The following is a 72,089-nucleotide window of genomic DNA, read 5'->3' on the forward strand; positions in this document are numbered from 1 at the left end:
CTGTGCATCTGTCTCCTGGGGCGTGGGTGCCCTCTGCCTCGATCACCACCAGGGACCATGGTGCAGTCGTGTGAAGCAGGAGATGGGATCAGGAGAGGAAAGGGCTGAGACTCCAAGATGGGTTCAGAGAAAGCAAGCTGGCCACTGAGAGGGGAGGCAAAACAGCGGGGAGTCAGGAGGGACAACCAGAGCCCCCTCCACAAGCCCAGTGTCATCCCGGGGTCCCCGACGCGCCCACGACTGAATCGCTGGGCCCAGCTGGCACAGGGGTCTGCCCTCCTTCCCTCTGCCTCTGTTTCCTCCCCTGGCGCCCATCTCCCTGGACAGAAAGTGGATAGAGACACCAGGCCAAGGGCTGAAGGGGTGTCGGTCCGACCTCCCCTCTCTTCCCTCCATCGCTGCCTCTCCCAACCCGGCCCCCTCCCCACTCAAGCCCCCCTTGGATTTTTCCTGGCTGAAACCTGCCGCAGACACCACCACACCCGGAAAGAGATAAATAAATAAAAGAAAAACAACGTCAACTGTGAAAGGCAGTCCAAAGCTGAATGTTTTCCGGCCTGAGTTAATTACACTTTAAATTGGCATGTTTACTGATGGGGATTTCAAGTTAGCAGAGACGCCCCCCTCCCCAACTGTTTGTACAGTAAAACTCCGCAGGCTGGCGGGCTCCCCCAGGCCTTGGCAGGCCCCGCCGCTCCCCTGCCAACGAGAGAGCATAACAGAAACGTCTATTTTTGAGTGTTAGCGAAAACGAAGATATCGCAGATGGTGGGAAGCAGCATGCTGGACGGTTTCCTACACCCCAGACTCTGCACCTTCTCAGCAGCGTCCTGTCACAGGGAAGACCGGGGACCCTGGGCGTGGGGCTCGGGGCACCCAAGTCAGGGCCCAGCCTGCTCAAGCGTCCCGTACGCTTACTGCAGCCCTGCCCCTGTGGGGTTCCCTCCCTTCTCTGCAGCCAGAGGGAGGAGGGCTGGCCTCTGCTTGGAGCAAGGCCATGGTGGGGGTCGAGGGCGCTTCGGGCAGGAGTCAGGAGGCCCTGTTTCATTCATTCACTCAACAAACACTGTTGGAAGCCAGGGGAGCTACGTCGGGTAAGGTGGCCCTGACCCTCATAATGGGCGTGGCTCCCTGGACCCTGCGTGCCCTGGGCAAACCCCACTTCTGTGCCAGCCCCAAATGGGAAGCAACCAGTGGTCCTTCCGGTGAGCACTCACCAGATCCAAGGAATGCCTCCAGGGTTGGGCCAGGATCCCAAGCTCACAGTCACATCTCTCTAGGCAGAAGCAGTCCTTGCAGCCACCTCTGGCCCAGCCCTTGGCTCCTGGTTGGGGTCAACCCAAGGCTCCGCCCATGGGATGTCCATGCACTGGGCACCTGTCGAGCGCCAGGTCCAGAGTGCCTGCAAAGGCAAGACAGGGCTAACCAGCATCATGCAGTGCCTTCCCCGGGCCGAACCAAGCACAGGGGCCTCACAGCCACCATACCAGAAACAGCCCCTGTCCCCATGGAGCGTGCAGGCTGGGCCAGGAGATACCTATTGATCAAAGGATCAGAGGACTGACATCTGACTGCAGATTGAGGTTCTGTGTGGAGGGGTGGATCAGGGAGGGCTTCCTGTAGGAAGTGGCACTGGAGCGGAGCCCTGGATAGGGACTCATAGGTATGAAAACAACAACTGCAGCACCAAGGGCATGAGGTGGGCTCTGAGATGGCTGCCTCCTCCTCCAGCCCAGCCTGCCCTTCCTCGGGGTCCTTCCCCACCCCTAGCCCGGCACTCATTCCGCCAGGCAGGCGGCGTGGCCGTGGGCTCCCCTCCATTGCCGCCGGGATAATGCGGAAGTGATGAACAAGGTTCCATCCTGCCCTTGCTTCCTGGCCCTCAAGGCCGTCCCCGCAGTGACAAATGGCCCCTCTGTCTCCGCAGGGTCTTTTCAGCAACCTTGACTGCAGAAGCTTGGCGGTGCTTGCTGGAGATTTATGTCTGTCTCCCCCAGGTTCTTCCTGGTTTCTCTGCTCCTTTATTCCCTCAAAGAGCATGCTTTTATTTATTCATTCCACAAATGTCCTCCCAGTGCCTCCTGTGTGCTTCCTCCCGGCAATAAAGACCTGATTCAATACACTCCCAGGTCGGATACTTACTTTGCGCTGGTGTCTGAGCCCAGCTTTGATCCAGGCGTTAGCTGAGCACCTACTATGAGCTGGCACTGCAGAGCGAAGGCGCTGGCTTCTAGAAGCTCTGGAGCAGGGCAGCAGCGTCACCCCCAGCAAGCCCCTGAGAAATGAGGTATTGAGTCCCACTTGGCGTTCCCGTAGCCCTGGGGTGCTGGGTCACCCCTGTCATTACCAAGAGGGAAACTGCTTATTTGCCAGAGGTGGTCTAGACCCCAAAGCTTAAGACCACCCTTAGGAAAAACAGTCACAGCCAAGCATTCTACCGCCCTGGATGTCAGTTTTCTTACGTGTATGAGGATGCGAGTAGAGGGACGGAAGAGGAGGGGAATAAACTCAAGGGTGTCACTCAGCTCTGGCATTTGGGGGGGTCTTTGCATCCTCAAGGACCCATGAGGACTGTGAGCTCCATGGGTCCCCAGAGCTGCACCAGCCGCTGACTCTGTGCAGGGTGGTACAAGCAAGCGTGGGGCAGAGCAGAGAGGAGAGGGAGCCTGGGGGAGGGGAGGGGTGCCGAGTCCACCCTGCAGAGCTCACCAGGCTGGTCTGAGCACTCATTCTTGCCTACCAACTGTCCTGACTTGATCTGTACTCGCCCGAGGGGTGGATACAGCCGTCAAACGCGCTCGAAGACACTCAACGTGGTCTTTGGTATTTAGACTCCCACTGTGCTTTGGGTCTTCTTCTGGAGCAAGCGGCCCACTCTCCGGGCCAAGGGCCGTGGGCACTGCACCCAACTGAAAACACTCCATTCCAGGAGGAATGGCACCAAACTGGAGGTGCCAGGTGGGTGCAGGGGAAAACCACGAAAAGGATGGCAAGCTGTGTGTTGGGAAAAGTAACTCTACCTCATCATGCAAAGAGAATCTGGGGCCATGGGGCCCTTGCCCACACAGGCACCGGAACTCAGCGAGCACCCCTGAGCTGGAACCTGCGGCTGGCTTACTTACGGCGCCTGGGCAATGGCCCCGAGTCACCGATCCTCTGGCTCCAGGGTCTGTGGTGACTTTCCTCCTGGCTGCTGTGGGTACAGACATTTTCATTCGGCTTGTCAGATGAAAAAGGCCCTTTGTTTATTTTCTCTTCTCCTCAAACAACAGATAAACCAGTAATTTGGCTTTTAATGAAATTCTGCACCAAGCGGCACAGGGTCACCATCTTTGGGTCTAAAATGAGTTTGGAACCTGCATGCTGCCCGGTGTCTGGTACCCTGGGCTGACCTTTTGTCTCATGCATAATTCTCAAGTGGCGGCGATGTACCCAGTGCTTCTCCCGGGCAGCAGCCTGGGAGATTGAGGGGGCCGAGGCAGCCGTGCTCATTAATGCAGTGCTCTGGTGTGGGGATGCTTACATCGGAGCCATTAAATAAGGCTAATGTCCCCTCCCGCCCCCCTACACACATTTAATGTATTCCAAAGATGTGTGGATGCATTAACAACAATTTTCATCTCCAAATGTCCCCATTTATTCAGTTCCATGAATAAAATATTAGCCCTGACGCCACGCTCCAGCCTGTTGCAGATGGAGTCCCCCAGAGCACACGGCTCTGAGTGCTGTAGAGTTTGCTAGAAGGTGGTGGGGGGTGGGGCCTCAATTAGGGTCTGTGGGGTTGTACTGGGGCTTGTCACTCCTTCCCGGGCCCTGGGGGCCCCCTGGAAAGTGGAAAGAAGAGCCCAGACCCAGCAGCAAACCTCAGACTCTCAAATGACATCCTGGAAGGGGCAGAAAATGATGAAAAATCAAATGGCTTTTAAAAAATGTGAAGAAATTCTAAAAACCAATTACCATATTCATATGCTCATCACCACATCTTGAGTGTCTCCTTTGTGCTTGGCACTTTCCTAGGGATTAACTTGATAAGGTCCCAGTCCTTAGGGAGTCCGTTACTCAATCGACAAACACTCACCATTCTGCTATTATGGGCCTGGCCTGGATCCCAGGGCTGGAGGCACAGCAGGCAACATGACAGAAAAATTTCCTGCCCTGAGAAATTTTACAGTCTAGAGGAGAGAGAGAAAGAAAATATTAACATCAGGTAATTTTGGATAAGCTAGGAAGACAATGGTAACAAGGTGATGAGAGAAGGTTGCTGGGAAGAGGTGGGAGCTAGGCTGGGTGATCAGGGACAGCCTTGCTGAGCAAGGGACATTTCAACACCTCCAGAATCCCAAACCCCTGCTCTAGAAAGGGGGCAACTCTTGGTGGGGGCGGGGTGAAGCAAAGAGCAAGAGATTCTGCAGTGTCCCAGGAAAGAACATACAGGGCATGGGGGGCTAAGGGAGGCCTGCACCCCGGATGGGGGAAGGGCGTCAGGGCAGGCTGCACAGAGGCGGCCACCAGGGACTCAGCTCCCGGCAGGAGGACGGATGGACGTGAAAATGGGCATACACCGTAAAGTGTCATAGGCAGGGAGGGGCAGGGGGTGAGGTTGGCCAGTCTGGGGGCCTTGAGACACTAGTTACTGTTTTAGAGCCGAGCATGAGGGCAGGGGTGCCACGGAGGGGCTCTGGGCAGGGCAGAGAGAGCCAGACTGCACTCTGGAAGGTTCTCCCTGGCAGAAGGAGGAGGGGGACGGGAAGGAGACGCAGATGGGGGGCCTGGGTAGCGGTCCAGGCCAGAAAGGGCGATCTCTCCTGCAGGGCTATGGCTGAGGGGCTGGAAGGGAGGGGTGGGCACCCCAGCAGAAGGAGGCGCATCTGTAGAGCTTGAAGGCCTGACGCCCCACTGGCAAGGTCACTGCTGATCTTCCTGGAGCTGGGGCGACCCCTCGCTACGTGCTGGGCACAGAGAGGCCACGGCCCGAGGAGCAGCCCATGGGGAAAGGCATGCCCAGAGCTGAGATTTCCAAGGCAAGGAAGTTATCTCTTGCCAGTGGGGATGATGCAAGCCAGGCTCAGAAATGGCTTCCTGGAGCCCAGAGGGCAATTAGCAAATACCAAACAGCCCTAGGTCATCCTCTGGAGGTGCTCTTCGAGTTCACCTTTCCAGGGGCCCTGGACCCTTCCCCTGCCCTGGGCGATCCTGCCGTGCCTGGGTCTCGGCAGGGCTGGGGTGGGGGTGAGGGTGCCAGCGTGAAATAAGAGTCAGCAGGTAAACCTAGCCCAGCACCTCGGTAGCAGGGCCGTCTGGGACCGCGGGAACCACGGAGTCCGCTCCGCGCTGCTCTCGGGAACCCTCCAGAACGGATGCAGCTGGAAAATGAAGAGGCCAGCGGCACAGGTCCTAAACCAAGTCCACGGGTCAACCCGCGTGGAGGCTTCTGCCGCCCGGAGTCTGCACCAGAGCAGAAGTCGTCCAAGGCGGGATTTGATACCGGAAAGAGGTTGACTGTATAATATTCATCGTATAGAAAGTGAACACCTCACAGACAACCTATGCCAGGTACCACTGAGCAGGGCTGACTGCAGACGGAGGCTCCTTCCTCAGACGGCCCCGCCCACGGCCCCGCCCACGGCCCGCCCCATGGCCCCGCCCCATGGCCCCGGATGAGTCGGCGCGTGCTCCGCCTTCGTGGACGCTGGCCGCTGGCCGCTGGGCACCGGACATGGCGAGCTTGCAGGAGGCATGCAAGGCGGGATGTGATACTGAAGAGAGGCCGACCGTGTATTGTGCGTCATGAAGAATGCGAACGGGCCACGGGCAACCTCTCCTCAAGCACCAGGAAGATCAGCGCGCACAGCAGGCAGGCCCTCGGGCTCTTCCCCGAAGGGGGTCATCCCTCTGGGTCTGGGGGCATTGGGATGGGAGGGGAAGCGGCGAGGACACACCTGCAGGCGCAGCCATGCACAGGGTCAGCCTTCGGCGGGACGCCCTGCAGAGTGGCAGGCGCGGGCCAGTGGGGGGCCCTCTGGAGACCCCTGCGACTCAGTGGCATTGGGCACGGGCAGCAGACGGAACCCGGGCCATTCGTCACACACCAAGCAAATGCTTCATGACCAGCGTCCCAGTGCAAGCGCCGCCTCCCTCCCGAAGTCAGCGTGCCCAACGGGAAGCTCTTGCAGGACGGATGAGACGTATCACACGCGAAGCCCATGCATTCACGTACCCTGAAGGAGGCCAGCCTCAGGCCTGGCCCTGCGCATGAGGGGTAGGTGGTACTGAAAACAGGCCATCTGTGTTATATTCGTCATTAATAAAGCGAACTCATCACAGACAACCTCTCCTCAAGTACCCAAGGTGGCGCCTACTCCGCCGGCCGCAGCTGGGCAGCAAGGATGGTGGCCTCCCGGGAGCCGCCCTGAGGGTGGGTCACATACCACAGGTGAGAGGGACGGAAGACATCACAGGCGGCGCACGCCCCGCCCCGCCCCGCCCCGCCTTGAGGACCTGGCCTCCATCCGGGCACCCATCCCGGCAGTGACGCGAAAGTCCCCGCTCTGCTTCCACCCCCGCAAGGGCTTCGTCTCCAAGGGGTCCTCCAAGGTGAGATTTGATACTGAGAAAAGATCAACCATGTATTATTCGAAGTCAATAAAGCGAATATAACACGGTCGATCTCCCTTCAGGTACCAGGAGAGACGCTGAGCTGAGAAGCCAGTGACTTGCCCAGGCCCGCAGGCCCCGCAGGCCGCAGTGGGTACGGACGGCTAGTGGACCAGGTGAAGTACATTAGAAACAATTACTTTCCAACTGGTCGACCATCCATCCTGTACCCCAGAGTGATGCCAATACCGACGTTCTTCCCCGAGGTGCCACAGCCTCCGAGACGGCCTCTCTGCTGGAATTTGATACCGAAAAGGGGTTCACCGAGCAACATTCGTCGTCCAGATGCAAAGTTGCTCGGGTAACCTCTCCCCGCGTACCACGGAGAGGCTCAGACGCTTGGACTAAGGTGATGCTTCAAGGTGGCTGTGCTTCCAGAAGACCCTCCCCCAGGGCAGCTTGAATGCTGGGCATTCAGGGACCGGGACACCACCCTCGACAGGGACCCTCCCAGTGGCCAAGGCCAACCAACATCACCTCCCCGGAGTGAGGTGAATATAGAGGCCCTTCCTGGAAGTTAAGCGAGAGACCCAGGTGGGATCTTGTACTGCAGAGAGGTGCCCATCCTTGGGTACACTGCCCCGACGGCTGCCCATGGGAGCCCGTGGACATGTGAAATGCCCTTTGCCCCCAGTCATCCCATCCACGGACTGTCTCTGCAGGTGGAGTGAACCCTGACGCAGAGTCGATGAAGATGAACCCCCACGGGGCCAACTCTTTATCCCCAGACCCCAGAGAGGGCGACTCCAGGCCTCCCACCCCGCACAGGCAGAGGGCCTCCCTCCGGAAGATGATGCCTTTGGAGGGAGCTCAGTGAGGTGCTGTGCGAGTGCATGACGCTGACGCCCACAGCTGCACTCTCCGAGGTCCCACCAACACTGCCTCTGGCCCCACGTGGGCGTCGTCACCCCAGCATCCTTCACAGGGTGATTTAACACAAAGAAACTGGCTGACCGTTTGATTAGCCTCATACACAAAGCAAGTGAAACACCAAATAGAAAGGGCGGGGGGCGGGGGGGAAGAGGAAGAACGAAGCAAAGAACCGCAGATGACCTCTCTCCAAAACGAGGCGAAGCAGCTCTGCTATCAGAACCCCAGTCTCTCTCAGAGTTGAAATGCTCAGAATGTGCCCCCAATAACGGACTGGCCTGTGAGGGCTGGGGAGCAGACGATGTATGCCACAAGCAGAGGCCGGATTCTGTGCCCACCACCCATTTTGTGAACTTTGGAGTGGGACCGACAGCAGAATCCTTTCCCTGACGTTGGCATGAGTTCAGAAAGCCCCGTGGGTCTTGCTACAATCGGAGCGGAAGGCCAGCCACCTAAGGTCTGTCCTAAAGAAAGAAAACATATTATGGGCAGCTTCCCTTCAGGAATCATGGATACTGACCTGCACTTCTGAGACTTTTCCCAGGGCTGGCATCACCTGCCAGAAGTGCTCATGAGAACGGGCTGGACGGCGACAGCTAGTGGACCAGATGACACACATCGTCAGTACCTTCAGGGCACGTCCCGGGGCAGCACTCATGCACATACCCGGGAGAGGGCTCTGGCTGCTGGCCACTCCTGTGGGTGACATGGCTTCTGGGAATCCTCCAAGGCAGGCGTCGTTCTGTAAAGAGGTCCACCACGCCACGTTGGTCATGTATAAAGCGTGCCGGCAAAGGACAGCTCTTTTCACATCCCAGGCAATGGTTCTGATCGCAGAAGCACCAACTCCAGGACCACGCCCCAAGCAAGGCTCAGCCTCCACGTCCACGTGACATTCAGCACCAACGAGGGGCATGTCTCTAGGGCCAGCATGGGGCCCTGAGAGGTGCCAACACTGGGATACTAGGAAGGATTACACCTGGGAATGTCCCAGCCTTCCTGTGTATTCAACAATAGTACTGGAGACAACGGCCCTGAAGGACCAGACCCCACTGACCAAGGGACTTCTGCCTCACGTCTGGAATCAGCATGTGATCCAGAACCCTACAAGGGGGTGGAAGGAGACCAAGAAGGAGCAGACCAGGGGATGCATGTCACCAAGATAGCACCAACTCTGGTGACAACATGCACCCGACTTCACCAGCATGTCACCCCTGAAGTCAGCACGTCCATCCGGAAAGCTCTCTGGGAAGATTTGGGAAAGAAAGAAAAGGTCAGCTGCATAAAGGATGCTGTGCTTTGACCCCATCTTCCTACTGACCCCATCGACTCCAGTCCAAACACAACATGAATTTAACCATCTTAATGAGAATTGGACCAACGCTGATTTTTATAAAAACTTGTTTATCAGGGTGAATTCCATTAAACTAATCCAATTCCCAGTTTAGCTTTCCTGGCTACGCTGTTGAGCTGTTTTCATTTCTTTTATTTCCCTGGTTATTTTCCCCGAATCATTTTCATTAGGATCGGTTCTTTTCCATTTAAAAATCTGAATGAAGATTGGATTTCCTCAACACACTCTGTCTACATCAAATCTCACTGTCTAGAGCGGCTGCCACTGTCAATTTCATCGTGCGGCCACCATGTCTGCAATGTTCTATTTCCCCAGGTCAAATGTGGCAGCTGACATGTTGTCAAGAAAATTGGATTCTTCTGCCAATTTGTAGTCAATTGAATATGCTCGGCTTTGCTCAGTTGTTTTTAGTTTTATTTTGTGTTGATTATTTTTATCACTCTTATTTGATACAAATGGGATGAAACACGGATAGCCTCTCTTCATTTCATAACCAAGGAGAAAATCGAGAGCACTGTCTGGCAGGGAGATGGAAAGACAGAGAGAGAGGGAGAAACACAATGAGAAGCTGCAGCTTCTAAAATTTCCGAGGGCAAACTCCGTACCTATTCACAAGGTCAAAGTACCTTCAGAGAAAAAATGGTGGAGGAAGAACGTCTTTGGGCTCAAAGACCAAATGTAACGGTGATTACAGAGGGTCCAAGGCAAGAACTGAAGCAGATGCAGCACCAACGCCCTCCTTCAAGGGCCCGGGTGCCCCACGTCACAAATCAACCTGTGTTCTCTGACCAGCATCCGTCCTCGTCCACGGGAGAGGCGTAGAGCCTCACAGCCACACCGTCCGTTCTTGATCACGGGAGAGGCGTAGACCCTGAGCTTGCCACTGGGTCCCAGGAGCCATCCCAGGCAGGATTTGATACTCAAACAAAAGTTGCCTTTGTGTGATTCAACACAAATAAAGCGAATTCACCAAGGGCAACCTCTGCTCAAGGATCAAACGTCAGCAGGGCAAGAGCACCCAGACGCCTCTTCCGCAAAGGCGGCGCTGCCTCCGGGGTCTGGCTGTCCGTGTCCCCCTGGGCGGGGGTTCTGGGGGGCTGCTGAGACTCCGACTCCTCTGTCTCTGGAGAGGCTGGCACTACATCCAAGGAGCCCTTTGCATGTGACTGAAACACGTTTGTTTTTGGTGTTTTCCCATAAGGGAGGGTATCATGCACCAGCTCTAATGGCACTGGCAGGGGGATGGTCCCCTGAGCGGGCCTAGGCCAGGCCTGAGTGGTGGATGAGGCCATGAGCACACACGTCACAAGTCAGGCCCGTGCTGGGGGCTGCGTGTGGTCCCTTACCTTGAGGAGGCACACGCAGCAAGGTCCTATCCCAAGGCAGGCATCTCCGAGGAGTCCCTGAGCTGGGATTGAGCACAGAGAAGGGAGCAGCCATTTAATATTGTCCATAAGTGTTGAGGCCACGCTGGGTCCATCCTGCTCCATGCCTGCGAGATCCCTGACCTGAAGACCAGCAACTCCTTCGTGTGGGTAGGACTACAAGGGCAAGCAGGCCTCATCGTCGGGGAGGCACAGGCTCACCACCGTCCTTCATTCCCCCTTCCTTCCAGGAGGCCTCAAAGAGAGCATTTAATAAAGAAAATACGTCACCAGCCACTTACTCATTCATCCAACATCACATCCACTGTGTGTAGCTAGGGACACAGCAGTAGGCAAAACAGACAAAGACTCTGCCCCCAGGGAGCTTGCAGTCTAGTGGGTGAGCGGACAAGAAAGGAAGATCTAAGATGTGATGACAATATCATAATATAAACCATTGTCATAAGAGTCAATGCTTTTTATCTTCACCATGTACCAGACACTGTCTGAACACTTGGCATATGACTGAGTTTTTGTACCTACCCTGTGAGTGGGCATTAACCCCGTTTTACAGATGAATAAACTGAGGCACAGAGAGGCGGCAGACCAAGTAATCTGCTCAAGGTCACACAGCCAGCGAACATAAGGTGATAATAAATGACGTTACTGATTCTTATCTTGCACCAGGAGTAAATGAAGCCAGCCGTGGAACCGTCTTCAGATACCGTCGACTTTCCCTGCGGAGGAAACACCGCCACCTCCCCTCCCCAAACACACCACCACCTGGCCATTGTTGGCTTTGATTCCCAGAGGTCACCCCGAGGATTAGGATACTTGAGGGGCAGTAATACGTTGCATAAGTAAAGTGTGTGCCTTCCGCTCATTCAGGGATGATGCAGAAGGTCCTTGCCCTACAAGGTGCCTCACATCCAAGATGACTTCATATCTCAAAAGAGGCTTACCAAATATGTTTTATTCACCAGCGAGTCTTCAAGGAAGGGAAGAAAACCAAGGTCTCACCTAAAAAGTCAGCATCGTTCCTGGGAATTCTGGGCTGAGTGGCACGGGTCACACATCAAGCATTTATCACCAGTGAATGATTGATTTCCTTACCCTGGATAAGCGCCGGCTGAAACTTCCCCTTGTGGAGTTTTCCCAAGAAGAATTTAGTACTGAAAGGAGATTGGCCATGTAATACTCATCATAAATAAAATGAACACACCATGGACAACCTCCATTCAAGTACCCAACTAGGGTGCTGGCTTCTGGCGTGTCCCAGACATTGGGCCTAAGGACGGATGGGATACCAAGAGTGAAGATGCTGGCAACACATACCATCAATGAAACGAGCATGGACCCCAGTATCCCTTCCTTGGAATTAGCACCCCTTCCAGGAAGCCATTCAGGATGGACACGCTGCAACCAAGAGGAGCAGAGCATCATGTTATATACAAAGAGAGCGCCGCAGGGATGACTTCCTGTCAAACAGGAAGTGGATCTACAGTGAAAGTACTGCCTCTTCAGGGAAGCTGGCATCGTGGACCAGCGGTACCCCTAGAGGTGGACAACACAGGTGAGCGAACACAGGTGACACGTACATGGGGAGACGAGCACACACTCAGCTCAACCATCCACCCAGGTGTGCGGACACCGACTCTAGTTCCTGGGTGCTTTAGGGCCAGATTTGATACCTAAAAAAAGGTCAACCATGTATGATTCGTCAAAAAATAAAGCGAATGCACCATGGAAGACCTCTCTTCAAGTACCACCAAGTAGCTCTGGTAAGAAAAGCCCCACTTCTTCCTTAATGCCGGCATCACTTCCAGGATCTTCCCGTGGATGGTCTAACGCACACAGCGTGAGGACCGGGACGCACACAGAGCATCAGGAAATCACGTGTTCTGCTGTCCAGCTGTAGTCAACAGCCCCTGCACTTACCCTGCAGAGGAGCTGATACCAAGGTCCTGCCCTGAAGTGAGGGTCCGCCCCAGGAAGCCCCTCAAGGCGGGATTTGGTACTGAAAAATAGGTGAACCGTGTATGATTCGTCACAAGTAAAGCGAAGGCTACACGGATAACCTATCTTCAAGTCCCGCAGATTAGCACTGACCAGGTGCCAGTGCCTTGTCTTCAAAGCTGGCCTCCTCCGGGAAGTCCCCCTAAGGACAGAGTGAGCATTGAGTGTTAACAGACTGACAGAGAGGGGCATGAATGAAACACACACGCCCCCCTCCAAGTTCAACCGTCCCATCCTAGACCCTGAAGTAGTCCAGACGTCAACACCTTTGCCTGCTTGGCAGGATATCTAAGAAGCACTTTCAAGGGTATTGCATGTGGAGAGGTGAAGGGCATAAGAATTCATTATTTATCATAGCAGGGAACACTTCCTCATTTCACATGTGCATCAAAACGGACGACAGTGATCCTTTCCTCGCTTACACCTTATGTCCATGAAGCCCTCCAAGGCTAGAGTTCTTTCCAAAGAAGCTGACTTTGCAATACTGCTCATAAAGAAAATGACAGCGTGGAACACAAACCTTATTATACCAAGGTATGGCGCTGACCTCAGAATTGTGGCCTCATCTCCAAAGGTGGGCATAACTTCCAAGAAGTCTCCCTAAGGATAAATTGCATACTGAGGGTTAATAGTCCAGCAGACATATGATGAAAAAAAATCCTCTGTTGTTAAAAATGAATTCACATACCTAGCAAATGGTACAGACTCCATGTCCATCCCAGAAGGTGGTGCTACAACGAGGCATCCTGCCAAGGGGGAAGATAATACTGAGAAGGGGGAAGCTGGGTATGACTCATGTTCAATAGACAAATGTAGAGTGCAAATGCCAACAGTGAGTCTTCCAGATAAGGATGGCACTGGGAGGCCAGATCACAGGTTTTTTTCCTCCTCTAGTATCTAATGAAATAAACAACAAATGACCATTTATCCCAAGACAAGACCAACATATAGAATAGAAAAGTAATCACAGAAATAACAGAAGACATCCTTGAAATGAAGAAACAATTAACCTGACTAATCAAGAAGGGATAGATAATACGATTCAGGTAAAGTGCTAAAGAAATGTAATGACTGAGTCAGATCCTGGTAAAGAGGTAACAGAGAGCCCTTCTCCTCCACAAACTCAGAGAAATGATGGATAAAATGCAACCACAGCCGAAATCCATTGATAAATAAACGCACAGCTCAAAGGAGTGAAAGAAAGGGAAGCCCTCAGCTGTCAGCGAAGAGAGCAACAAGTTTGCAACCTGCCTCCAAGGGACCTAAGGGATGCTGCACTAGAGGCTTAGAGGGTCTGTAGTCTTCATGTCCAAGCAGGAACAGGACATGTGACATTGGGCCCAAGAGGGGTGGGGAACTGGAATGGAAAGGAAAGCCAGAAAACTCTATATTGGCCCAGAGAGATGACAAGAGAGTTTGTTTCCGCCCAGGCTGTGGGTAGAATGAGTTTCCCTGTGAGAAACCAACCTCCTGGGCCAAGATGTGGTGAGGATTTATACCAGCCATAAGGTATGGGACTCCTTAGGCCAACAGATGAGTAGGAGAACTGGTCCCAACTGGTGAAAGCCTGATACCATACAGAACCAAATGTAGAACCATAATGTTGCAAAGGGAACAACAAAACACAAACATTAATTCCCCCGATGATAACCTCACAGCGAAAAGTTACAAAACCCATGAAGGAGAGTATTATTATGAGTCAATTGACTCAATGAAGAGTAGCTCTTATACCCCTAAAGCTGAGAGAAATTAACAACAAGTATTGTTAAAGTGACTAAAGAGAGTAAAAAGAACTAGAAATCATAGAGCCAAATAGAAGAATATGAAAAAAAAAATAGATGAGTAAAAGTGTAAGAGCCATGGCCGGACATTCTCAGAGATGAAAGACCTCACAGAAGACAGTGCCCCAGAGTCTTTCCAACGAACTATATGAAGATTCACTACATAACACAGTCCAGCTAAGCAAGAGGTATGTAGAGAAGCCACATGAAGAAAGCTAGTGAAATACTAAATGCAGAAGACAGTGGAGCAGCATCCACAAAGTTCCAAGGGAAAAAAAAAGTAGGCTGAGAATTTTATACCTAGCTAAATGTCCCTTGTGTATATGAACAAGAGGCAGATCTCTCCAAATGTGTAAGGACTAAACAGTGTTTATGAGTCATTCTTGAAGAAACAATTATAAAATCCATTTTGATATATGAATTAAAATTAAAAATTCAGGAATAGAGAAGGTTTAGTTTAAGGGAAAAAACACTAGTGGTCAGTAATGAATCCATTTAAATATGGAACTATGATTAAACATCTATAAGAATTATGGTTACAGAATACAGTGCAAATATTTATAATGAAAAAATTATACTGTACAGTATAACTGAAAAAAAAAAAGCAGGAGGTGGAGCTGATTTCCTTATTTTTCAGAACCTCGAGTGAAATTAAAACAGTTAAAATACATAATGATCCCAACTACTTCATGTTTTACATAATAATTTTTCTTAATTTTATAGGGATCTTTTAGGAATAAGTACTTCTTTTGGAAGAGCAAGAGATATTTATCAATTCTTCCAATCTTCTTCAGCTTATTATGTTAAATCCAAGTAAAATTATAGTTAATGTTTTTTAAAAAAGATTAGGTATAGCGCAATCCCATATTTGAAAAATATTTCTCTCTCACTTTGTCTGTCTACCTTTCTATCTGGATATACGCTCAGACAGGTATTTGGAAATTTCTAAAACCCTGATGGTTATTTCCGGGTGCTCAGAAATTGGGTAATTGTCTTTTACTTACATTTTCCCACACTGCTTGAACTTTTATTTTAAGGTTATGTCATTTTTATACATATGGTAATAAAGTCAAATAATTATTCTTTTTTCAAAGAAAAACAAGAAATTGAAAATAGAGCTACCCTCTGTCCTCGAATTCAGTAGGGCTTCCCGGTCGACAGATATGGTGAATCATCCATTCACTTAGCCCAGAAAAAATGCTAACACTCACGGCCCCTTCCCTGACTTTGCCAACATGTCCCAGAGGTCCTCCCTCCAGGACAAGATATAATATTGAAAGATAAAGGAACTATCCATCGGGTTTTTTTTTTAAAGAAAAACAACCCCCCGCCAGAAGCATCATGGGCTGGATGCCCCTATTACCCCAATCACTTGGGTCTTAAACCTAAATCATATGCTTCTCCCCGCAAACTGGCAAGGCCATCCATAAATCAACTGAACAACAGGAACGCTAGTGGCACCTGTCTGGTAGCTCCAGGGCCAACCACACGTTCAAGTATACTGGCGTGGAGCCAATATGAGTGTGTCTTCCCCGCAATCCCCATCAGCTCCAAGAAGACGCCTGGTGAGATGTGATACCGAAAAGAGATCGACCGTGTATTGGGCATCATTAAATAATGCGAACTCACCACGGACAACCTCCCTCCGAGTACCATGAGGCGGCACTGCTTGCAGCATCCCCGCATCCACACGGTCTGGGCAGCTTGGGAGTGGCCTCTGAGGGTGAACGGGACGCTGAGGATGAGTGGACCAATTGGGTCAATCCCCAAGTCAAACCCATGCCCCTGGTTCACCAACCCAGGATTTGTGTGGGCAGCAGTGCCACTTCCTGTACTTTGCTGGCCATGCAAGTGACACTCAGTAATGCAAAGAAGTCAGCCCCGCGTGAGTCATCACCAGTGAAGCCACGAGCTCTTGAAAGACCACACGTTTGCAAGAGCAGGGATGCGCCTCCCTCCTTGGTAAACCTGGCCTCACCCTAGAGGAGGTCCCTGGAAGGTGTGAGGCTGCGGAGAGTTAGTAAACCAGGGGTCACACGGGTCCCGTCCCCTCTTCTCTCCTATATCCCGAGAGCTGACTGATAAAAGATACTTCTAGATGCCTCTTCGAGGTTGGATTCCATAATTTAAAAAAGTCAGCCACATGTATTTCAGTGTTAATTTTTTTTACAGTTAGGGCACTCCCCCAGCCTCGCTAGCCTGTCCTAAGGTTGGCAGTGCCCCAGGAATTTGCCTCAGGGTCAGTGTGGACACTGGGGTGAGCGTCAGTAGCAGGCATCCTCAGGAAAGCACCTGTGGGCTCAGCCGTCCCGGCACCTACCTTGAAAGCAGCACTGGCCCGGGAAGCCCTCCGAGGCAGAATTTGACACTAAAAGAGAGGAGAGCCGTGTATGACTCGCTTTGATGAATCGAATTCATCACGGCCAGCCTCTCTTCAAGTACCATAAGTGAACACTTGTGAGAAATCCACTGCCTTCCTGCCAAGATGGCTGCCCTGTAAGGAAGCGGTGGAACAACCTTGGGTAGTGGGCCGAGTGACATGCGAGCACATTCATTGCATGCTCACCCGAGACGCACTTACCCTAAGTGGGGGCGGCTCTCTCTACCGTCCTCCTGGACCAGAAGGGCTGCCATCGCACAGTCATCATCATGTCAGCACGTGGTGTGGCCCCTTGGCTCCTGTGATGGAGCCACGCTGACCCGAGAACCGTGGCTACTTCCCCGGGCAGGCATCACCACGGAACCTCCTGTGGAGAGACGGGAAGCCAGGGGTTAGAGTATCGGGTACCAGATCTAAAAATAAGCACGTACTGTGTGAACAGTCACACACCCCCGAGAGGAGCTGGCCGCTGGCTTCAGGTCCCTCAATGGAAGACAACGCTGTGTCCCAGGAGCGCTTCAGGGAGGCTGTGGCAATGACAGCGACGCCACTACCAAGGGTGACTCCTCACGTTTTAAGTCCACACGCCCTCCCGACCACGGTTGTCCACAGGGCAGCCACCGTCGCAAGTCCGTTGCTGCTTCCCAAAGTTGGCAGGACCCCCTCCAAGTCTTCCGGGTGGGTGGGGTTGGTGCTGAGGGTCGGTGACTAGGTGGCCCAGAGGGTGAACAGAGTGCTTGCCCCTCTGGTCAACCAGTCACACACCCTGAACTGTCCTGACACCAGCATCTCTTCTGGAAGGTAGCCTTGGACCCAGGAAGCCTCTCTTCAAAGTCTTGTAAGGTGACACTGGTGACAGAACCACAGCCGTTTCCCCGGAGTTGGCGTGGCCCTTAGGAAGGCCTCCTACAGATGGAGGACGCTCGGGTTAGTGGACCAGATGACTTACAGCTAGGACAAGCCTGTGGCCCTGGCCAGCCAGCCATTCTCGTCTTCTGGAGAACACGAAGACTTCTCTCCCGAAGTGGCCGTCATGTCTGGGGAGTCCTTGGTGGTAGTATTTGGTACTGAAAAAAGTGTTGTCCGTGAATGATTCGTCATAAGTAAAGCGAATCCACCACGAACAACTTCTCTTCAAGTACCACAGAAAAGCAGAGACAAGACAGACAAGGGGTCCCCTTCCACGTCTCTGAGGGGTGCAGCCTCCAACTGCCGTCCTGTGGGCAGATTGGACACTGAGTGTTAGTGTGATGGACAACGTGTGTCCCTCGAACACGCCGGGACTCAGCGGGGCTGGCCACTCACCTCCCCGAGGCTGAATGCCCTGCCCCTTCCCTGGAGCGGCGATTGCATTCCTGAGTCCTCAGGGTCAGGGCTTGGAAACGAGAAGACAGGGGCTTCACAGTGGCACCTCGTCCCAGCTCGGGACTCTCCACATGGGTGTGGACCCTGGGGTTTCGGAATGGGGACCTTGGGCTTCTGAACAGAGCACTCTCGGTTCTCCATCAAGCACATCGAGGCACTGGTCAAGCTCCTTGGTGGGACTTGTGGGATCTACCAGACTAGGGGAGTTCCAGAAAGAGCCCACGGCCACCACGGGGTGCCCTGGAGAGTCTGGCCAGCCCGGGCCCCGAGGCACCCTCAGCAGGATCTGAGGGAGGCTCACCAAGCTCTTCCTGATCCCGGGAGACCCCCACTCCCTTCCCGCCCCTCCACTGCACCACCCACCTCACCCCGATGAACCACTCAGGAAAGCGATTCCAAGAAGGCTGACATCAAAGGTCCCCATCTTCTCCCCAACAGCCTCAGACCAGTAGGACCAGGTCCCATTTCCCAAATTCACCACCCAGTCCTCATGCCCCACAGCTCTTCCACATCTGGAACCATGGCCCATCACCGTGCCCTCACTTCTCCAACATGATTCGCCGTCCACCCACCAAGGGCCATTTGTCCCCCCATCTTCTACACCAAAGGCTTGCAGTGGGTACATGGCATCCTGGTTCTATATCACCTACAGACCATCTTTCTTCTCTTTTCCTTTTAAAATTCCAGTTCATTCATAGCATATTCATCAGACCTCACTGCCCACTACCTGGATAACTGCCACTCAGGTCCTCCTTCTGGGTCACCATCTTCCTCCTGGAAAACCTCCCAATTTCCCTCGTGGTAACGACCACACAGCAACGCTGTCCCCAGCTCCCCAGCATTGGCGGGGGGGCTGCCTCACCTCCAGTTACCACTGCCTCCATCCCACCCTGCCGTCCAGCCCCACGGTCACTGCCTCAGCTTGGATCTTGGCAATACTGGTAGTGACACTTCTCCCAAAGCTCCTGGCTACCCACTGACTCACTCCAGAGCCCTGACTCAGCAGTGATCACACCTGTAGAACCCCTGGTTCATCACCTGCCCCCACCTTCGCACCTGTGACCCTGGCTGGGCTCATCCAACCCATCCCGGGATCTACCGGCTCCACCTTTGGGACATCTCGTGTTCTCTGTGTCTCCCACCTCCGTGGGGGCGCCCCCCCTAGATCTATCTACACAGTAGCCGTCCACATGGGTTCTCTATCGCCACCCTTGTGGTCAGATTGACCATTTCAACATAGACCACACCTCCCTCCCTGCTCAGAACCCGCCCATGGCTTCCATCACGTTCAGAATAAAATCCAAAGGTGCCCAAGCGTCTGAGGCTGCCCCTCTCACCCCACAGCTCAGTCCAGCCCCACATTCCTTCTCGCTTTTTCTCCAAGATGCCAGAGGGCTTTCAAGTGCCACACCCTCCTTCTGAAACGCTCCGACCCCAAGTTCTCCATCTGACCCACCCCCACTTCGTTCCCACGTCCCCTCCCCAGAGAGAGCTTTCCAGGCTCTGTATTTAAAATAAATGCCCACTCTATCTGGCCTTCCTTCTCGCACCTTATCCTGCTTTCCTTTCCTTCGTAAAACTTAACAGTGGACAAAATTATGGTTGTCAAATTCACGTGAACAAGGACTTTACCTTGTTCACTGCTCTACCCCCAGCTTAGAGGAAACAACTAAGGTCTAGAATCATCTAGAAGACAGTAATGCACTCAATCATGATTTTTGGAAGGACTGAATCATTTCTCATTCATTGATCAACTCATGGACAATTCATTAGCTACGTGGTTATGCTATTAACAAGAGAATCTGACAATATAAAGAAAGAGCCCTATTGAAAAAGCATCATGGCCAAGGCAGACATCCCTTCCCCAAAGTAATTCTCCGATGGGCTGAGTCTTGCAGGAGAGGAAACCAAGTGCGACCCACCGGAGACAAAGATCAGACTCTGCTCAACTCACGGTCCGTGTGCACTGGAAAGATGCGATGCCAACACGTCTCCCAGAGGCTGGCACTGCTTCCAGAAAGCCTTCCCGGGCAAGAGCTGACCGTCAAAAAGTCTTTCCTGGAACAAACACCATAAAGATGACCAATTAGGTTATCTGACAGTATCACCGCCACATCCTCACGTTGCATGGTCTCCAGGGATTCATTTTACGAAAGGTCTGGGTTCCCTTGGGACAGCTGGCAGGTGTTCTGGGTGAATGGGATTCTCAGGGGTCAACATCTTAGGATGGTTTGGTGCAGATTCCAGCATCCCTTCCAGAAGATTGCAGCCCTCCTAGGCAGCCACCTTCTGCATAAATTAGATTCCGGTCATGGGTGCGACAAGTGACAGACATCCTAGAGGACGCCTGTGCACTGTGATCCAGCATCCACGTACGTACCTTGGGTGGGTACAAAAACCAAGACCTCCTCCCTGAAGGCGGAATGCTGTCCGGGGAGCCCTCCTGAGCAGTATTTGATACTGAAAAACTGGATGTCCCTGTATGATTCGTCATAAATACAGCGAACACAGCAGGGATAACCACTCTTCAAGTACCGAAGGCTAACGCTGATGAACCATGTCTTCACCAGAGTCGGCCTTCCCTCCAGCTAGTCCTCCTAAGGGTGAATTGGGGACCGAGGGTTATAGGAGGATCGGGTGTGGCCCGTTGGAAATAAAGCCCACTGGCCAAGCACGCGTGTAAATGCTCTCCGGCCAACCATGCGTTCCTGTCCCCTGGGGAGGCGCTGAGGCCAACAGCTCTTCCCAGGAAGCTTCCCAGGCAAGATCAATACTGAAAAACACAAACCTTCCCTTACATGACTCAGCATAAATAGAGCCAACCGGCAAGGAGAAGGTCTTTTCAAGGGCCAGGTACTAGCATGGAGAAGGAACCAGCGCCTCTGCTTCCGGAGTCTGTCCCAAGAAGTGACTGGATAGGTAGGGACTGTGGATCAGCTGACATACATCATTGATAAAATGTATGTTCTCTGATCAACCATCCATTCCCCTATCATGGACCACGCCCTGCCCTCGGGTTGGAGTCCTGTCGGAGCACATCTCCAGATGGGAGCTTGTCCTGGAAAACAGCAGCTCAGATGTGATTAGCCATACACACGGTGATGCCCCAACAGCCAACCCTGCTGCCGCTCAGCCCTGGAGGCTGAGTTTTCAAGGCCTCGATGCTGCAGCTGGGGGACTAGGTGGCTTCATCCTAATGAAGGCCCGGGGTCTGAGATGGGCCATTCTTTCAACTGTTGGGGGGAGGTACTTCCTTCCTGAAGATGGAATTAGGTCCAGGAAGGATGTAACACGGCACTACATTTATAACAGAACAAGCATTGGGGAGCGACCCTGCCACGGACCGCACCTGATCAGGTGTGGTGGAGGAGAAGCCCCCCTCTCCCATGGGCTTCTCCTGTATGTAGACTAGATGCTGAGGGTCAGGGGTCACATTAGCCCTCCTTAGACTTTGGATTGGCACCGAGAGCAATAACCTTTCCCTGGAACAGAGGTACCTTCCACGAGGTCGTCCTGGGCTGAGTGGGATAACCACAGCGGAAAGACCGGTCACACAGCCACAAATACAGTGCTCTCCAGACCAAAAGCCTCTTCAAGGGAGATGTAGTGAACCTGAGTGTTGAAACAGCCTGGCCCCTGAGGTCCCCTATGCATGACTGTGTTCTGAGGGCCCGGGGGTCCTCACAGCCCACCCTCCACCCGTGGACCTGCGGAGGGGGCGGCCATAGATCCCCGCCCTACAAGTGGGATACCACCACTCAATCTTCCATGGTGCCAGGATCTCGGCCACGAACGACGGATGAGCAACCCAACGGCCCCTCGTGCTCACACTGACAAGAACAGCGGCGTCTCGCCTCCAAAGCTTGGGTCACTTCTGGGGTGTCACCTGAGGATGGAAGGCATTCTCTGGGTTCGTGCACTGAGGACACATGCCTCCATCCAGGGCATGCCCTGGGGTCAGCTTTGCAGTCACGTACCTTAGGGGGAGGTGGACAGTTCTCTTACTGTGAAGCTGGCATCCCCAGTGGGCATCCATCCTGAACTGATGCCATGAAAGGACTCCACTGTGCCGGCCACCACACAGCCAGTAAGGCCAGGAAGACGGGAGCAGCGGGGCCTTGCGGCAGCCCCGGGATGTTCATACAGTCAAGATCCCAGAGGTGGTGGGGCACAGAAGCCACCATTCTCCACCAGACGGGATCTGGGCCAGCCTCCCGCCCCCATAAGCAGGGGAGATCCAGTCTCAGGGGGCGCACTGCATGCGAGCAGCACCCTGAGGCAGGGCTGCAGAGGCATCAGCCGGCCCGTTCTCCTCCTGAGTGAGGCAAGGGGGTGCGGCCCCAAGCCAGTCTCTTTAAGTGCCACGCGGAGGGACCGGAACGCTGCTGGCTCTGCCGGCAGTGCCTCGGAGAAATCTACCTGGAGAGCAAATGGACACGGGGGTCAGTGACCTTGGAGGGAACTAGGGAGGCGAGCAGAGGATGGCCTGCCTTTCACACACCTGGAGAGACAGATGGTGGCCCTGCTTCTGGGGAGCTGTCCTGGGTAGGACTTGACCCTCGAAAACAGATTGCCCTCAGAGGAATCTTCGCGAACGAAGGGACCTCTCCTTCAAGGTCCCAAGGGAGCAGAAACCACATCCTCTCCACCCGGGCCGGCATAGCCTCTAGGAAGCCACCCTGCAAAGGACGGGGTCTGGAGGATCAGGGCCGGGGAGAGCTCTCGCTCCCTGAGGGAGGCTCAGCCGTCAGGCACCCACGGACTGGCCCTGCAGCGACGTGGACTCAGCGGTCCCGTCCCTGGAGCTGACCCTGCGTCACACCCTCACCCCAAGGCAGGTTGGGCTGAAAGGCTGGGTGACTTTGTCCAACTCGTAAAAACACATCAAGTTCACTGCAAAACCACTGCAAAGCAACCCCGGGCGCCTCCCCCGGCCAGCCTCCCTTCCAGGAAGCATGCCTTCCACAGCTCAGCCAGGCCCCGGGCCAACAGCTCACACCAGGCACACGCTCTCACGTCTCCTGTGCGGCGGCCCTCGAGGCAGAGTTTGATATTCAAAAAGAGGTTAACCATGTATTATTCATGATGAACCAAGCGAACATAGCACGGATAACCTCTCCTCAAATATCCCTGAACAGTTCTGAAACGAAAACCATGGCCTCTTCCCCACCGTCGGTCGTCTTTGCCTCCGGAAGGTTCTTCTCAGGATGAGCTGAAGCCCAAGGGTCAGGGAGCCGGGAGCTCAGATCCTGAAAAGAAAGCCCATGTGCCGTCATCAATCCTCCATCCCCGTACCTGGGTCCTGGGCCCCAACACCAAAGTCTGAACCCCAGAGTTGGAACCACGCTCAGAAAGACATCCAAAGCAGGTTCAGTCCTGAAAACAACAACAAAAGCTTCTCCAGGGATTCCTGAGAGGCGGGATTTGATGACAAGAAGAAACGAGGGGATGAAGCGACGCCATCATGATAATACCTTTTCTGATAAAACGGAGTGCATCATGGATCCCCAAGATAGGGGCTCCCCAAAAGACGGCCTCGGTCCCAGGAATGCTGCTTTGGACTGACTGGAAACGGACAACCCCAGAATTCGATGGCCCCAGTCGTCAACACGGCTGTCGGCCTGGTGCCTGACGAGTCTTGACAGTGGTGGCCTCTCCCCGACGTGGGTCTTGTATCCGGAAAGCCCTCTGAGGCAGGATTTGATTCTAAGGAAGAGTAATCTCGTAACATTTATGCATAAGAGAGCCCTTCGCATACAGCCATTGTTCACAAACCAAAGAGCAACGCGTTGACCTGGGGAGTGCTCTCACGATGGGGGACACACATCACAAAGAAAGCACAACGTCTCCCCGAACTGTTCCGAGTGTCGTCCACCAACCAGAAGCATTAGCATCACTTGGGAACTTGCTAAAAATGCAGAATCTTGGTCCCTGAATCAGAATCTGCCTTTTAACAAGATCCCTAGGTGATGAAAATCTTAGAAGCATGTTAAAGTTGGAGAAACACCCCTCTAGCCGACAATTCATACACCCACACACACATACACACACACACACACACAGAGAGACATACACACGCGCACGCACACAGCCCAGAGTTGCCGTTGACCACAATGCCTTATTCCCAGGGTCTGTGTTCCACGTGAGTGTCTCTAAGATGAGATGGATCCAGAAACAGGCATGTAGCCATGCCACGTCCCTCAAGAATAAAAGGGACATTCAGTAGACAGCTCCTTGGAAGGGCCAAACAGTAGTGGTGGCAGGAAATGGACTGTGTTTTCCTTAATTTTGCATCTCCTCTAGGATGTCTTCCATGCTCAGAATTTATGCCAAAGATCAGGGGGTGTGGGACCCAGACGCCCCAGTCCACCTTCCAGCTGCCTAGAGAGACGCTAGACGGCACCCTCTCTTCCAGGAATTCCTCATGGCTGAGATCGAATAACAAGAAGAGAAAGACAGATGAATAATTATCAGCATCTTCCAAATGGCCCTGAGCACCCGAACTGCAGGTCTGCCCCACAGCTGGTGTGTGTTAGTTCAAGGGCATCGCACTGCTGGCGTGCATCCTGAGGTCCCTGAGTTAGTTGCTACAGATTGTCAATAAAGCCATGCTCCGTGGTGGGGCAGGCCCCCACGTCCTCTTGCTGAAGTCGGCACCTTGCTCGAGAAAACTGGTGAAGCAAATCTGGATACTAAAACAATGGTTGTCCGATGTTAATCACCATGAATACAGAGACCGTACTACGGACAACCATTCTTTAAGCACCAAAGAATTGTGCCATCCAGAAGAGCTTGGCGTCTTCTCTAAGGTCAGGGTCCCTTCCAGAAAGTTCTTCTCGGGTGGGCCAATACGGGTTAGTGGGTCAGCTTCAGTCACTGAGTCGGTCACCCGCTTGGGGCTTGGTCACATCCTCAGGTGGGGAGGGGAGCTGACACCAATGACCTGACCTTAAAGTTGGCTGGGTGTCCAAGCAGGACCTTCCAGAAGCAGGATTTGCTGAGCCTTGAACACATGTCCACGACCAATGCAGGTCAGAGAAGCACCGGGGAGCCCACCGGCCCCTTGCCAAGCTTGGCCCTGTGGCCAGGGTTCTGAAGGTTAGAGCACTGGTCCCCCAGCACGAGCCACTGCAAACTTTCCCAGCCCCCAGCCGGGCAGGAGCCCCAAGAGGGGTCGACACGTGCGTCTCTTTGTGGAACTGATCACAGGGCCCAAGAAGTCCGCCGAGGCAGGATTTGATACTCAAAAAGAAATTGTCCTTGTATGATTCATCACAAATAAAGCGAACACACCAAGGATAATTTCTCCCCAAGTATGAAACAGCAACGTGGACAGGAACACCGGCACCTCCAGGTCTTTGGCTCAAGGATGCACAGTGACCGCAACTCGGCCAGCCCAGGCGCGCACACACACACGCGTGCACGCACCATACGCACACACTCGCAAAGCATGCGTCGTGGACCACGTCTCTCTGGGCACCGGGGAGGGGGCACAGAGCTGCTCCTTGCTCTGCTCAGGGACCACACCCTAGCGCCCTGCAGAGGGCGGAGGGTGGCTCAGCCGGGTAGCCAAGGACTGTCCCCCTTCCCTGGAGCGAACGCTCTCAGTGGCCCCGCGGTCGTGGGCCTGACGACCCCCATTGCGCTTGGCTTCCTTTTCTGAATGCCATCACGGGAAGGGCTTAGCTGCTGTACTTCCAAAGCCTAGGCCACCCCCATCGTGAATACAGCAGAGACTCTGGGCTTGAGAATCCACTCACATACCTGAGCGGGGGGGAGTTTGCTGTCCACATCTCAACATCGCTCCAAAACACCAAGGAGAGATTTTAATAATCACATCACCATTACCAACGGTTTCCTAGCACATAGAGTCCTGGCCATGACTCTGCTCTAAGCCGCGTACGAGTCTTAACTCATTCAGCCCCCAGGAGCTCTCCAATTCCCCTTCCACGACAGCAGCACGGCACGATGAAATCCTTGCCCAAGGTTGCCCGGTTAGTAAGTGTCAGAGGCGGGATCCAAACACAGGAAACCGGACTCTACGGTCTGCGCTCTTGATACTGAAAAAGTGGATGACCCTGTACGATTCGACATGAGTAAAACGAACAGGACAGGGATGACCACTCTCCAAGCACCAAAGGTTATAGCACGGAAAGAAAGCCACTGCCTTGGGGGCACTTGGCATGTCTTCAAGGCGCAGTCCTGGGGATGAATTAGACGCTGAGGGTTAGTGGCTCAGTTCGCGGGCACCCAGCATACACGTGCAGTGATGATGCAACCACCGCCCACACAAGCGCCGACCTGGCCTTCTCAGGCCCCGGACCACACACGCAGCGCATGCCTCCTGACCCCCGCCCCCGCCAATGCAGTACTGGGAGGGGTGACGTTCCCGGGGGCCACCGCCTTCTCCGAAGTCAGCCGTGTGCCTGAGAAGTCACCTCTGCAAAGCGGTGACCTTAAAGCGATATGCCACACACCAATGGGCACAAGGTCATGCACACACGTACCGAATCCCTCGCTGCCTGTGGACTGGGTCCAAGGTTTGATACTCACAGAGAGCTTGCCCTTGTATATTCTATGTCAAAAAACCGAATATACAAAGGGCAACCTCGCTTTAAGTACCAAACAATAGCATTGGGCAGGTCCATCGCTACCGTTCACAGAGCTGGCCTCGTCTCCTGGGAAACATCCTAGGGAGGGGGTGGGGGATGCAGGATCTGGAGACCAGGGGGCAAACGCCTCCTGCCAGGTGTGTGCCCACTGGTCTGCTCTCCATCCCACTAGCCCGGGGAGGGGCAGAAGCCAGGGCTCCTTCACTGAAATCAGCTTCATTTCCAGGAATCACTCCAAATTAGGACTTGTTCCTGAAACGGAGATCAACCTCACGACCTTCAAGAGTGTGCCCAGAGCTCAGCCAGCCTCTCACTTTCCACAGAACAACGCTGGGGGTGGAGCCAGCCTGGACACCTCCTCCAGGAAGTCCTCCTGATAACGCACTGAGGGCAAGGGGATTGGGCGGATTTACATCGTAGATAACGCAAAGGCCCTGTGGTCACCCTCATACCTCCCACAGGGGTGTGGACATCAATGTCCTGTTCTAGCACCAGCCTCCTCCCCACACCCCCTACCCCCGGAGGTTGGCATTACGCCCAGGAAGCCATGCTAGGAAAGAGCTGACACTGAAAAGGAGTCAAACGCCACGTACCACAGGAAATGGAGACGGCAGACCACGAGCGCTTCCCCACAGCGGCCTCTACCCCCCCAGGAGGCCCCTATGGAAGAAGAAGAAACTGAAGGCTACCGGCCAGCAGGTGACCTAACTCATCCCCCGGGTGAGGTGCCCACCTCTTGCAGATGACATTCCCTCTCCTTGACATCGGCTGCTGCAGTCCCCTTCCCCAGTGCTGGCCTCAGGGCCTGAGGACCCCCAGGGCGGTCAGGCTGTGCCAAGTGGACGGTCATGTGGCCCAAGAAATGTCTCCACAAACGCAGAACCAGAGCCCTCGTCTTCCGGCCATCGTCCTAGAGATGAACAGAATGCAGGAAGGTCAGAGGACTAGAGAACAAACATCGAGACAAAACCACTTCCCTCTGACCTTCAGCATCCACATACCTGGCCCAGGGCGATGGCTCCCACGGCTCTTCCCCAGAGCCGGGCAGTTCCCGTGGAGGACACTGTCTCCAGGAGGGACTGGAGCCACAGATCACTAACAGAAATAGTTCTTACAGATTCAGCTCAGGGACCTTGAGCAGGAGGGTGTCCTCCCGAACACTGAAGAGGAGCATTGATGAGCAAATCTCAGCCTCTTCTCCCCATGTGGGTGCCACCTCCAGGAAGCCCTCCAGGATGGACTTGCAGGGGTTGGTCAAGCTTGCTTGGAACCATCGTAAATAAAGCCAGAGCCCTGTGGTCCACCGTCACTCATGCGTTACCCTTGAAAGGGTCTGACATCAAGGTCTCCCTCCTGAGCTTGACATTGTACCGGGAAGCCTCCAGGGTATGATTTGGTAGTGACAAAGGGCAGGTCCACGCACGAATCATCTTTAAAAAAGCAAACCGCCGTTAAAGTCAGTGCAGACAATAGACAGCGTGCGCCAAAGGCCACCCCTGTCCCCTGCCAGCATGGCATAGCCTCCGGGGAGTCCCCCAGAGGAGGACCTGGGGCCCGCATCACAGCCGAGGCCCACGTCAGGGCCTGGAAAGCTAGGACATACCTGAGAGGGGCTGAGAACAGTGTCTCTGTCCTGAAGATGGAGCTGGGTCCAAGCCGCCTTCCCGGTCAGAGTTTGATACGCAAATAAGAGTCTCCCTCTGTATATTCGCCATTAATAAAGTGAACATACAAAGGGTATCCTCTCTTCAAGTACCAAAGAGCAGCTCCAGTGAGGACCACGCCGCACCTTCCCCAGAGGGGGCTTCGCCTCCTGCGGGGCCTGAGACCAAGGGGGAGGGGCCAGTGACAACACTGACCCTGTACACTGTGACCCAGCCCTGGGATGGGCTGTACTTCCCAGCATCTCTCCAAGATAGGACTGTCTCCCAAAGACAGGGGGATCCTGTATGACTCGACAGCAAGTGTCAGCTGGCTGACATTCCTTCAGAGCCTGCAAAACCGCCCTCTGCCCAAAGCCTTTCCCTCCAGGACGTCCCCCCGGTGACAGGTCGGCTGCTGCGGTTAGAAGACACAATAGCATGCATCGTTAAAGGAAAACAGCAAAAGAGAAAACCAACACATTCCATGATCCACCCCTATCCACAAATCGTATAGCAGCATTAAGACCAGTGTCCCTCCCCCTGAACTTGGCATTGTGTCCAAAAAGCCACTTGAGCTATTACTCAAAAGCACTTGACTAGAGCAAGATTCACCGAAGGAAAACAGAGTCCCCATGGGCCAAGTCTATCTAATGAAACAGATAAGGACATCAGTAACCCCAGCGTCCTCCCATCACAATTGGCAATGATGCCAAGAAGAGGCCTAAAGACCAAGAGAGCACGGGGGCTTATGGTCCCACGGCAAGTCCCACAAAACATGGTGCTCTGGGGCTACCCCATTCCCTTACTCTGGACTGGCAACGGCACCCATTCCCTCCTTCAAATGGAAGTTAAGACCTGGAAGTCAGCCCAAGGATGGCCTGGGTGTGGAGAGTGGGTAGACCAGATGACCCAAGGATGAACCAGACACTGGCTTGTTGCTGACCCTCCTTTCTCATATCTGGGAGATACACTGGCATCATGTCTGGGGAGAAAGGCCAGAGTAACAGTTCACGGGTGCTTCATCATTACGCTAAACAGGCCCACCAAGGAAGGCAGCACGTTCTAAACAGAAGAGCATCTGAGAAGGAAACCACTGCATCCTCTCCAAAGCCATCATCTGTTCCAGAAAGTTCTCGGGAGGATGCAGGGGATGGGGCAGGGGGCGAGAGACCAGGTCACAAACAGTAAGAGAGAGGCACATGCCCCGTGGTCAACCATGCATTTGCCTACCCTGCGGCGGTTCTGGCCTCTGATGCTCCCAGAGGCCAGCCTCGTCTCCAGGAAGTCTTCCCAGGCAGGCATTTGCTCCTCGGAGAGAACTTGCCCTTTGTATATTCATTACAAAGGATGCAAACACAGGAAGGATAATCTCTCTTCAAGTAGCAAACAACACCACTGGTGGGAAAGCCACTCTCATGGTGACAAAGTTGGCCTCAGCTCCAGCAGTGAGCCTAAGATAAACAGATTGGATATTGCAGGGTTAGCGAGCAGGCAACACACGGCTGCATGCAGAGTTCCCGCCCGTGGGTGAACCACGCATCCCTTCCTTCCGTGTGCCCAGAAATGGTACCCCCGCCAGTGCCTCTTCCTAACACTGACAGCCTACCCAGGTAACCTCTAAGATGACTGCAGAAGAGGGGATTCTGGAAAATGCATTATAAACATGGTGAACATACAGAGAACAAAATTCATTCAAGGTCAATGAAGTAATCCCGAGAGTACAGCCTCAAGACAACACAACCAGGCCGAGGGTAAGTCAGCCAGACCGCCCATCTCACACAAAGCACAGGACACCCCCGCACCACCTCTTCTTTGATGGCGAAGTCACATCCTCGGAGGTTTCCAAGCAGCATTTGATACTGAAAACGTGGATTTTCCTCTATGATTAATCATAAATAATGTACTCATAGAAGGAGAATCTACCTTTTAAATACCAAAGAAGGATTCTGTCCAGGAGAACTCGAATCTGTGCTTGAGTCATCAAACATGAAAGTCACATCTGGCGGACAAGCCTCCACGGATAAGCAGACGGCAGGCCCACAACGTAAACTTCACTGGGTGGGCTGCTTGGCCAGAAATGGCTCCTGAGTGTGGAAGACCCCCCCGGCAACCGTCCTTAACTAAGACACGGCATGCTGCCCACCCACCATCTTTCTGCCTGCCAGGCCCAGGGGGCCGGGAGCAAGGCTGGCCCTCCAGTCTCTTCCAGAAATATTTCCAAAGTAGCATTTGATACTGAAAACATGGATTTTCCTCTATGATTATCTATGAATCACGTAAACATAGAAGGAATATCCACCTTTTAAATACCAAAGAGAGATGGAGTTCTGGAAAGGACCAATGTGCCCAATTCACCAAAAGTGGAAGCAAGACGGCCAGGGAAGCCGCGTGCGGTCCCGTGGCAGAGCTGCGGCCACACGCCACGGCCTCCTTGGCCGGTGGGCTCCTCAGCGAGAGGGGGCTTCTAAAGGTGATGGTCGGCAGACACGTGGCACCAACGGAGCACGTGTTCCGCGGCCCACCATCTTTCCACTCACCCGGGTCGGGGGCTCAGCCTTGCCTCACACCCCTGCCTGCCGTGTCAGTCCCGACAATGTCTCCAAAGCAGCATCTGATACTGAAAATGTGGATTTTCCTCTATGATGAACCATCAAACATGTAATCATAGAAGGAAAACCTACCTTTTAAATACCAAAGAGGATGAATCCTGGGAAGCATGACCCCAGGCACAATCGATCCGAAATTAGAGTCACGGCTCACAGCAAAGACTGCTGAGCTGCTCTGGAGAAACGGGACCCCAGCCTCTCCCCCTAGCGGGCAGCTCGGCGGGAAGGGTCTCCCCAAGACGAGCGGGTGGTCCACAGACATATGGCGCGAATGGATCACATGTGCTGGGGTCCACCGACTTCCACTTACCCTGGAGGGGCTTAGCCCCACCTGGCTTCCCTGACGGAGAGTTCAGTCCAGGAAAGTTTCCAAGCAGCATTTGATACTGAAAACGTGGAATTTCCTCTATGTTTAACCATAAATAACATAAACATAGAAGGAATATCCACCTTTTAAATACCAAAGAAGGATTTAGTCCCGGAAAGCGTGAACCTGAGCACAAATCCATCAAAGATAAAGGTAACACAGGACAGGTAACTGGGCGCGGCCACAGCGGCGAGCTCGGGGAGGCCACCTGTCCCATCACGAAGGGAGAAAGGGGCTGGGGTCCACCTTCCAATCACTCCCTCCGTGTGTGTGTGTGAGTGTGTGTATGAGAGTGTGAGCGTGTGTGTGAGTGCGTGTGTGTGTGTGTGAGTGCGTATGTGAGAGCGTGTGTTGTGTGAGAGTGTGTGTGTGAGTGTGTGTGTGTGAGTGTGTGTTGTGTGAGTGTGTGTATGTGAGTGTGTGAGTGTATGTGAGAGTGTGTGTTGTGTGAGTGTGAGAGTGTGTGTGTGAGTGTGTGTGAGAGTGTGTGTGTATGTGAGTGTGTGAGTGAGTGTGTGTGTTGGGTGGGCATTAACCTTCCTCCCTCTTCCCTGAGGGGGGAATTTGTGTGCAGAAATGTTTTAAAAGCACCTTTAGATACTGAAAATGTGGATTTTCCTCTATGCTTAACCGTAAATCCTGTAAACATAGGAGGAACATCCACTTTTTGAATATCAAACGTCGAGCAGCGCTGGGGAGCACAAGCCACAGCACGCGTCGGCCAGAATGAATAAACGCTGGGCAGCCGAGCCCTTCCTGAGCTCCATGAAGGAACCACGACGTCAGACCCCAGCCTCTTAGGCTCCCGAAGATGGGCCTGATCCAGAGGCACGTGGCTTCGGGTCTGCCCTAATGTCACTCCCCTGCTGAGGGTAACCCTGACGTCTCCTCCCCGATGGGGCCTGGGAAAGCAGGGTCTCATTCTGGAAAAGTGGATGTACTTCAAAAAGTCACCATAAATAAAGCAAATACAGTTGGAATAACCATCCTTTAAGTTCCAAAAAAGATCATAGAAAGAAAGAGCAAAATCCTATGACGTTCCTAAAGTCAAGCCCAACTCCGTGGAGCCCTCCTGAGGCACCCGATGACACAGGGCATAGGAAAGTGTGTGGGACAGTCAAGCAGCCTTTCACATACCTTGGAGGGATGAGGACATCAAAGAACCTTCCAGAAAGCGAGACTTGTGTTTGGAAGGTCCCAATGGGCAGGAGTGGATAAGTCGGCAGGATAGGCTGTTGGGTATATTAGACAAATAGATCACAAACAATATCTCTTCAAACGCAACCAAGAGGCAGCAAAGCATGGGGTTCACCAGCCACCACCACCCCCACTAAAAAAATGGCACAACTTCCAGAAAAATCATTTTTCAGGTGGATGGGGGGACACAGGGACTTACCGGAACAGGTGCTGTGAACTCCTGGTAAAGTGCACCTCCAAAAGCAAACAATAAATCAGCAATAATCCCAGACTCAGTCCCTGTTCTGCAAGGTTGCCATCACCTCCACGAGGTCCTCCTAAACACAGATTCAGCATTGAAGAAAAAAGGGCCAATCGGCATTCTTCGGAAACAAAGCACACGCTCTTTGGTTGACCCTCTGTTCATATTCCACAAAGAGGCACCCAACTCCAGTATTGCTTTTCTCAAGTTGGAATTGGTTCAAAAAAGCCTTGACCTGAACAAGCAGTGTCTGTCACAAGGGTGAGTCAGGCACTCCTCCTAGAGATGAATGGATCCCAAGGGGGGCGGACCAGGTCACCCCCATCATCTGCAGAGCCACAGCCCCTCCCCTGCAGCTGAGACTTGCTGAGGAAGCAATCCTGATCCCCCAAAGTCCCCCCAAGCATCATTTGTCATAAATAAAGCAAACACACGGGGACCAGTGTTTTTCGTGCACCATCGAGAGCTATGCCACGCCGTCCAGGTTGGTGCTTGCTCCGTGAAGCCTTGTCCAGAATAAGTGAGACACATGGCTGGTTAGGGGATCAGAGGGTCTAAGTCTGGGGCCAACATCGTTCATGTACCCAGGAGTGGTTCTAACAAGCACGGCCATGAACGAGAAGGGCATGCTATCAAGGAATAATTCCCAGTTGGGTTTTCTTAAAAAAATTGAACGGTAGGCAGCCAGGTGAGATTTGGGACAGATGTAGTGACTAGCTAAGGAACTCCTCTTCAAGTACCCTGGGAAAGCAATGTCATCCTACCTGTTGTCTCTTCCAAGAAGCTGGCATCACACCGTAAGTGTCCCGCTAAAGCTAGAATGCCGGCTGGGGTACCAAGGGCCTGCGAGCTGGGAACTGTGTCTACTCACTGCTTCGCTTAACCCCCTCCCTCTTCTGTTACCCCCACTTCCTCCTGGAATGACCTTCCCGGAGAGCTCTCCTTGAATAAACCACTTGCCCACAAATCTTGACGAACCCCCTCCAAGCTTAAGACAGAAGTACGTGTTAATAACAGCAGTCTGGCCCCCAGGAAAACAACAGAAACGTAAGTCAGAGACAATTAGATGAGATAAGATATAGGGACATTTGGAGAGAGTGTAACGACCTCGTGGTCTCTTCCCGTTAAGCATTTGGAAATTGTAACTTTCCCAAGAAGGCTGGTATTTTCCCTTCAAAAAGTTATTATTAAAGTTATTTTATTTTACATGAAAATAAGTTATGTACTGAAACATCAGTACACTTGCCATATAGTCATAAAAATCCCCATATCGGGGCTTCCCTGGTGGCGCAGTGGTTAAGAGTCTGCCTGCCGATGCAGGGGACACGGGTTCGTGCCCTGGTCCAGGAAGGTCCCACATGTCGTGGAGTGGCTGGGCCCGTGAGCCATGGCCGCTGAGCCTGCGCATCCGGAGCCTGTGCTCCGCAACGGGAGAGGCCACATCAGTGAGAGGCCCGCGTACCGCAAAAAAAAAAAAAAAAAAAAAAATTCCTATATCATCTCATTTTATCATTATAATTTGTTCAGTGTATGTCCCGTGGTTCATCTGTTCTTTCAGAGGTTAAGCTTTGGAAACCAAGGAACTGGATGGTGTATATTTCAGGATTCTTCTTAAAATCTGAAAACCGTGTTAAACAAGTTTTTGTTCACATTTATTGGTCAGTTGTTTCAAAGAAATCGGTGTTACACAACCTCATTTTTCACATTGATAGATCTACCTTAAGAAGCAGGGTGATAGGGTGATTCATTCAATAAATTCTTAATCCGCAAAATCAAATCAACAAAAGAGGAACACTCGTCATCTGGTCAACCATCTGTTCACTTGCCCCCGGAGAGGGGCTGGCACCTCCCCCCTCCCCTCCCCCCACCCGAACATGACCCCGCGCGCAGCGAGTCCTTCGAGAAGGCATTTGATGAAGAAAAGAGATCAACCGTGCAATATCTGCCGCAAATAAAGCAAATACATCACGGACAACCTCCTTTCGAGCATCTCAGACCAGCTTCCGCGACACGCTTCTCCAGCCGCCAGGGCGTCCTGCAAAGGAAGTGGACGGCGAGGGCTCATGCACAGAGGACAGACGCTGGCAAAGTCCTCAAGCTCCCCCCGAGGCTTCCTGTGACGTACCTGGGTGTGCAGGTAGGAGTGGCCCTCCCCGACATCAGCTGCAGGAGGCTGAGGGCCTGCACGGTGGGAAAAGAGGCTCAGTTCTGAAAGCTGTACCTTGCATGTCTCCTCGGGCATAGGACAAAGGCATCGGGCAACTGTCCACATTCCACAGGCGACTCAGAACCAGAATCCCCTCCAGGAGGTCCTCCGGGCTGTGGAGACGCTAGGGCCCTGGGGCCGAGTGGGATGTGTCCGACCCAGGATGCCCAGCTCGGTTCAGAAACCCCGGCAAGTATTCCCGCATCTGGACCTTCCCGTCATCCAGAAGGGTGGTACTACACTCAGTAAAACAGGTTGGACAGCCTGTCTCGACGGACCTCAGATGACAGCTGCTTCTTCTCCCAAGGTGTTTTTGCCCCCATGAAGGTCTCTGAAGGAGGACAGGCCCCCGAGGATGGGTGGGGCAGGAGCCAACCGTTACACAGGCGTCCGCTGAGGCCAGCATCGCCCGAGTGCCACCCATGGGGCTTGCCGTCAACATCTCTTCACGGAAGTCAGTGCTGGGCTTCAGTGACGGGGTATGATACTCAAATAGAAGTGCACCCGTATTTTTCGTCATAAATAAAGCGAAGAAACACGGATAACCTCTTTTCTAGTACCAAAACATAGCACCTCTGGTCCCAGCTGGCAGAGTTCCAGAAACTCCTCCTAGGGAAGACAGATGCTGAGCGTTAGGGGACCGGGTGACCAGGACTGCCACCAGAACACTCTCTAGACAGCAACCGGCCACTTACCCTACGGAACCGCCGACACCAAGAGCCCCAGCTCCGACAGCCTCTCCTCCACGTCGGATTTGATACTGAAAAGAGGTTGGCCAAGACTGACTCATCACAAAGAAAACGAATTCACCTGGGAAAGCCTCTCTTCAAGTACCACAGAACAGAACGGTCCGTGGAGCCCCACGGCACCTCCTACAGGAAGACGGCCTCGAGATAGATGGAGTGCAGAGGCCAAAAGACTGGACAGCAGCGTCTTTCAGGAGGCATGTCCACGTGCTGGTCCCGATCGGGGGCTGACACCCATGTCCCTTCTCTGGCATCTGGGAGCACATCCCTCCGGCACTGGACTGGAACCTGGAAAGAGGTGGGCTGGGCAGAATTAGTCCCCAAAGAATGGCTGCCCTGGGAACACCGTTCTCCCAGAACCACAGGAACCGCCACCCTCCACTACAGCAGGTGTCCCCGATCAACTCCACTACGCATGTGTGGGTGACAGTCCAGTCACAGCTCACAGCCAGGCACCTGGGCACCAGGCGCCTCCGTCTCTGGAGAGATCCGGTGGGTCGCTACATCATCCCCGTCACTACTGCTATTTAGTTGTATTATTTCGGGGGCGGGCTGCTCTCCTCTGAACCCCTCTCAAATGCTGGGGGAAATCCTTAGCAATAGAACCTGGAAACATGTTTCCCCAGCCTCCCTTGCAGCGGGGAGTGGACATATGATCAAGGCCTCGCCATCCGTGCCCGTTTTTAGAGGCAGGCATTGCCTGCGTTCGGACTGAGGACGGCTGGACACAGCGGACAAGGGGCAATCCTCCACCGACATACCCAGAGAGGCAGTGACATCAAAGTTTCATCAGGGCCAGGGAGCTCCTCACGGTGAGATTTGATACCGAAAAAGAAGTGCACCATGTTTGTTTCGGCACGTATCAAGCGAAAAGAACATGGGCAACTTCTTTTCAGGTGCCAGAGGTCAGCAGTGATGGGCAGGCGCTGTGCTCACTGTCAGTGGTCCACCTGTGTGGAAGGGATACTGAGCGTCAGGGCGCAGTGGCCAGACCGTGGCCAACAGCGTGTGTCCAACGTGTGCTCGAGAGCAATGGGGCATCTGCTCACCCTGGAGGAGGCAGATGGCACTCCTCGCCTGCAGCGTCTGGGAAGCCCTCGCAGGTGACGCTGACACAGAGCAGAGGCAGACTGTGCAGCCGTCATCATGGATAAAGCAAACCAACCCAGCCTCCCTCTGCTTCAGGATTCCAGGAAGAGCTCATGGGCAGAATTCCATAATCAGGGCAGATGGATTCCAGACCGTTTGCCATCAGCTCCACAAAGGTTGAGGGAGGGCATCGTTTCAGAGGAAACGGGATGGTCTTGGACCCTGAAAGAAAAATCTCTGTGAATCAGGTGTTCCGGTAAGGCATCCTCTTGAGAGATGGGAAACCACGGACCTCGAATTAGGTGAGACAAGCCACCGCAGCAGCATCTGCGGCCCTTGGACCATCCCTCCGTGCTCCTGGCGTGGTTCTGACTCCAGTGTCCCCTCCTTACGGGCACGCCTGGTTCCTCTGAGACGTGGTTTAGTTCTATAATGCCGGCCATTCAATATGACGTGACAAATACAGCAAACCCACTACAGAGAGCCACAGAACAGTAGGGGCGAGGAAATGATGTCTTCTCCAAAGTCACTGTCACTGTCAGGAAGCCCTCCAGGGAGAAGGGGACCCTGGGGGTGAAGGAGGCAGGGGAGACGCTCTGGGGTCCACCGTCCTTCAGGTCTCCTGGAGAGGGGCCCATGTCAATGGCCCTTCCCTGGACACAAAACACATTAATCAGGCATTATTTGTCATCCATAAATTAAACCACGAGGACAACACTTCTGAAGTACAAACAAACACAGTAAGTCCACAAGAAAAAGTCACTTTTCACCAAGAACCCACCTTGGGATATTGAAGACAGCTGAACCAAGGACACATAGAACTGAAAAGAAGTACAGGTTTTCCAATCACCACAGCACTGTGGTATCACTGTTTCTATCCCAAGTAAGATAAAACCCAACTCAAACTGGCTTAACCAATAAAGGGATTTATATGCTTTATATAACTGATAGGCTTATACAACTGAAAAGTGCTGAGGCAGGGCAAGCTTCAGGCAGGGTTTGATCCAGGGGCTCAAACAATGTCTCCCAGGTCCTTTCCTTTCTAACGACCCAATATGCCTTTTGTGGTATAGGCTTCCTCCTCTGAGTCTGCATAACATCCCCATGCACGGTCCCAGGCACTCTCCTCTTGATCTTTAAATAGTTGTAGGAGCTTCAAGGCTCACACTATCATCACATCACAAGGCTGAAGGGAACATAGACGGTCTACTCTGGCAGCTCTCACAGGGAAGGGAAAGATAGTTCCTTTCCCAGAAGCCTCAGCAAACATCTTGCATCTCATTGACTCAGTGGAGTTAAGGGCCCATTTTTGAACCAATCACAGCATCAAAGGGGGAGGGATAAAGCGACTCACTAAGCCCTGGGCTGGTGTGTGTGTGTGTGTGTGTGTGTAGGGTGGTGGGGGAGGTTCAACCCAAGCCGAGCCACGTAGCAGACATGAGAGAAATCAGGGGACATTGGGGAAGGGAAAAGCCGCAGGGTGGCAAAAATCTTGACCACAGTCCACTACTAGTGCCCACATGCCTTGCCTGAAGTTGGCACCAGAACCAAGAAGTCTTCGAGGCAGAATTGGATACTGAAAAAGAAGTGCACCGCGAATGTTTCGTCACATATAAAGCGAAAAAGACACGGGCAACTTCTCCTTAAGTACCACAGGTCAGAATCGTCCAGCAGCTCTGCTTCGCGGTAGTGTCACTTCGGCGGACTTCCTGAGAGCAAACGGGTCCTGCTAGCCCACCAGGCAACATGTCTTCATGACACGGGTGCCAGAAGGGATGTTTCATGATTGTCAAAACGCAGACGATGGCTCATGGACAACACTGCCTCAAAGTAAAGGGAATGACCCTGACTATTACCGTTGCTGCCCGCCTCAGCTTGCGGAAGTGCTCCCACGGCAGACAGGACACTGGGGGTTAATGAGCTACAGATGAACAATGAAACACAAGGTTTTGGTGGCCCATGTGGACGGCCGATCAACTGGCTCCACACCCTCTCCATAACCTCCTCGTGGGTGGCGTGTACCTCCCACCCCTTGCCTTTGGGCTTAGCCGTGTGACTTGCTTTGGCCAATGAGACACGGACAGAAATGTGCCAGTTCCAAGTTTCAGCCTTAAGCAGCCTCTGGGTTTCCACTTACTTTCTGGTGCCCCTGCCATCACTGTGAGACCAATGCGCTGGCCAGCCCGAGAGGAGGGTGACAGATGTCGAGTCCCACCTTCACCCCCCAGAGTAGGCCTCATCTCCGGAAGTCGACCTAAGGATGGAAAGGATATCTGGGATTAGTCGACCAAGAGACACGCATGCTAAGCTGAACGTATGTTCTCGAGTGAAACACCCATATCCACACCTTCATTGATGGTGACCCCAAAACCCCTTCTCTGAAGTTGGTGTCACGTCCAGAATGCATCTGAAGCAGGATTTGACACTGGTGAGCAACCGGTCCATTTGGGTCCTCCTGAGTCAAGCAAAGCTGGACAAGCGACACAGAGACGGGTGATGACAGCAAAGCCTCCTTCCCCGAGTCATGATCACGGACTTGAAATCCGCCCAAGGAGAGGCTGTATTCCAGGCGATAACGACCCAGAAGGTCGCATCAAAACCTCTCTGTGAGGACAGTCCCCCATCCACGCACTCACCAGTAGTGGTACAGACACCAATGGCCCTGCCTGGAACTGGGCTTCATGTCCAGGAAATCCTTCAGGATGGAATTTACTACTGAAAAGAGACGAGCCGTGTGCTATTCATCTTATACAGGACAAGCTCATCGGGCAGCCTCTCTTCAGACCCCGCAGGAGAGAGTTGACATCACAAGCACAGATGCTCCCCACATTAGTACTATTGCGCGCGCACACACACACACACACACACACACACACCGTCCTGAGGACAGACTGGACCCCTGAAGCAGGTACTACACACATCCTGCATTCAACCTGTGCTGTGCGGTGGGCCTCCCCGGTGTGGGCACTGACACCAAGGCCTCCTCCCTGACATTTTCTGTGCAGGTTAACTGTCCTCCTGGAGGATTTGACTGAGAAGAGATTATTCATTGACAACGGCTTCTATTTATTTTTAAAAGGCGGGGGTGGGGGTTGGGGGGTGCCAAGGGGCAGCCCTTCTCTCAATACGGCAGATTCACACTGGCTCCAAGTTCTCCTACACCTTTTCCAAAGTCGCCACATGCACCAAGATGTCATCCCACAGATGGACCGGGTGCTGATGGATAGTCAAACGGGTGACCTACATCGTAAATGAAGTGCACGTCACCGGTCTACCATCCTTTCAGCTACCCTGGAGACCCGCTGGTGTGTCCAGAAAGCCATCCGAGCAGGACCTCACCCTGAAGAGCTACCACCCGCCACCACGAGGCATCAAACAGCTGCAACGCACAGGGAGCAACCTCCCTCCACCACAGAAACATGGGCCCTTCTCCAAACTGGCTTCCCTTCCAGAAGCTGTCCTTGGAGGGCTGGGTCCTGCCGGCCGCCCTCCACCCCACTCTGCGACACACAACACACAATCCGCCTTCCTCGCGCCTACTCAGAGTGCAGCCACGCCCCTTCCCTGAAGGCTGCAGCAGGAACAGGAAGTGCCCCCAGGGTGGGATTTGATACTAAAAAAGAGGTTTCCCGTGTATGTTTCATCATAAATAAAGAGAAGACAACACGGACAACCTCTCCTTCGAGTATCAAGGATTAGCACTGATCAAAGAAAACGAAAACAAAAACAAAAACAAAATTGCTGAATCTTCAGCGACGTTGGTGTCACCTCCGGGAAGTTTTCCCAAGTCTACGTGGCCCTGGGTAGACCAGATGTCACGTGTCATATGCGAGTGGAGAGTCTGAATGGAGTGTCCTGGGTTGGTTTCTGGAGGTCAGCCAGGAAAACCTTTAAGACCTGATACTGAAAAGAGGTCACTTGTGAAATATTTTCCACCAGTACAGAGAACATTTAGTTACACCACTCTCCAGGAATTGGAGCTTTCCTGATGGGGGAACCATAGTCTCTTTCTGGAAGTCCATCAGGCCTCAGCAGGAAGTACCCCAGCAATGGTCTGCATCCCAAGGTCAATGCATCAGGAGAGAATCCACAAATAAACCCCGCATTTTGTGGTCAAGAGGCAGGTGATGTGGTCCGCAGTGGACTGACACCCAGGCCCCTGCATGGAATTGGCTATAGGTCCAAGTCATCTTCCAGGTGAGCTGTGGTTGGTTCTAAAAACAGATGCATGGTATCAGGTTAGTCGTAAGTCAAGTGAGCGCCAAGGTAGGGTAGGGACAGCTGGGAACAGGGCCAGGCCTCCATCCTCCAGATGAAACACTACTTAATACCTGCTGCTGCCTTCCACTTGGTTCAGTAGAATTAAGGGAGAAAAACAACTTTCATTTCTGGAAGTCAGTTCACCAAATGTTTGTGCCAAATCTGGACTGGTTTTTCTGTTTGGCTGCAAAATGCCTTTGACCATAATTTTTTCACTGTAGGGGGAACACTGATCTCTTCAGACTCTTTATCATTTCCGTGGGGACGTAGGTCCACCCTAACAGGCATGGAGAGACAGGAGTCAAAAATCAAGGAAAAGAAAAGTCCAGGTTTTCTCTTACAAAGTTGTGCAATTGTGCCTTCCCTTGTCTCTGAAGCTGGCCTCTAGGACAGAGGACAGAGAGGGTCATGGGCCATGCGGCCTCCCTCCACCCTGACTGTCTGCCTCTGACCCCTGCCTAGCCACCGGAGTCCCCAGCCTGCAAGAATGTAGCAGCCACCTGCCCTGGATCCATCAGAGGTGATGGCACGTCCCCACCGCCCCATTTCCTCATCTTTCTCTCTCTTTTCCCTCGGGGCTCTTTCCGGGCGGAAGGAATGCGGTTTGGGCATCATGTAAGAGGAAAGGTTGGTCGTCTGCATGTGAAAGATCACGGCTGCCACCGCAACTGTTCTGACCCTCATCAAACTAAGTGGGGTTGAAGTAGAAAGACCTGGGCCTCTTCAAGAACCCGGTGCCCCTTCCCCAAATGCCACGACAAAGCCCAGAACTGAGTCACGGCCTATTGCCATCGAAACAAACGCACTGCCAACAGCCTACCTCTGTGCCCCCGCTTTAGAGCCGGCCAAGAACCGCTTCCTTTCCCAGAGGTTGGCGTCGCCTCCATGAAGTCCTCCTGAAAAGGATGGGGTAAGAAGCATCAGTGTCAGACACACCATACCGATCAAGGGAAGCAGACGTCTCAGCTCACTCACCCTGGACTGGAGCTGACGACTTCTGTCTCATTCAGGAAGTCTTCCAAGCTGGTATTTGATATTGAAGAGTGGTCGGTGGGAACGATCTGTCATAAAAGATCGAGTACACCAAAGGAAACCTCTCCTTAGTACCGCAGAGAAGAACCACCTACAGACAGCTTCTTCCCTAACAGCAGCATCGCCTCCTAAGGATGAATTAGATACAATGGTAAGTGAACCAGGTGTGTCCCTGGTAAAGCACATGGCCTGTGGCCAGCTCTCTGCTTATTTCTCCTGACCCAGGGTTGAGGATAAAGCCCTTTCCCCTAAACTGGCATAAATCAAACATTCCTCCAGATTTAAAATAAGCCCACTCCAGAATTCCTGTTGGAAATAAACAGGTCCTACCACCGACCAATTCTAGAGACCCCCGAGGCTTCCTCTTGATCTCAGAACTGGCTTTTCTCCCCAAAGGTGTCATTATGTCTAGGACATCTTTTCAGAATAAACCAGAGGCTGAGGGGCAGTGGTCCAGGCCACCTACATTGTCCAGGGCATGCTCTCTGTGCCACAGGCATTCACCAACGTGGGTTGGGCTAAGTCCAAGACAAACGCAGCCACAGGTAACCTACCTGCATGTTCCAGGCATGGGGCTGTCTTGGGGACCACAGTCTTCCTCCAGGCAGGCACCCCCTTGGGAAGTACTCCTAAGAATGGATAAGATATTGATGGTTAGTGGAACAGATGATTAAAGTCAGAAATATGGGACAGGCTTTGTGGGCAACCATTAATTCGTGTCCACAGCGCCCCTTCCTGGAAGCTGAGATCTGTGCCAGAAGGCCTCTAAGGTGGGATCTGATACTGGAAAAAAGGTTAACCAGGTGTGTTTCATCCTCATGAAAGAAACAGAGACCTAGAAAACCTGTCCTCAGGTACCACCAATTACGCCGATACAATCGCCACTGGTTCTTCCCCAGACTTGACAGTCAGTCCTGGAAGCCCTGTTAATACGGACTGGACACGGATGGTTAGTAGAACAGGTGACATGAGTCATAAATACAAGGCACAGGTTTTGTGGTCAACCACTTATTTCTGTCCACTGGGCGGAAGCTGACAGTAACATCTGTCCCTGAAGCTGAGGTCTGGACCAGAAGGCCTTCAAGATGGGATTTGATACTGGAAAAGAGGTTAACCAGGTGTGTTTCATCCTCATTAAAGAAACAGAAACCCAGAAAACCTCTCTTCAGGTACCACGGATGAACACTGACCAGAACACCAGTGATTCTTCCCCAGACTTGACATTCAATCCTGGACGTCCTGTTAGTATGGAATTGGATACCGCAGTGGTTGAAGTGCTGGTGTAAGCCACTGGATGAATGCATGCTGTCCGTGACCCATCCGTCCGAGTACCCCAGCGGAGCAGACCCCGACGGCATCCTCAACATCCTGACATTGGCATCGTGGCCAGAGGGTGTTGAGGCTATAGAGACGCTGCTCATAAAAGCTGTCCCATTTTTGGTTCACCCCCCCCCACAGGGCAAACTTTTCTCAGTTATCATAGAGACACGGATGCCCCACGCCAAGGCGGGCTCCCCCAAAGGTCCTCCCAAGGACTCCCTGGATATGGAGGTGTGGTGGCCCAAGTGACCTGGGTCATAAAGAAAGTGCACACACGCTGGCCAGTGGGTCACTTGAGTACTTTGGGGTGGTGCAGACAGCATGCCCCTCCCCCGAATTTGGATGGCCTCACACCTGGGAAGCCCTCCCCAGAAAGATCCTACTGCAAACAAGTCCAAGTTTGCAGTGTCTGGCGCGTGGGTAGCGAACGCCTCGAGGATGCTCTCTTCCAGGTCTAGTGGAGCCCGGCCGGCCCTGCTTTATCGTCTCCTTCCCCAGAGTTGGCACTGCTTCCGGAAGTTCTCCAAGGGGGGATTAGATACTGAGGGTTAGTGGACCAGGTCACAAACGGCACAAATAAAGCGTGTGCTCTCTGGTCAACCATCTCATGTACCCAGGCACGTGTTGAGGCCACTCTGCTCGTCCACAGGTTAGCCCTGCCCTTGAAGCCGCCAAGCCAGCGCCGTTTGCTGGGAATAAGGCTGCCACCCGTGAGTTATCGTCACACACAAGACAAACGCATCACAAACAAACCCTGCCGAGCTGCACGGAGCGCAGACCTAGTGTCCCCACCCCGCCGTTGATGTTAGCTCCAGGAAAGCTTGCAAGGCGGGATTAGATACCGCAAAGAGGTCGACCGTGTAATGTGCGCCAAGAATAAAGCGAACGCGCCACGGACCACCTCTCTCCAAGTACCAGGCAGCAGCAGTGCTGACACCAGGGCAGTGGCTCTTCCTCAAAGCTGAGATCACCTCCTGGGAGTCTTCCGAGGCGAGATGTGATATTGAGAAGAAGTAGACCATGTGTCCTACGTCATAAATAAAGCGTACACACCATGGTCAACCGCGTCTTCAAATACCAGGAAGTGACGCCAACCCCGCCTCTCTTCCCTTCCTCTGGGATCACCTCCAGGGAGCCCTAGCAGTCTGCATCATGAGTCATCAGCCATCAGCAAGGGTGGCAACGACCACAAACCCATGCCCACTGCTGCTACCACCTCCAGGGTGCCCTGTAAGGCTGGGACTGAGTGCCGAGTGTTGGCTGGGGGGATAAAGCACGTGATCTGTGCTGGATGGCGTCTACCTCACAGGCCCTGCTCCCAAGTTGGCATGGCCTCCAGCAAGTCCCCTCAGGCTGACTGATGCTGAGAATTAGTGGACCATGTGACATACGTCATAAACATCACGTACGTTTTATGGTCGACCATCTCTCCACATACAGGGGAATGGAGCTGAAGCCAGACCAGTGTGTCTCCCACGAAGTTGGCTTTGCCTCTGGGAAGCCCTCTGCGACAGAATTTGATATTGAGAAGACGTGGACCACATTACATACGACACAGAGACAGCGCATGTTCTATGGTCAACCATCTTTTCAGGTACCGTGGGAAGGGCTGATGTCGGACCCGGCATCTCTTTCCTCTCCTTAGCATCACCTTCCGGAAGCCCTCTGAGGCTAGAGGCAGTATTGAGAAGAGGCCACCATGCAATGTTTGCTAGAGGCGTGGTGGACGTGGCACAGAGAAACCCCTCAAGGACCCAGAGTGGAGATGACGCCAGGACGAGCGCTATGCCTGACACTCAACATGGCCTACAGGAAGCCCCCAGGGTGCAGTGGCTGTTATGAAAAGGTGGACCGAGTCACATGCGTTGTAAGTAAGGCATATGAAGCGTGGTCAACTCCTAGGAAGTATCTCAAAGCGGTCCTGGTGCCAGAACCAGGAGACCTATGAGGCTGGATATCTGGAGACCTATGAGGCTGACTATCTGATACTGAAATGAAGCAGACCACGTTACATACGCTGTTGATCAAACCCATGCAGTGCGGTTGAACCCTTTCCAGGTACCGTGAGGTCGGCGCTGACGCCAGAACCAGGGCTCGGACTCTACTGTCAGACTGGCAGCATCTTCCGCCAAGTTCTCCAAGGCTGGGTTGGAGGGAGGGGAGGAAGCGGGCCCACAGACCATACATCGTCTGTGAGCATATGTGGCCCATCAGATCTTCATGGAGGAGCAATGTTGAGTCCAGAGCCAGGGCGTCTTCCCCGAGAAGACTAAACTTGATATGGAAAAAAGATAGACTGTACACGCACCATCAGTGAAAAATACGGGTCAGTGTGTCTTCAAGTACCTGGTGTGGCATCGTCTCGCGGGCACCCGTGTCCACCTCTACACGGGCACTCGGTCCTGGAGCCATCTGACGATAGCTTTGAGGCTGATGAGAGGCAGAACGTGGAACAACAGCCCTCCTTCGTGAACATTCGCGGTGCCAACCACCACTTCTTCAAGTACTATGGGGGGGGGGTGCACCAAGGTGGAAACAGGACACCTTCCTAGAGGTTATCATTGTCCTAGGGAAGCCCTTAGAGGCTGCATTTGACACTGAGGAGAAGACTGTCGCAAGCATTAACAGATTAAGTACACATCTAACAGTCTACCATTCCACCAAGTACCACGGAGCAGGGAGGACGCTGAGACCAGTGTCACTTCTCTAACTTCAGGCTGTCTCCAGGACGGTTTGGATGGCTGGGCTGGATACCAAGAAGCGGTTTACCGTCCCACATACATATTCAAAATGTATGTGGGACGGTAAACCATTTCTTCAAGTACCGCACGATGGCAGTGACGGCTGGAAGAAGGCTCGCGTCTGCAAAGTTGCCTCTGGGGACCTCTTCAAGGCTGTATTTGATGCTGAGAAGAAGCAGGTCATGGTGTCACACTAAACAAGAGTCGCGAAGTCAACCATGGCATTGAACGCCAGAGAGCAGCACTGATCCCAGAAAGAGAATCAAGATCTCCTCCCCAGAGATGGTGAGATTTCCCGAGGCAGAACTTGATATAAGAAGAGTGAGAGTATGTCGTTTCGCACCATGCAGAAAAGAACATGTCATACAGAAAACCATCTCTTCGAGCGTCACGGAGAGGCCTGCTGCTGGGTCCAAGGGCGCCTCCCTGAAGACGACGTCACTCCTGGGAGCCTCGAGGATGGATTTGATACTGAGGGTTAGTGGACCGTGTTACATACGTCACAGATAAAGCGTACGCTATACGGTCTACTATCTCTCCAAGTACCACACAGGGATGCCGAGGACAGAGGCTGAGGACACGTCCAGAAAGCCTTCCAGAGCTGGAGGGAATCAGAAGGCAGGTCGAGTACAACACATGCATCATGCGACAAGCACACACAGGCTAGGAGTCTTGTCTCCACTGTCAGGAGTTGACGCAGACGCTTGAACTGGTGGCTTATCCCCAAAGCTGGCAACTCCTCCAGGAAGCCCTCCAAGGCTGAAAGTCCCACTGAGCGGAAGTGGACGATGTTCTGGATTTCGTCATTCCAGAAATACCGATCAACGTGCCTACTAGGTGCCAGGCACCATGTTGGATCTGAGGGAACGGGTAGGTGGGCGTGGTGGGAGGGTGGACATGGCATGTGGCTAACAGGACTGTGTGGGGGAGGGTGGAGAGCAAAATGAGAAATAGAAGATGGCGTGTGCACCACCGAAGAGAACACCTGTCTAGTTATCCTGAGCAGGCCAAGCAAATAGCCTCGGGGCACGTGAAGCCCAGGTCATGAGCGCTCGTTTCGAGCGTTAAAAAAAATAACTGTGCCACAAGGAAAGACTGACGGCCGTCTCTGCCTCAATGCCAGGGGCATTTCCAGGAGGTCCTCTCAGGCCACATGGGATCTGAGCAGTAACCACCGTGCCATCTTCATAAACCAGGTGGCTGTCGTTTTGGTCAATGGATTCCCTAAAGTCTGAACCTCCGTCTCATCCCCAGTCTTGGCACTGCCTCCAGAAAACCTCTGACACTGAATTTAATATTGATCAGAGGTGGACCTTCGTACAAACATAGGAACTTCAACACAGGGGAATATCTCTTCAATACCACACAGTGTGATGGAGGCTGGGCTGGTGGGTCTCCCTGACGGTGGTGTCGGTTCCATGAAGCCCTCCAAAGCTGGCCAGGCTACTGGGAAGTGGTGGGTCACGTCACACAAATCTTTCCTCCTGCATATGCCACACGGCAGCCATCTCTTCAAGGACCATGGCTGAGGCTGGAACCGGTGTCTCTCCCCAAAGCTGCATCACCTCCAGGAAAGCCCCCAGGGGCTGCATTTAATAGGCCTTGTTGTAAGACTCAGACATCAAACATGGGCCCCGGGGATTACCGTGGAGCAGGGCCGCAGCTAAACCCAGTGTCCTCTTCCCTCACGTTGGCAACACCTCCGGGGTGCCCTCCGAGGATGGATTGGATACTGAGAGTTAGTGGACCATGTTACATAGGTCAAAAATCATAAAGCCTACGTTCCATAGTCTACCATCTCTGCAGGAACCATGGAGTGGTGCTGACCCCAGAGCCAGGGCTTGTCCCTGAAGTTGGTGTCGCTTCCAGGCTTCCAGAAAACTTTCTGAGGCCTGATTTGGCACTGGGAAGCAGGCACGTAATGAACATAAACTGCTCCCCTCAAGTCTGGGGTAGCATTTCTGATAGGGAACACGTGCTTCTACCCTGAAGCAGCATCTCCCCTAGGAAGGCCATGCCAACTTGGAAAGACCGAGAAGCAAACCATGCAATGTTGAGCGTGCTTTGGCCATTACACGGTCAACTGTTTCTTAGTCACAGTGAAGGGCAGTGGTTTGCTCTGCATGGCAGAATGGGAAATTCTAAGAGCAGAGCTCATATGTGAAAGGGGGGCCTCGACTTCTGGGTAACAACCTGCCTGAGCTCACCCAAGCTCTGAAAGTCCTCGCCACATGCCACATGCCCTTGTAGACTCAAACCACAGAGCTGAGTGGGCAGTGGGTACTTCCAGATCCTGCTCAACACCTCCACTTCCTCCCAGAGGTCTTCCTTGGGTCTCTCCATCCCCTCTCATAGCCCAGCTGTCAATACCATCACCCCACATGAATGGGAGGCACGGCCGTGAGGTCAGTTAGTCTCCAAGGAAAGGGCAAGGGCAGGCTCCTGGGCGGCATGGTGGGGGGCATGGCTATCCTCCGACGTCTCGAAACCCACTGCATGGCACTCCCCTGCTCACAATCCATACGTTGAACAACAAACTCCATAGAACAGCATTCAAGGCTTCAGCCTTTGTCTCCGTCCTCTTCCCTGATCCCTGAGCTCTGACACTACCTTCCAGCTCCAAGCTTTGCATCCCCGACCCTCCACAGCACCCTGATCACGTCTTTCCCCCAGCTCCATCACACCTTCCATGTGGTGACTCAGAGAAAGAAGCTCATAGTTATAAAAAAAACAAACAAACCCATGAGGTGCTGGAGCTGTGAATAAAAATGGTCTCTGTCCTCCTGGAGCTTCTAGCCTTGCAGGGGAGACTCACATGGAAATAATTATTGCAGAGCATTGATTTCAAAATTAAAAGGGGCCAAAATGTTGTGAAGGAGCAGGGAGCATATAAGAAGAAGATCTGATGAATCAGGAGGAGTTTCTCAGAAGAAGTTTAAAATAAAAGATGAAGTATGAGGAAACTAAGCTAGGAAGAGAGGGAACAAGAGTGGACAGTGCAGGGTTGAAGCAGAGGAATGGATGGAGCACGGACCATAGAGAGGGCTCATGGACCAGACAGGTAGAGCGTGAGCCAGATGGAACACAGAATGGATGGAGCATGGACCAGACAAATGGCTCGTGGACCAGATGGAGCATGGACTAGATAAATGGCTCATGGACCAGATAGGTGGCTCATGGACCAGACAGGTAGAGCATGAACCAGATGGAACACAGAATGGATGGAGCATGGACAAGACAGATGGCTCATGGACCAGATAAATGGCTCATAGACCAGATAGGTGGCTCGTGGACCAGACAGGTAGAGCGTGAGCCAGATGGAACACAGAATGGATGGAGCATGGACCAGACAGATGGCTCATGGACCAGATAAATGGCTCATAGACCAGATAGGTGGCTCGTGGACCAGACAGGTAGAGCGTGAGCCAGATGGAACACAGAATGGATGGAGCATGGACCAGACAGATGGCTCATGGACCAGATGGAGCATGCCAGATAAATGGCTCATAGACCAGATAGGTGGCTCAGAGACCAGACAGGTAGAGCGTGAGCCAGATGGAACACAGAATGGATGGAGCATGGACCAGACAGATGGCTCATGGACCAGATGGAGCATGGACCAGATAAATGGCTCATGGACCAGATAGGTGGCTCAGGGACCAGACAGGTGGAGCATGGTCTGGATGGAGCATGGTAAGCAAAAGAGCATCTATGTGAATGGTACATGGAGAGCCAGAAATGTGCCAGAAATGATGCCGAGGAGCTAGGTGGGGACTAGATCATTCAGAGCTTTACAGCAAAGGTTAATGATTACAAATTTTATCCTTAAGCCAAGCGAAAGCTCTTATTAGTTGATAAGGGACTTGAGTTTTACATTTTTACATCTCTTGCTGATATGAAGAGAAAGCGCTGGGGGAAAAAGTGGAGGCAGGGAGAAAGAGTATAGGGTCTAAAAGAAGAGAGTTGCGCCCTGGACAGGGTAGGAGTCATGGAAATGCAGGAAAGTGGGCATGTTTGGAAATAGTTAGAAGGAAGGGCATAGCAGACTTGGTAAGGTCCCAGATGTGGATGAGGAATGTGGAGCAGTAAGACAACGCGAAGAATCTGTGCAAGTGTTTGGAACAGACATCAGGAGGGGGTGGCACCTGCCTCTGAGCTGGGGAGCATCTGATGAAGAATGAGCGTTGGTGGGGGAATGGGAGTTTAGTTCTGAGTGCTCTGAGTTCGAAGCACTGGTGAGAAATCCTAGCGGAGATGCTGAGTCAGCAATCTGATGGAGGTCGCTGGTGATCCTAATGAAAGCACTTCCAGGGGAAAGATAAGGTGAGAAGTCAAATGAAAATGAGATACAGAGACTACCAAGAGGGTGGTAGCTGGATGGAGGAGATGGATTCCTGTGATTTTTCAGACTCAAAGGACAGCAGTGTGGTAGGGGCCAATGGGAAGCCTGCAGGGTTGGGGAGGGCTGTGTGAGACTCCTGAGAAGCTGGAGGGACGGAGCCCAAGCTTGGCGGTGATGGTGGTGGGGGTTGCTGCTGGCCCAGCGGCAGGTCACTTCCTCCCTGGTCCTAGGGAAAGAGAAGCCAGTAGGCGAGGAAGATGGTAGGAAGCTGCGGGGGTTCATTTGGATGGCTTTTATTTTCCCTGTGTCTGTGATGGGAGAGGAACTCAACCCTGCCGCTCCTTGGTATGGGAGCTCCTCTGATGCAGGAAGGGGGTCACCGACCTCCTTTTGTTGCATCTCCAGTGCCCAGCACCAGATATTCCACAGAGTAGTGGGCAAGGAAAGAACAGACAACTCTGAATAGCAGACGTGGACCCTGAAAGTACCCTCGTCCTCCTGGATAAAGTGACATGCATCCCTACTAGCCTCCTGGATCTCTAGAGACGTGGGTGAGCTCACTTTCCCCACCCAGCCTCCCGACCCCAGATGGCTGGTGGCTGGTGGCCCTTCTCACTTCCCCAGGCATCGCTCCTCTCCCTCACCTGTCCACCAATTTGGCCGCTCTTTCAACGGCACATCGATACACCCGTGCACTCCTCTGTCTCACAAACTCACCCCTTCAGGCACACATTTACTTCTCTGCTACTCATCCTTGCGTTGACTCAACCACACATCCTTGCAGACATTTAACCTTAAGCACACATGTGCTGGCATCAGTCCCGTGTGGAGCCCGAGGCTGCCTGAGGGGCAACCTCAGTGTTCCTGCCTCCCAGGAGCTCACAGGATGGGAGAAGACAGACATGATCCACACACCAATACGTGATGATGGAGGTATGCCGCGAGCTAGGATTTCAGGCTTCCATGATCTCTAGTCCAGAAACGGTACGGAGTTTCAGCTACTGCAGAGGGGGGCTAGAGCACAGAAAGCAGATGGGTGATTTGTTCCTCCCAAAGATTAGGACACAGGGGTGGAAAAGCTACGTAGAGGAGATGGTGATAGATCCCACTCATATCTTAGCATTTGGAAGGGGATACCCAGGAGGAAGGGGAAGAAACAGATACCTCCTCAGCTTAATAATTACAGAGGGCAGAGTGAGGACAATACTATTTCACTGCTTTGCCACACAGGAATTTAGATGTAGGCATGTTTTGTTTTGTTTTGTTTTAACTGAGGCATAAGCACTAACAGACTTAGAAACTGGTTGTGTACTTCCTAAATCAGCAAAAAAAAATTTTTTAAGAGAAATGTAGTCTATATAATATACTAAAAGATAGCAGGGAAGAAAGAAAGGGTGAAAAAAAGAAATCAAGCATTAAGTGCAGTTTTTTTAAGTCCAAACAAGACAATCCAGAAAAAAATGTAAATGAGTTAAACGCCCTTAAAAGAGGGAGTTTTCAAGTCAAAAATCCTCAAAGCCAACTATATGTTGTCTATTTGAAGCACACTTTCAATCAATTAACTCAAAAAGACTCAAATCCAAGGGATGGGCCTCAATTTTTGTGCATTTGCCTCTCTGGGAGCCCACACAATCACGCGTTGACATCTGAAAAAACTACGGAATTTATACAGCAGCTGATGGCCATCAATCAACTCCCTATCAACGGCATCCCCAGTTTTGCATACACAGCAATTTGTTCAATTTGTTTCTGCAATTCCTTAAACATCTCGTTGCAGAGGCTTTCCAAGGGTATTCTTAGGGGTACCTGGGGCCCCCTGTCACTGGCAGGATGGTGCCCACAGCTCAAGGTCTCCACCCAGCTCCAAAGAGGGCAGCTTTGATTTGATCTATTTTACTTATTGAGCTTCTGGGTAATAGTTGGTCTGAATAAAAGGCTTGGCTGCATTTGAAAACCAGTGTTTAATTACATTTTGCTCTTATTGTTTTATAAAGATTAGTGGGAAATGGAAAAATAAAATCGCTGATACCGGTGGTAAGAACATAGATCTCATATATACTTAAGAAATGAAGACAAAGATGGAGACCATTAGGTGAACCTAATGTGGCCAGTCCTCAGCCTCAATAACTGAATTTAAGGCAGTCAACTACGTGTTTGGAAAGAACGAAATTAAAGAACATCCGTGGAATGCTAGAAATTGCCTGGGAAGGTACAGAATGTTGAGCTCTCGAAGAGCAGAATTCTTTGGAACATGCAAGTCTCTGGTTCAACTTTCAAACAACACTTTGCCTTGAATACAGACTTCCAGAAACAATTATATGAGAAAGCAGGGTTACCTAACTCAGGAACACAAATGAAAATAAAGCAGAGGTGCTTCTGAATTTCAAGTACCCAAGAGCAAAGTCATTAAGCAGGTTGAAGAAAACCACCTCTCAGAGACAGAAGGTACCATCCACAGCAACGAAATTCACAAACATTTACATTAGGAATAAAACAGCATCCAAAAATGGGGAAACAGAAACAGTGTCCAGAGCCCTCTCAGTCATAAAGACATCAAATAGGCAAAAAGTAAGTGAGAAACATACCTCAAATCGAGAGGCAAGTAACATTGTACTTAGAAAATGAGAAATGAAGATGCTTACTTCATCAATATTAGTATACACTGTCCTAAAAGCTCTAACCAATACAATAAAACAAAAAATAGATAAATGTTATAAACTATTAGAATGACGTTTAAATTATGGTTATTTACAATTACTTAATTCTTTACTAAGAAAATCTAAAAGAATCAACTGAAAAGCTAGTAAAACTAAATGTCTTTACATCAAAATCTGTATCCTATAAACAAGATGTACACCTTACTTTTAAAGGCCCATGAAACATTCACAAAATTAAAGAAAGCACAAAGAAGACATCCATAAGTTCCCCAAAGTAGAATTTGTGTGTCCACATTCTCTAAACGCAATGAAGTATGACCACAATTGAATAAAAAAGTATAAGCAACAATACACAACTCAAATAAAGTAGAAATTAATTTAAAAAGTAAGCTCTACTTTTGCATATTTAATTCAGATAATCATTTCTTCTAAGAACTAGAAGAAATGAAAAGCATAATTACAAGAAGAAATGAAAAGCATAATTATAAAAATTTTAAAATATTGAAAAGACTACATATTAAAACTTATGACAGGCAGTCAAAATTGCAATCAGAGGCAAATTCATACTACGAAATGGTTTCACTATTAAAGAAGAATAACATAAGGGACATATGAACAGATCCATAAAACAAGGAAAGCAGAAGGAAGGGATCAATAAAGATAAAAGCAGATATTGGTGAATTTGAACACACACAAAAACAGTTGAATTGATAAACTATTCCCAAGAACTGATTCTTTGAAAACCCTCTAAAATATACACTCCTCTACCTCACCTAATAAAAAAAGAGATAAAGTACACATATACAAAATTAAGAATGAAAAAGATGATATAATCACAGAAATAGATACAATTTTATTATAAAAATACTATTTATAATTCTATGCTTAGAAATATTTAAATTTCAGAAAAATAGATTATTTTCTAGGATTAGCTTTAAAAGAATCATGGAGCACTCGCTATGTGCCAGACTCAGTGCAAGATACTTTATCTCTTTAATTCTCACAGTGGCCCTCTTAGCCACAGGCTCTCATTAACCATTTAACAAGTGAGGAAACTAAGAATTAGGGAGAAGACATAGTTTTCCCGAGGTCACATGAAAAATGACAGAGCAAGAATTTGAACCCAAGTTGCCTGATTCCAGGGCCTGCACATGTAAACGCTGAGCTATATCAGGAAAAGAAGCAAACATTCTAAAGATTTAGAAAGTCTGAAGAATCCAATAAATACAGAAGAAATAGGAAAAGTTGCCAGAATTATCCCAGGAGAGTTATATGGCTGAGTTCTTTCAAGCTTTCATGAAAGAGATCATTTAAATGATGTATATATGGTACAGAATACAGAAAAAGGTGGATGGTTCCCTAATTCATTTTACAAAGCCAGCATAACTTTGAAATCAAATGAACAAAAAATTAATTTGAGATACTAGCGGACCAAATCATGTAGTATATTAAAAAGCCAGTATACCACAACCAGGTTGAATTTGACCCAAAAATGTTTCTAAGTTATGAAACATTATTATAATTCATTGCATCAACAGGTCAATGGAGAAAAACAACACCAATATCTCTATAGATATCAAAAAATATTTCATAAAATTCTAATCCATTCCTGATTTTAATCGTACATGAAATAGAAATAAATACTTAATTAGCATTATAAAAACATACAGCCTTAAAAAAGTATCTGTTATCATACTTAACATGAACCAGAAATGAGATAAAGTTTTCTGTTATCAACAATTTAATGTTTTGGAAGATCTAGCCAATACTATAAGACAAGGAAGAGAAATAGAAGAGATAAAATTTTTAAAAATTTCCTGTAATTGTATAGATACGAATGACTCTTTACCTAGAAATTCCAAAACATTCAACTAAAAACTTGTAGAACATACGAGAGAATTCAATGAGATAGCCAAAACAATACATACATAATCTCTTCCCTACATACCAGTAACAACCAGTCAGAAAATATAAGAAAACATTCACAATAGAAGCAGTACTTAATTCCTTGAAATAAACTTAATGACAAATTGTGAATCTGTCAAATTTGACAAATTGTGAATATATATATTAAACTGCAGAATATGTAAAGCCACAGTATCAAAAAATACCAATTCTTTTTAATTTACAATTTTATAAAATTCCACAGAATATCTATAAAGCATGTTTTTAACTTCACCATATTACTAAAATTCACCTGGAAGAATAAACAAATGAGACTAAACAAGAAAATCTTGAAAAATAAGAATGAAGGAAGACTATTGCTATCAAATAATGATACATATTACAACGATACAATATATTATAACAAAGCAATTCTAGGGTAAGAATGGACAGATTAATGGCACACTAGAAAGCCACAATGAGAAACAAAAACTATAAAAGTATCTAGCATGTGGTAAACGTGGAAATGAAGGATGCAGTTGCTTCTCACAATAATTAAAGGATTAAAGAGTCAATATAAAGAAGAAATCATGAAAGAACTAGGAAAAAATAAAAGTGACTAATTATATGAGCTTCTAAGCAAGAAGAAACTATAAGAACAAATTAGTGATAGATTTTTAGAACTTAACATTTTTTTAAATAAAAATGTTGAAAGCTCCATGAACAAAATGGAATGGCCAATGAAAAATGGGGGGGGGGGGAAATGTTGGTAATATAGGATGGAAAAAGAGTTACTATTCTTATTTTGAAAGGTATTATAAAATAAAAGATACACCAGTAGAGAAAAATGGGAAAATGACTTTCAGTTCAATATGGTGAATTACATATAGATATTCACCTGCCCTCTCTCTTGAAACTGCGCTAAATGAAAGTGAAGGGATTTTCACCTGGAGCGTGAGGACACAGGGAAGAGGACAAGAAGATAGGGAGGGTAACTGATTCAGAGCTGGGAACGCTAGACTGGCAGTGAGGAAAGCTGAAATAAAGGAGGCCAGGGTATGCCATGGAACCCACTGAAGTCTCAGGACTTGGCAGTACCAGGTGCCTCCAGGAACACCTGGGCCTAAATAAGATGAATTGGCTAAAAGTCTGTAAAAGAAGACAGAGCCCCAGATCTTCACCCATCAGGCAAAGCCTTCCCTAACTGTGAGAGAAGACTGAAAAGGTATTACACGCAGAAAGCAAAGCAGAGGTGACTGGAGCAGAGATGCACCGGTTGAGGGCAAGAGTCCTAAAGTTGAAAAAGAAGGCCAAGCTTTGCAAGTTGGATGCTGAGACCACCCAGTCTTCCTCTACAAATCTCCCAGAGCACTGGCAGCCAGTAATACTCTAGACCAGAAACTGAAAAACTTTCTTTGGAGCATCTGAGCAATCTAAAAGAAAAAAAACATAAAAATGCTGAAACCTGGGTTCCCCAATAAAAAAGACCAGTTAGTTCACTCTACAGTAAAGCCCATCGTTTACAGGGCTCAGCCACATCCTGAGAGCTTCCAAATAGCTCATTAGTGTATCTGGATGCATGCATTACAGATGTGCATCTATATCTATCTATCTATCTATATGACCAGAGAGTTGAGAAAAGCACCTAACATGGAAGTTAGAGACTCACTTGGAAGGAGGAAGAGACAAAAAAAAAGAAAAAGCCTGGAGACTCTGTGAGAGAAAGAAAATTTCAGAAAACCTATTATTAATATTTTCAGAAATATCAAAGAAGCAATTACCTCCATGAAACAAAATGCTATAAAATACTGTTCAGGGTATAATTTTAAAAAAAACCCTTGAATATCAGAGATTGCAGAAGTGAAAACAGGTTAAAAGAAGAAGACAGAGAAATCTCTCAGGAAGAGAACAAAGAGGTGAAGAGATGAAAATCAGAGGAAAAATACATGAGTAGCAGAGAACCAGTCAAAGAAATCCAACATACAAACAATATAAGTTCAAGAAAGAGAAAAGTGATAGGACATTGTCCAAGGAATCGTTTAAGAAAAATTTTCACAACTGAAGGACACACATTTTCAGATCAAAAGGGCCTGGAAAAATGGATGAACGTAGATCCCCATCAAGACGTACACACATGAAATTCAAAGCACAAGAAGACAATCAGAAAACACTGCAAGTTACAGAAAGGGAGGAGGAAGAAAAGATCACATACAAGGGATGAGGAATCAAAAAGTTTTCAGACTTCTGGTCAACAGCACTAGAAGCCAGAAAGCAATTATATATGCTTTCCAAATCTGAAGGGGAAAAAAGATACTAACTAGAATTCTATTCCCAGACAAGCCATCAACATCAGTGTGGACTAGACATTTTCCTTTTCAGATGTGAAAGGTCTCCAAAAATTTACCTCCCATGAACCCTTTCTCAGGAAACTGCTAGAGGATGCACTCTAGCTAAACAAGGGAGTAAACCAAAAAAGAGGATAACATGGGATTTACAAAATCAGGGATCCAACCAAGGAGAGATGGTCAAGGGAATCCCCGGGTAGAGAATGAGGAGGAGATCCCAAGATAAGGGCAGGAAGCCCAAAGATGAACCAATCCAGAAGAGAACAGGCAAGGAGGCTCCAGGAAGAGATTTCTTCAAAAAGATAAAACACATTAAATACAAACAAAAAATACTGATTTGTTCGAATGTCTTGAGAGGCTGGGGATAAATTTGTGATAAGTTCATTAAAAACTAACCAACCAATCAAAGGGAGAAGGAAAAAAAGAAAGAAACAAACAAAAACCAAGACAATTATTACCTCCAGAGAAAACAACAAGTTGTAAGGAGAAGTAAATAAACAGCGTGCTGTTGTTCCGCTATCAAGAGCATTTACACTGTTAAAATAATGTAAACACTGAATATCAATCAAACCAAAAATGTGAGCTAAATATATGGAAAGGATGGGACAGAGAGGTCTTCCTGTGTGTGGTGAGGCCAAGGGCATTTGTGAAAGAGATTTAAATCTTCATCTTCTGTGGTTGAAAAGTCAAGATAATGCTTAAGCTAAAAAACTTTTTCTGAGAACTAGAAAAATCAGAATGTTACTTAGAAAAATGGTTGTAAATGTCAAGAGACTCAGTTAAAAGAGTTAAAAACTGTTGCTTCTGTGGAGCAGGCTATGGGATTGGAGTGGAGAAGGCTGATGCTTCTACAAAATTTTGTAAAACTATTTGATGCTTAAAATGACGTATGTGCATGATTTCAACAAAAATAAAACTCAATGAAAAATGCAAAGAACCTGAAATGACAACTCAGATACAAAGCACCAATAAAGATACGGGAGGAAATGCTCTTATCGCAGGTAATAAAATAACTGAAAATGAGAACAATGAAATATTGCGTTTTGACAAATTGGCAAATGTTTTAAAACTTTGATAATTCCCAGAAAAACGGTCACTTCTTAAACTAATTCTGAGAATGTAAGTAAGTTGGTACAAAGGAGGGCAATTTGGCCATAAAATGCTCACACCTTTTGACATGGCCATTCCACTTTCAGAGTGCACTGCAGGAAACTGAAAGATGAAAAACACAAAGTTGTTCAGCCCAACTTACACCATCCAACTTTTAAAAATCATGTAAATATCTGACAAGAGCAGGTCAATTATATCAATTATGATTTAGTCATTTGCTAGGATACTAGGTCAAAAAATCACAAGACAGGAAATTACTTAATGGCATAGGAAAATGTTCAGGATGTATAGTTAGGTGAAAAATTAGGATGACTGTGATGAACCCAATTTACAATATAGAGACATATGTGTGTACACGCGCGCACACACACACACACACACACACACACGCATACACACACACTTTTGCAATTTATAAGTGAAACCAAAAGACCAGAGGCTGGTCACCAAAATGCCGGCAGTGGTCATCTCTGAGCAGTGAGACTCTTGTTCTTTTTAGTATTTTACAAGTTTTCACAATAAACGTATTTCTTTTTTCTAGAATTATTACATGCAATAAAGTTTAGTTATCAGCTTAGTAACTTTACAGGAAAAACTCACATGGCTCCCCCGTCTTCATTCTCCACGACAGAAATGAGTTCACAAAACACAATTATCTGCATAATTTATAAGAGACTCAGCAGGGGACAGGGGTGTGAAGGTAACCCTGAGTCTCAGCTCAAGCAGCCAACAAGGACTCTGGCGTCTGGTCAGCTGCAAAGTGACCACTTGGGTGGGACCAGAGATGAGGGCCAGGTATCTGGGGTTGGGACCCTGCTGACCTCCCTTCTATGCTCGGGGTAGCTTCTGAGTGGCTTCATCCTTCACTCAGAGAAGCAGCTGCCAGAAACGGCCCAGCCTCTACCTGCCACTGCCCAGGTGGGCAGTGCGTGCACTTGGGCCCCTCGGAGGCCTTCATACATGCTAGTATCGCCTCTAGTCTTTACCTTTTCTAGACCAAGCCTGGCCCTTAGTCACGGGCACACAAGCCTCTTAGAGTGTAACCAGGAAAAGCACAACTCACCCAGCGAAGCAAGGGCTCCACCCATTGGAAGTGTCCTCGGGAAGCCTTGCGCTCAAGCAACCGCACCTCCACGGGCTCCGTGCGAACAACCTTCCAAGACAAGAGCGCTGAGTCACAAAACCTGTCCAACTGTGTGAGCACGTGTCTGAGCCCCAGGGTCCATCCCTGGAGGGGTGGCTGGTTAATGGTGAGGCCAGCCCTGGGGACGTGGGGCCAGAGCAGAGGCAGCTCCCCGACTCAGATGCTCCTAACCTAACGTGAGACGAACGGGGCAGATCTGGGTCGGGGTGATAGGAGGTGTGAATGGGGGAAGGACGAGAAACTCAGGCTGGAGTAGGGCGGAGGGGAGGAAGGAGAGGATGACCTCGGTTTCGGCCAGTTGGGACGTCTGTCAAGATAAAGAACACAGGGGCCTGTGGGATTGGCCTAGCCGATCAGTGCCCTCGGACCTGCACCCGTCGAGTAAGCGCCGTTGTTAGTATCACTGTCATTGTCTATTGTATCCAGGGATACATGGAGTTGGACTGATGACAGTCTTCATCCCATGACACCAATCATCACTGGTCCACGAAGGGCTCTTTTAGTTTATTCTTTTTAACTTTTTAAGGATTTAATGCTCATTCATAAACCCACCAGAGCTCCAACCCAGAGCTAGGACACTAACTGTAAGTTGCATCCCCCAGGGCTGGGTGGCCATTCCGTAGAGCCCTGGGGTCATGGGGCTCCCCTCCAGCCCTGCCATTGGAGGCTGACACCCCCCAATGCTGGATTTGGGAGCCACGCCCCCGCTATTTACTCCCTGCTCCGATCCGTTCCAGCCACGCCATTCCTGGCCTGGGAACTAAGCGAGGCCAGGCTCTCGACACTGAAAGAAACGGGCTGGTCTCAGACAAAGCCCCAGCTGGAGTTCTCCCTGAGGTCACAGAAGCCAGGGTCTGGGGGCAAGTGGGCACCAATGGGCTCTGGGGCAGGGGGCAGTTCGGGTGGGCCAAGGGTGGCCCTACACCTGCTCCCTTGATGGTTGGAGTCTCGCGTTCAGTGTATTTTTTTTTTTTTTTTTTTTTGCGGTTGTGGCCTCTCCCATTGCGGAGCACAGGCTCCGGACACGCAGTCTCAGTGGCCCTGGCTCACGGGCCTAGCCGCTCCGCGGCATATGGGATCTTCCCGGACCAGGGCACGAACCCACGTCCCCTGCATCGGCAGGCGGACTCTCAACCACTGCGCCACCAGGGAAGCCCACGTTCAGTGTATTTTGAAACATGCTGTTTGGGGCAACACTCAGGAGCGGAAGAGCATTTTCCAGAAGGTTCCCTGCAGGGCTTTTATGAAAGGTCACCACGCTCGCTGGTGGAGTCGGCCTGGAACATTTGTTCAGTTCTTTCATCCTGATGAGCAAACCATAAATATGTGCTTTCCTCAGGACCTGACCCTTTGCACAAAAGGGGACAGTGCCTACGATCCCACAGGTGAGGACAGCAGACACCCAGGCTCTGCCCCCAGAGCACCCCTCCGGCTTCACTCTCTCCTACCCTACGACCCAGGGAGGTGACCAGTGCCGGGACTGCTGCGGGACCCAGGGGACCGGCGCTGGGCTCAGGCACAGAGCTGGGCTCATCACATCTGAGCCTCGGTTTCCTTCTTTGCAAGGGGGAGCCAGTGATGTGCCCCCTGTGGCACTGGGGGCTTCGGTGAGGTGCAAATGCAGCAGCACCCTCTGACTCAGCCAGCTCCCGGGGAGGGGCGGGAAGGGAAGGGAGAGCAGCTCCTGGGGCGGGGGGCAGGGAGGACGTGCACAGGTGGGCTGTGGGTCCCCGAAGGGCCTCTCCCTCCCTTGTGTCTCCAACATCTGCCCAGCATTTTCTAGCTCATAAAACCCTTCCCTCTGTGTGCCCTGTCGCAGCCCAGAGAAGGGCTATCATATGGGGAGGCTCATCTTCCAGCCATCCCCGCCCTCACGTCCCCCAGTCTCCCTCCAAACCGGGCACCGAGCGCAGTCCCTGAGAAGGCGTGGCAGGGAGAAAGAGTTGGGAGGAGAGGCTGGGAGACGTGCAAAGTGAAGGACTCAGACCGGAGGGTCCCAGGGGCCCTCTCACGCCCTGTCTTCTGCGAAGGGAATGAGTCTCCTTTGGTGACCTCCCCGCCCTTCAAGCACGGCTCCTTCAAAGTGTGACGAGCACCCGCCAGCTGGATAACAGCCGAGCGAGGAAGGTAGGCTCACGGCTTGCCGGGGTACTGAATATCTGGATATGCGACCTGCAGATCAGCTGGGTTGTTTTGTGAGGAGGGAAGGGGGCCGGGCAGAGGGTCTATATAGAGAGGAGGGGCATGAACAGGAGGAGGCATGGGCCCAGAGATGCAGGGGGAGGCCAGGGGCAGAGGCAGCTGGACACATGGCCTTTGAGAACTCTGAACGTGGGCCGGGGTTCCCCGGAGAACCCCACAGGAGGGGCCATCAGAAAATGAAGCCAGGATCCCGGCGGCACCAGGGGTGGGCGGTGCAGCGGGGGTGAGTGGACAGCTGAGGCTGCAGCAGGGACACCTGTGCCCAGGCCCACCTTCCTCCCCGCTGGGCAGCTGCCAGCAGCTCGGGCCGATACCAGGAACATCTGCCACAGACAGGGTCCAGCCCCCACCAAGCTAGCGGGACTGTCATCGTATCATGTTGAAAAACCACGTGCTGGGAGAAGCCTTGGATCTCAGGGAAAAGAAAATAAAACTGGGGACTTCCCTGGTGGTCCAGTGGGTAAGACTCCGCACTCCCAATGCAGGCCCAGGCTCGACTCCGGGTCAGGGAACTAGATCCTGCAGGCATGCTGCAACTAAGAGTCCACGTGCTGCAACTGAGAAGCCCACATGCCGCAACTAAGACCCAGCAAGCCAAAATAAATAAATTAAATAATAAATAAATAAATAAATATTGAAAAAGAAAAAAGAAAACTGGCCCCAAATTACAAGTGAGGCTCAAGGGCCTGGAAGGACAGAAGAGAGCGGGGTCAGGACCACAGTGAAATAGGGAGACATCTTTCCTCTTTCCCCAGCAGGCAAGACATCACCCTTCTTCCAGGTCTGCAGATGGGGAAACTGAGGCCAGGCTGGGTGGCCACTGGCTCCAGCTCGAGTCTCAGATGCTGGAAGGAGGAAACATCACCCTCTGTGAGGGTCCCTGGGGGATACTGAGGTCCCCTGCGAGCCTGGGAGGCCAGTGGAGGGAAGACGTGAGGACGAAAAGGCAAGTGGGAGATTCCTCATGTGAGTGAGCACCTCTGAGGCTCCGGAAGGGCAGGGACAGGAGACGAACCCATGGCACGGCACACGCTCCACAGAGGCAGAGCTGCATGCAGGGGCCACGAGCTCTGGTCAGTGCACAGCTCTTAGCAGTTTCGAGATGTCTGCAGAATAAATAAATGAAATTTACTTCCCTTTTACAGATGACGGGCATGGGACTTGGAGGGGCCTGGTGACTTCTCCAAGGGCACTCTCTGCTATCTTTCCTGGCAGAGAAAAGAACAAAGAAGTCAGAAGAGAACGAGAGACAACAGAATCACCTGTCCTTGGGGGCCAGTCCAGGGCCAGTGTCCACTCACCGAGGACAGCAGGGACAGGGGCCATGGGGCGTGAACACTGAGAACTGATCTCCAGGGCTGTGTAACCCTGTGCCCCACCGCCACCGCTTCTGTGGTCCTGAAGCCCGGCCTCAGGCTTTGCTCTGTGTGTCGGGCGCCCATTGAGGAGAAGCCCAGGGAGAGCGCAGGATGTGGAATCAGGACTGTCTGGCTGAACTGCGGCCCTGAGGGGACCCAGGGCACATCTCCACCCCTCCCCCCAGGCCCCAGTGTCCTTGTCTCCACAGTGAGGAATGAGTGTCACCCATCTCCAAGTGAGATGTGGACACTTTGGGCTGTGAGAGCAGACACACTATAACGTCATTATTCTTTCACCCCAATGCCAGGCCCACTGAGCTGCAGTGCACAGCCCCTCCGGGGCCTGCTCCCAAAGGGAAGGGGAGCCTCTGGTCGCCGTGGTCCCCCAAGTGGGGCTGGATGGTCCCCGAGCCTGTCCCTGAGCATCTCTCTCCTCCAGGCCTGGGCCAAAGCCCTGGTCCCTGTAGCGCTCACACACTTGTCCCATTGATTTCAGGACCAGCTCAAACTCCCCTCTGGCTTCGGGAGGGTTTGAGGCCTCCGCCGAAAGTTTGAAAGAAGAGCTGATGAGGGTGACCCAGCCCGCTCAAGTTTCATCAGAGAAGCAAAACCAAACCGCGGAATTCTGTCTTGCAAACCTTCAGCCTATTCGGTGACGGCTGAAGGTTTGTTTTCAATCTTCCCTTCCCTTCTTTGGGAGGAGGCCCCAGCGACCCCCACAAACCAGACTTGGCTCTGGCCAGTGGCCACGGGGTTTCAAATTCTGAAACGGGCCTTTTGCAAAATGTTCAGTTTCGAGCCCTGGTCCGATTGCCCACATCCTGTCCAAACTTCCTGGGGGAGCGAGATTTATTTAAGAAAGGAATAAAATCCCCATGTTCAGGCCATTGAGTGAAAACACGCTCCATCACAGGCAATTTCAAGGATTAAGGTTACATATCTCTTAATGAGTCACAGGCAGAAAGCAAAGTGGAGTTGGCTGGAGGAGGAGGGCCGGCCTCGGTCCTGAGGAGGCGCTAGGCCTCAGCGCCAAGGACCCCGGTTCTCTGCCAGGGATATAATCTGCCCCCCAGCACGGCCTCACAATCATTCTTTTGTGCATTCATTCATTCTTTCACTCAACCCGTATTCTTACTGATGGATGAGCTACTCTGCACAGGTTCTGTACTGGAGAGTGGGGAGTCCGAGGCACCCAAGACCGAGCACCCCCAGTCGGGAAGCTCAAGGTGTGGTTTGGAAGGCAGATGCCTAACCAGATCACGGCCAAGCAACAGGACCGGTTTCCGAATGGAAGTCAAGTTCATGGCCATGGAACAGTTGTGAGTGTGGGGGCACTCATCCCATCTGGAGGGGCAGGACAAGCCCTCCGGTGATTGAGCACCGTGGGGAGAGGGCTAAAGGGTGAGCTCGTGCAAAAGGCACAGGGGCACAGATGCACGCGAACTGGGGGGGGGGGGGGATGGTCTGCTGGGTGATGCACGAGGTCAGGGAGCTTGTGATGGGAGGCCAAGTCATGAGGATCCTTGAGCATGAAGCCAAGGAGCCTGGACTTCACCCTGGGGCTTTGGGAACTCATGAGAGAGCTCTAAGGAGCAGAGGACTCTTTCTCAGTCATTCCAGAAGGATGCACATGGAGGAGAGCAAATTGGAGGAGGAGCAAGAAGACCAGTCGGAGGCGGATGACAGCCCAAGGAGCCTGGACCAACATGGGGGTGATGGTGATGAGAACCATAGACTCATGGGCTCCCTGGAGAGATGCTGAAGGGGGTGGACTGGAGTTGGAAGCAGAGGGAGGGAGGCATCAGGGATGGCGACTGAAACAACGTATGCCCATTTGCCGGGGGTGCTGTAGAACATTCTAGTAATGTTAGCGATAGTCAGTGTCCCAGGCAGCCATTTTGAGAAACTCAAAGAAATATGGTAGAGGGAAGCAAAAAGGTCAACACATATTCCATTCTACCCTCGGTTTGTCATTTGGCAACACATCTAAGAGAAATACTTGAAAGTTGACAGGGCAGATCAAACCCTGACACTCAACAGAACTTTCCTTAACAAGCACGGTGCTTGAGGGAATGTTGTGTTGGGCTGGCTGGTCACAACTGCCCAGGAAATGACCAGGCAGCAGCTGCACAACCTCCAAAGTACACTTGTCTCTCTTTCCTCCAAGGATGTCCAAAGACTCTGCTGACCTGATTGACCCCAGGGAGCCAAAGCCATCAAGCAGCTCCCACCAAGTCTATAGCTTTGTCCTCCTTTCAGCGGCCCCCAAAACACAGGAGAGAAGCAGATTCAGCTTCTCATGAGGGTCAAGACCAGTCCAGCTGGCAGGTTAATAAAGCCCCGGGCACCTGGGCTTCATAGCACTGGTCACATATGTAATCAGGTAATTTTGCCATATGCATAGTTGTTTAAAATCTATCTCCCACTCAAGACTTGACGCTCCACCAGGATAGAGATGGGATATGACTTATTTCTTGCTATTTATCACCCAGCCTCTGGTGCCATAGAAAGGGCCCAATATTTTTTGAGTAAATGAAAGAATGAATGATTAATTCGCCAAGCATTTCCAGATGCCCAGACCTTCTGCTGGGTGAGCATGACTCAAAAAGAAGACCCCAACTTCAAGAAGTTCAGAGCCCTTTGGGAGAGACTGGTGGCTCATAATTTAACAACGTAATATGGGCTCTGTCAGTGGTACTGATGAAAGATGAATGAGTGAGGAAGGGCAAATTTGGACACAGGGATGTGGGAAGTCAAAGGAGGGGCAAGGGACTGTGGGAATGTGAGAGGCAGGTGACATCTGTGTTAGGCAGTGAGGGAAGCACACCTCGTTTACCCAGGAACTCTGGGGAAATGTGAGAACCTGATTCCCATATGGGTACACACTTGACAGCCAAATCTCAGCCTCTGGCCCAAAGGCATCAACGCTGACCATGCTGCTCACCCTCAGCATGCGGAGGGCCCACCTGCTACCCACACGGTCTGAACGCCTCTCCGGAGGGACCGGAGTTTGCCCAGATGGGAGAGAGTTGACCCAGAAGACTCAAAATTAGAGGCCCAGATGCCCACAGTTAAAAAGGGGGATTCTACCTGATTCAGGTGAATGGTTTGAGTGGACATCAAATCCTTGAGAAGAAGATGGCTATATTCCAAGCCAGCTGACCAAGTACCACCACCAAGTTCAAAGGAAGGATGCAAGACCAGGAGTGGGAGACGGAATCCAGGGTCAGGAGCTGGTCAAGACAAGAGAGGAAGAGTAGTGGTCGGTATTAGGTAAATAGTGGATACTGAATATGTAATTGCTGGGGGGAGGGAGGGAGGAATAGAAGGAGGGAGGGAAGGAGGACGGGAGGGAGGGAGAATCTTGGGCAAATGCCCCACACAGTGCAAAATTGTTGCCAACTCACATTTCTTGTTGTCTGTCCCTGGTAGAGGGTATGATATGATGCCTTAAATGTGCATGGTCTGGGCTGGCCTGTCCCATCCAAACTGGTATTCTTCCAAAACTTAGTTGAACTCTATTCTTCTGGGACAGGGGAATTTGGGTACCACATCCATTTGGGAGCTTTTAAATGAATGCAGTTGACACCATCAATTACATCTCCTTCAGGTAATTTCTGAGGTATCTCTTTCCTCTCTGGTACCATACTATTATGTATAGGATAGGTATTACGCCAGATAAGGGCCTTATAATAAGCTCCTGTTAGACAAGGTTAATTCTCACAACAGTCCAGCCAGGTAGGTATCATTATTCTCATCTAATAGGTGACACTGAGGCTGGAGGTCCGGAGTGCTTCCTGTCTAACCCAAAGTCCCACAGCTAGAAGCAGGATGAAAGACAAGGAGTGGCCCCCCTCACTGGAGGCATGAAAACAAGACTGGGTTATTTTCAATCTCCTGTCTTGGCAGAGGCCAGGGCAGCTTTCGGGAAGACCCAGGGCTTCCATTCCACCAGTCCAAGCCAATGTTGCCCAAGGATGGGCCAAGGTCCAGGGCAGTCAGAACTGCCAGGATCCTGTCTCACTGTCTGGCACTGGCCACAGGAAGCTGGACTCAAGGGAGAATTTGCACTTGGGTAGGAGGATGCCACAGACCATCTGACACACAGCACACCTCCCTGCAGAAGAGCTCCCGGGCCCTTCTGAGAAGGGCCATCCCGGTTCCACAAAAGCACATGTATTTTTAGCTATTCATTCATTCATTCAGCAGTAATTTACTGGGCGCCTCCTAGGCTCAGGCTGGGCAGGCCCTGGGGAGACAGAGAAGAATTTGACCCAGTTCTTGGCTCATGGAGCAGGTCAGTTTAATGGTGACATGTAAACAAATGCCCACGACGGAGTGGGATGGGTGTTCCGTGCGGTATTTAGAATGTGCTCTGAGGCTGGGGTGTGGCTGACTTTGGACTGGTCAGGGAAGGAAGCCCAGTGGGACTTCATCTACTCATTGCCTCACACACGGGTCACTGACTCATTCATTTACTGATTCGTTCACTTATTCACTCGTTCATTCATAGAGCACTCAATTTATTCTTGGATGACATATTCATTGACTCGTTGAATCACTCAATTATTATTCTTTTATTCAATGACTCTAAGATATTCATTCCTCCATCCATTTGCCTGTCCATTCCCTCATTAATTTGTCTCAGGCCTTGACTTACTTATCTAGTCATTAGTTAAATTATTCAACTTTGTCCTCTTTTCATTGACTTCTTTATTCCCACACTCCTTTTTTGACTTATTCATCAGTTAATTCATTTGGTTCCTCATTGACTCACGGGCTCACTCATTCTGTCCTTACCAATTAACTTTCACTAATCCATTTACTGATAAACTCATTCTGGAATCCACTTATTAATTCACCCATCTGGTTGCGTACTCATCTTTCTCTTATTGAGTCATTGAACAGCTAGTCTTTCATTCATTCCCTCCTTCGCTTACTCATTCATCGCTCGCCATCCACCTCTCGACCTCTGTACCTACACATCGACTCATCCACTCATGAATTCATCGTACACTTAAGTGCTCATTGACTTAGTTACTCTACACATTATCGACGTGTTCACTCATTTGTGTACTCCACATTTTCACTCCTTTTTTCCCATTCCTTTTTTTACTCAAAGACTCATTCAGGGGCTTCCCTGGTGGCGCAATGGTTTTGAATCCACCTGCCAATGCAGGGGACACGGGTTCAAGCTCTAGTCCAGGAGGATCCCACATGCCGCGGGGCAACTAAGCCTATGTGCCACAACTACTGAGCCTGCGAGCCACAGCTACTGAAGCCCGTGCATCTAGAGCCTGTGCTCTGCAACAAGAGAAGCCACCACAGTGAGAAGCCCTCACACTGCAACAAAGAGTAGCCTCCACTCGCCACAACTAGAGAAAGCCGGCAGGCAGCAACAAAGACCCAACACAGCCAAAAATAAAACAAATAAAATTAAATAAATAAATTTATTTTAAAAAAGACTCATTCGTTCACTTACTCGCTGCTTCATTCATTCATTATTTCATTCACCTTTTATTCAATGACTCATCCAACAAATGTATTACATGTGCTCTTTGTGCAGTGCGTGGGAGGAGTGTGAGTCCTAACGCCCTGGACCTTACAGCCCAGGGAGGTGGTCATTGGCACAGGCATCTTCTCTTTTATAAAGCATCTGATACTTGAGACTGAGCTGAAGTCCTGCCATCTGTGCTTCTGGAAAGCCCATCTACTTGCCCTATTTATATTGAATTATTATATTTATCAGTAGGTCTCCACCTAATCCCAAAGAGCTACTTGATTGCTGGAACTAGATCAGATTTAGATATGAATGCCATGACCAATACAGAGCCTGACACAGATTTGGATCAATACTTGTTGAGCTGAAATTAATACCTTAGTATCAGTTATTCTTGCACTCTCTCAGATACCAAGGGCCAGAAAAATTTAAAATATGGGGTACAGGGACCTCCTGCCATCACCTCCAATCAGGTCATTAGTATTTGTTCCTGAGATAGGGTAAAACAAAAAAAATCCAGATAAGCAGCATGCAAAAATATCCAAATTAGTTCAGTACAACATGAACGGCACACTACGTACTATTAAAACAAACATTTTAAAAAGTGTTTTATTTTTATAAATGTCAGTGGTGCAGAACTGTAATAATCATAACCCTTGTTTCAAAACACATTTCCATCACTGGCCCTCTTCTAATTTACTTTTTCATAGATTGATTTACTAAACAATAATAATAATGATAATAGTAACACCCAAGAACCCACTAAAATACAACAACAAATATTTTAATATCTATGTCCCCCTTATAAACAGAGGTAACAGATTAAATCTTTTTGGTTAAATGGATCTCAGAGAAGCAAAATTGGGCCCCTCATAATTCTTGTTTCATAAAATGTTATCATTGAAGTACTCTTGGTCATTTTAATTTTCTTTATATATGGATTTTCTCTTATTTATTAATTTAGTCAGGTACTCATTTTCAAAAGTAAAGTCAACAGCAAAGAATCCACTTCCAAACAAGAGGGTAAACTTTGACTATTACGTCTCCCTATAAACTCCTTAAACAGAGTGGTACAATAGCTGACTTGGGTTAAACAAATCCTTGTTTCATGAATAATCACATCATTGGTCATGAGTGGCCATTGTGATTTTACTAGCATATTTATCTTTAATTTGTTCAATTATTTATTACCCAAGGAAAACACAACCAACCCAAGAACAAGATCTTTGACTAAGCCTAGAATTCATCTATGCTCTTCTTACTCTAAGAGGTAGCAGTCTAAATCTATTTTTTAACAGAAATCTTTTTTTTTTTTTTTGGTTTTGCAAAATGAATTAACCACGATCCTTGTCAGACAAAGTCTTGTCATTGGTCCCTGCATAATCTTCTTTGATTTGTTCTATAGTTACATGAAGCCATCTATTCTTTTTAAAGAATATAGTCATCATCCATAAACAAAACGACCAAACCAAGAATAAAAACTTAATCTCTTACTTACCCTGATCTATACTCTCCTTGGCCACATAGGTAACAGTCAAGATCTTCATCATGAAATAATGACTAAAACAACCAAGGTGTGGCCATTCTGGGGCACAAAGCAGATGGAAAAAAGAATAACATGCACTGATCATTGGTTCCTACTTTGCACTCTTTCATTTAGTTAACCATTTGTTTAATCCTAATTTTGTTTCCTTCATGAATCAAACATCTAGTAACCCACTTCAGACTAAAAGCTGAACATTGATTATTAAATACCTCTTTCTAGCTGCTTTCTACACAAAGTGGTAACAACTTTATGTATATGTTTTCTTATTGGGCCAACATATTTCAGAACTGAAGTAATTATATTCCTTATTTTATAACACATCCTAAAAATTCGTCCGTGTTTTGACCTCTCTTTCTTTTCTTTTGAATGTATTTGTTTATTGATCCATTCATTTATTCACTAATAGTATAAAACCAATGTCTATGAACTAGATTCTCAAACTTTCCTGAGATCATTCCCAAAAAAGTCATACACTAGTTCTCTTTTTGCCATGGACCTCAGTTGTTCAAAAAATGATTGATCATAATTTTTATTCAGATGCATTCCATTCACATCATTGGTCCAGGTGTGGCCCTTCTGCATTTAATATGAACAATTTTTAGATGTTACAATGAACAACCATGAAACTGTTGTCCTACTCAACAACTAGAGTACTGACTTCCTAAATGAGTAACAGCCTAGATCTTTATCAAGAGGGGGATGTTTAAATAATCAATGGGACAAACATAAAATGGGACATTTCAGTTTTGAAATGAATGGGAAAAGTTAAGTTTTTTTCTTGTACTTCATTTGTGCTAAATTGCATTAATCATAAACTTTGGCTCATAACACATTCTCATTGTAGGTCGATGCATGGCATTTAATTTTAATTACATTTATTCTTTTTTAATGATACAACGGAAACCCATGAGCTAACCACCCAAACCAAGAACTTTATTACTTACATGGCAAGATATGGTCCTCCCCCAGAGGGATTAGGCAAATATCTTCATGATTGGAGAATAATTTAATTAGTTATAGTTCATCCATCCTGTGGAATGTAAGATGCTGACAAATGAAAAGGCCTGGATTGGGGTTTTAATTTAGTGAACCTGAGGTAACCATGACAACAATTAATTGTAAACAATGATTTATGCCACATTCTTATCTCTGCTTCATGAATGGACCTCCATTTTATTAATTAATGTATTCAGTTACTCATTTTAATAACACAATAAGCACCTGTAAATGAACACCCAATATAAGAAGAACTATGAGTGTTCCAGACAAGAGACTCTAGGTCCCTTACCCACAGAGCTAAGAAGTCAGAACTTCATTTTTTTTTTTAATTGGGGTATAGCTCTTTTACAATGTTGTGTTAGTTTCTACCATACAGCGAAGTGAGGTAGAATTCCCTGTGCTACACAGCAGCTTCTCATGAGTAATCTATTTTATACATATTAGTGTATAGATGTCAATCCCAATCTCCCAATTCATCCCACAACCCCCTTACCCTCCTTGGTGTTCATAAATTTGTAGAACTTCATTTTTTAAAAGGTGTCTGTTGTGCTGAATCAGATTCTTCACGAACTTTGGTTTACGACACAATCTTATCATTGGTCCTTATGTGGCCTTCTTTGATTATATTCCATACTTTCTTTTTTTCAATTGTTCGATCTGCAAAAATCAGGAGTCACTATCGGACAGACAATCCATCCGCATGGTGCTCCGAGTGAAAACAGATCAACTTGCTATATGATGGACTAAAATCCCACTACCCAAGAGGTAAAGTAGTGAGAGAAACAGCCATCAAATGTATTCCATACTTTTAAATCATACACTGAATATTGTAAATAAGCTATCCCAACAAAGACAAGAACTTGACCATTACTCACATTGAACCATGAAGGTCTTGATAATTACAAAATGATTATCCACTCATGTCCATTCTGTGAAGCACAAAGCAAATAGCACAAAAAAGGGTGGGGGAGGAAATGAATACGGACTCTTTTATAACTTTAAAAATATTAAATAAAATAGGACAGAATATCTTTTGGCCAAAAAGGCAAATATGCAAAATTCTCTCCACTGATTCGTGTTTTCCACTTGATTGACTTGCTATTTAGGTATTAATTCATTTCATTATTTATTTCTGTTTCTCTTAATTAAATAAACTAG

The sequence above is a fragment of the Stenella coeruleoalba genome, assembly GCF_951394435.1.
Source record: "Stenella coeruleoalba genome assembly, chromosome: 2".
Lineage (NCBI taxonomy): Eukaryota > Metazoa > Chordata > Mammalia > Artiodactyla > Delphinidae > Stenella > Stenella coeruleoalba.